This window comes from Eleginops maclovinus, chromosome 22 (genome assembly GCF_036324505.1).
Source record: "Eleginops maclovinus isolate JMC-PN-2008 ecotype Puerto Natales chromosome 22, JC_Emac_rtc_rv5, whole genome shotgun sequence".
Taxonomy (NCBI): domain Eukaryota; kingdom Metazoa; phylum Chordata; class Actinopteri; order Perciformes; family Eleginopidae; genus Eleginops; species Eleginops maclovinus.
The window spans coordinates 1,376,516-1,448,604 of NC_086370.1; the positions used below are offsets into that span (position 1 = coordinate 1,376,516).

Genomic DNA, 72,089 nt, shown 5'->3' on the forward strand with positions numbered 1-72,089 from the left:
TTCCATTTTCTCATTGTGTTTCGAGTCCGTTCTCTAGAAGTTACCATTACATATCATGTAGGATTTATGGAGCATGTAAATAATGGCATCCTCTACACCGGTTCATGGCTCTTTCTCCAGCTCCTTCTGAACAGCTTTAGCTCCCTCAGTGTTTCGAGCCATGAAAGCCCTCTTTTTCCTGTTCAACAGGGTTTAAATGTCCCCATTGATCCAGGACTTGTTGTTTGGGAACAATGCAAGGGGGTTGTATGTGGGTACAACCCCATTGCATTGTACCCACCAAAAAGGTACGATGCTGATCAGGTTATGGTCTAAACTGCTGGGGGGGAGGAGGATGGTGGAGCTATTTAGTATAGTTGGAAAACAGTGTCCTGAAACTTACAATTAAAGGTAAAAAGTTCTGGAAAGAATAGAGAAAAGTAGAAACACAGGAGAGTTGCTAAAAACAGGCTGCGCCAGTGACCCCCATCACCCCAGCAACAAGCGTCACAGCATCAGGACCACCAGACTATATATATATGTATGTTGCTACATAATATCAATTTCCTGACCTGTCTCCATTTTGTGTAATGTCCCTGCATCTGCTGATTTGCCATCTACTTTTTGTGAACATTTTTTTTGATTATGAACCAGTTTCTAATGTCCATTTTCCAGGAGAAATATGAATGCTCAACGCCAAACTAAACTAGCCAGATGTGCACTGGAAAGATGCTTTACAGCTGAACTGAAGCATCTGAAAAAACACACAATCAAACCTACTGAAAACCAGTCCTGTGGATCACCAGCAGAGGGTGCACCTAGACCACTGCAATCAAAAACTGAGCCAATTCATTTAGGACTTTCATACCACAAAAAAGCATGATATTAATAAATACAAAATAAGAAAACCTCCTGGGATGGCCAAAATCCTGGATGAGTGGGCCTGACCCCCGAGCAGACAAACATTAACATGTATAAATCACAAATGTAGATCCATTGGATCATAACTATAAATTAGGGCCTGAACTACTAACATTTGGGATTATCCTTTAGTAATACATTGAAAACCCTTTAGTGCTTGATTCTTTGTACGGTCCCATATGCTTTGAATTTCTGTTTCAGGCCCAGGCATGATACAATAGAGCCAAAACAGGAAGTCCTTGTCTCTGTGTGAGCCTGTGACAGTGGGGCAGGGTGTGGCTGCACTCTGTGCCCTGCTCTGTATTCATGCGTTCATACACTCCTTGACTTACTCCAGCAGTAGATCAGGTTTTTTACTGAGACTGCTAAATTTGGATTTAAGACTTCTTTTCACAAAGGTTTGGGTTATATTGTGAGGTAAGGTGAATTGTCAATTAAAACAAGTTTCATTTTAAAAGGCGTATTTTTTTACAGAAGCTAAACAAATTTGGATAAATTACTATTTCACCACAGCTGGAATTAAAAGACCAGGAGCAGTTTTGATCATTACCCACACTATCTCATCTATGGAGCGCCTGAAGTTAGTCCTGCAGTACTTTCAGTCCAATTCTGAGTCCATCTCTAATGGCATCTGTATCATCCTGGCCCTGGTCAGCGTCAAGCTGTACACCAGTTTTGACTTTAACTGCCCATGCCTTCCTCAGTACAACAAGCTGTACTCTCTAGGTGTGATGATTGTACCCCCCATCATATTCTTTTTCCTGGGGGTCCTAGTCAACAGACATACAGGAGTCATGATGGACGAGTGGATGAGACCCATTGGGAACAGATCCAAAAATCCTGCTGTGGTTAAGTGAGTCAAAGATTTACTAAAACACTCTCACAGAGCATTGTTTTTCTAATGACATCCCTGTAAACTAGTATCCTTTCAAGGTCATCATATTGTTTGAATGTATGTGTAGTTCTTTCCATTATTCATTTGAGAGCATAATAAACTGAACTATTTATTAACATGGTAAAAGTTCTTATGAATTTTCAACATTTAATCTTGTCATTACGTCATAATACAGAGCTAGAGTAGAAATCCTCTGGAGTCCTGGCCATATCATTGCTGTTTATGGCTTTGGATCTTAAACCTTATTAACCTATTCTAACCTTATTCAAACCAAAGACAACATATAGAAAATGTGTTTCAGTTGCAAAGCAACTGAATAATATTTACATGTAGAACAAAAAGAAATGTAGTAAAGAATTAAAAACAAAATACCTAATGACAACATTATTAATCCTTGTAATATTGTAGGAGTTATTCCAGTAAGCAGGTAGACTTTTATTCAGTGTCTCCTGCTATTGCAGTGAAAGTAGATAACTAGCTAGCACTAACTTCAAAAGTCGTTACGCATTGCTAGATGCTGTCATGCAATAGTTGCCGTGAACGAGTGTTCGGCAACGGTTATATCACTCAAGATATAAATAACCCCTTTAAATATAAGTCTGGATTTGGTAAAAATTCTTGAAGATATATGAAACTTTTAGAACTTTTCAAATACACTGCCTGGCCAAAAAAAAAGGTCACACACTCTAATATTCGTTGGACCGCCTTTAGCTTTGATTACGGCACGCTTTAGCTGTGGCATCAAAAATCCATTGATGGAATAACCCAGTCATTCAGAATATTCAGGTAGTCAACTGACCTCATTCTTTGGGCACATAACGTTGCTGAACCTAGACCAGACCAACTACAGCAACCCCCCACAGGCTTGTGACCTTTTTTTTGCCAGGCAGTGTATATACTGCACAAGATAATGAATACGCAATAGGTTTAATTTAAGACCTCGAGAATGAATTAGTCACAGCTAACCATGCTTTTTTGCTTGAGTCAAAAATAAATTAAAAAACATATGGTTCAAGATTTCTCTGTTAATCTAAAAAATTAAGCTGTTTCAATATTTGACAGTCACATAATAATAGCATCTGTAAAAAAATGTTACAAAGTTCGTTGTCCACGGAAGAGATGACTCTGTCCTCGCTCACATCCAATGAGGGCGGGGCTAAGACGAAAGTGAGGGAAACGAGGAGGCCAAATCAGCATTTGGGATGAAACTAATGTCTTCCTTCAGGTACCTGTTCTCAGCCATGATCCAGAGGGCCCTGCTGGCCCCCATGGTGTGGATCCTGGTCACTCTGATGGATGGAAAGATCTTCATCTGTGCCTTTAGTGTTAGTGTAGACCCTGCACTCTTCTCAGGTATCAGTAACGTTATACATAGAGAACACATATTCAATGATTATTCTAACTAAAATCTAAACTGTTACAGATCTCATGTGGTATGTTTCCTCAGGTTTGCCCAACAATACAGGTCTGGAGTTGATCAAAATCATGGCCAAAGTGCCCTGCAAGGAGGACATTATCTTCAGGAACAGCTCTTTCCGCAAAGCAGTTTCTCGTTACGTTCGCTGCTATTCACAGGTAAGCTGTTACAACCTCAGTGAGTGGTGGAATTGATGTATTTCTATTCTCGTGAAAAGCCTCTAACAGCTTTATGCTCCTTCAGACAAGGTTTTCTGGATAATTTAAACCAAAAACCTTGCCTGACCAGAGGCCACTGAAGTGCTGTGGTACAAGATAAAGGCTTAACTGAAGCTTGTAGGTGTACCGGGTTAAATCATAAGCTCCTGCTCCAAAGGGCTGACATTCAAACTGGGCTTCATTTGGATTTCCTAGAGCTCCTTATCTAGGTTTATGATTATAAAATGTTAAAAAAAAATCTAGGGTACCACTTTATAAAAAGACTACCCTTAAAAAGTGTTTACGAATAGTTCGTAATTCATTTATTACTTAGGTTGTGAATACATCATTAATAAGCTTTTATAAGAAAAGAGATGCCAAGATGGATGGGGGGAAGAATGGGGGGGAGATTTAACTCAGGGAATAACAGATACCAAGGGTGTTGGCTGATGAAGAAGAAGTAAGCTAGGTAGCCAATATAAGGCTTAGTCATCTAGCCAAATAGTGAGCCTGTGTTGATGTATGAGAACTATGTTAGAACTGTTTTATAAATGGTTCTTACTGATTAATAAAGTGTTTACAACCTAATTAATATCCTAATTATAAACCTTTGTTATGAATCCTTTATAAGGATAGTCTATATTGTACTAAGTGGTACCAAATATGGTATTATTATTATTATTATTATTAACAATAATAATAATAATAATTATAATATTTATAATTATAATTTATATTACAAAAAAATGTTAAGTTACTTGACAAAAATTGAACCCACTGTATGAACAAAAGCTGAAACATTAACTTGTTAGTGCTTTCTGGTGGACAACTTTAGAATTTTCTAACTGATGGAAATGCAAGAGGGGGTTTTGAACCTTTTGAGTTATGAAACTACCCATAGTTTTGTAAATTCAAATGGTTAATGCTGCAGATGGACTCTGAAATAGATTTTCTGATAGGTCTGTGGATTTTTTGTCCATCACTTCCATTGGAACGGTTATGGAGGGATTTCTCCATAGTCAGTAGAGGAGGAAGGAAGAGCAACCACAGCAATCAATAACAATGTGCATGTGGGTATGTACAATTAGTTTAATTCAGACTACACAAAATGGAAACCCAATCATTTAACTTGATGAATAAAAAGTTGGTTTCAGATTCGAATAACTAATCCAATCCAATACAACTATATTTATTAAGCATTTGAGGCTGCAGTGTTAGTCATTCGAAAGAAAATGTTGTCATAATTATCAGCAAATCAAAGGCTTTTGTTTGGGTGTAAGTACACACACACACACACACACACACACACACACACACACACACACACTCCCACACAATGGTCTCCAGTGCAGTTCATTCTCAGCCTCTGCAGTGAACGTGTCGATGTATCCTTGGGCAACATACTTAACTCCAAGTTGCTCCCAATGCTAATGTTGTGTGAATATATGAATGTTACCCTCCTTGATCAGGAGACACCTTGCATGCCAGCCTCTGTATATCTGTATATGTAAAAGCACTGAGAGCGTAAAGACTGGACAGAGTCCTTTTACCATTCCTTCCACCATATGTGTCAGTATGATCAACAGCTGACTATGGTAGTTGCTTTGTGTGACTAATTTTGCTTGCCATGTCTAGGCAGTTGGCTGGTCCATCCTACTTTTCCTGATTGTACTTGGAGCAATGGGACGCCTCATCAAGCCCTACTTCGATGACCACGCCACCTCTCTTCAGACACGCTATTGGAGCAACTACCTGGACGTGGAGCAAAAGCTCTTTGAGGAAACCTGTGTCCTGCACGCTCGTGACTTCGCCCGGAAGTGCGTAGTGCAGTTCTTCGAGGACATGAGGGAGGACACCATACTCCGTCTCCCGCACCCGCTTTTCCTCACAAACGTCAGAGAGGAATGGGAGGATGAAGAAGAGGAGAGACTTCATGGGGTGTCGAAGCAGGAGCAGATGGACCAGCTGCTTAACAAGTGGTACCACAGTAAACCAGAACTGGACGTCACCAGAATGGCACACAGACCCAGGACCTGTGTTACCTGGGAGGACAGAGGCGGGAGGACTTTATACTCAGATGTCTAGGACACATTCGGAGATGTAAAGCTGCCGGTAGCTAAAGGTCTACTTACTAATGAAGCCAAGCTTTCATTTACATCTCCTGATCTTCTTTCACCAAAAGGAGCTTTTGCATGAATTAAAAAAATATATGAATTAAATGATGTTACTACTGAAATGTTAGTGTAAATAAGATGCAGTATCAGGACAAAAACAGACATGCAGGGATTACACCCAGAAGCCAAAAAAAAACACACACCCGGCATGTCGCTGCGATCCAGTATAAGCTCCACATAATACATAACACATAACACATAATCACCTCCCCCCTCGATGCTTTCACCTTCCTGATCGAGACAAAGGGAGACAGACAGACGTTACTATACACTGTTGAGAGCTACTGTTGTTTCTCCTTCACATCATCTTAACATTTAAGTGGTGCTGTCTTAATTCTCCGTGCCTCTGGCTCTGAGGAGCTCCCTCAGTTCATCCAGATCAATGTACTGCTATCCCCGCAGATAGCAGTGATCTATCAATAGATCCAAGACGGACGGCATCTGACTGAAAATCTGAATCTGGAGGCACACAATCAATCAATACATAAAAAACACGTGGGGTTGGGCGATATATAGAACATACGCTATTTACCACGGCTTGTTTTCTGTACGATGTGTTAAAACACACACACACACACACACACACACACACACACACACACACACACACACACACACACACACACACACACACACACACACACACACACACACACACACACACACACACACAAAAATTAAGAAACAGGAATGAATAAAAAAACGATTGGCTCTTAGAGGACTGCACACGGCTGCTCTTAGAGGCTGGCAGTTTTCCATGGTAATTTGACTGTCAGGGTGTGGTGCTGCTGGTTTTGCATTCAGGTTGTTGACTTGGAACTTACTCACACAGACTTATTGACCTGCACATTAGTGTACAGACTCACAAATGTTAAATTTTTACTTTGTATAAAGTCTGCTATGAAGATACAGTGGAGGAAATACGAATTTGATCCCCTGCCAATTTAGTTAGTTTACCCACTTACAAAGAACTGAACACTCTGTAATTTTTATGTGAGAGACAGAATATCAAAAAAGAAAATCCAGAAATGTACATTAAAAAAAAAAAAATTTAATATGCATTTAATTGGGGAAATAAGTATTTGATCCCCTTGCAAAGCATACCTTAGGGGAAGGAGGTTATCAGCCAATATTCTAAGATACATGGCCCTCTCTATCATCCCCTCGATGCAGTGAACCGCCCTGTCCCCTTAGCAGAAAAACCCCCGCAAAGCATAATGCTTCCACCTCAGTGCTTGACGCTGGGGATGGTGTTCTTGGGGTAATAGTAAGCATTTCTCTTCCTCTAAACACGACATGTCGAGTTGATGCCTAAGATGTTGATGTTGGTCTCATCTGACCACATCACCTTCTCGTAAGTCTTCTCTGAATCATTCAGAGGTTCACTGGCAGACTTCAGACGGTCTACATGTGCCTTCTTGAGCAAGGACAGTGCAGGATTTTAATCCATTATGGTGCAGTGTGTTACCAATAGTTTTTTTGCTGACTGTTGTCCCAGCTGACTTGAGATCATTAACAACTCCCTCCTGTGTAGTTCTTGGCTCACCCTTTACCTTTCTCATGATCATTGATGCCCCAAGAGGTGAGATCTTAGATCATGGAGACCCAGATTGAGAGCGATTGATGGTCATTTTGTGCTTCTTCCATCTTCTAATAATCAAACCAGTTGTCTCTTTCTCACCACGCTGCTTGCTGATGGTTTTGTAGCCTATTCAAGCCTTGTACAGGTTTACAATCTTGCCCCCGATGTCCTTAGACATTAGTTCCACCATGATCACAAGATGTCTTTGGTCTTCCCATTGTGGAGAGGTTGTAATCTGATTTATTGACTGTGGACAGCTCTCTTTTATCCAGGTAAAGAGTTGACATCAGGAGTTCTTTCTTAAAGCGAGAAGACTTATTTAACCGGTCCTTGGGAGCCAGAATTTTTGTTGGTTGCAAGGAGATCAAATACTTATTTTCCCCGAATTTAATGCAAATCAATTTATATTTTGTTTTTAATCTACATTTCTTGTTTCTTTTTATTTTTTTATATTCTGTCTCTCACTGTTAAAATAAACCTACCATAAACATTGTTCATTTGTTTGTAAGTTGTTAAACTAAATAAATTGGCAGGGGATCAAATAATTATTTCCTCCACTGTACATAATCCTCCACTCTACATAATTGTAAACTCAGTACTGTTTAGCTGATTGGTAGGTATTTGGTCATCGACAGAACATGTTTTATATCACAGAGCACTAAAGGGCAGTCATGACTCTTTGCTTTGCAGACAACTGACACAGATTCAATTCTCAGCCTTAAATGTTAAATGATTGTTTTATATTTTAGACTCCCACATTTTTATACCAGTTTTACCTGAAATGCCATCACACTCAATAGTAAACATGGGTTTAAAAGGCTGAGTCACATTTACCACTTCAGGACTTTGCAGAAGCTTGAGATGCATGACTATATACCATTGCAAGTCTATGTTTTATAAAAACATCAATCTGATAAGGTTGTATCTGTCTCTGTCTTCTGTTTGGATTGGCATCTTTAAAGAACAACAGTTTTAACAAGAACCTCAACAAAGTAATATTAATTTGAACTGAGGGCATTATAGAATAAGAATATATAACATTTGAAAAATTATCCTAATTCTGCAATTCTTAAATGCATACATTTGTTAAGTAAATCTTATTGAAGTCACTTTATCTTAATAACACACCTTGAGGAATACATATTGAGGAAATATGTTTAGTGTGAATTTTACAACAAAATAAGTGATCTGCTTAACTTAAATCTTAGGTTCTAATGTATCTAAATAATAACAGTGTTGGAATGCAACTAAGTACATCTAAGCTGATGTTAAGAATTTTGGGTTTTACAACATTTTTGAAAGCAGGACTTTTACTTGTAGTGTAGTGTTTTAGGAACACAGTATTTTTAAAAGAAATTATTTTTTAGAAACTGTCGTTTTTTTCACTTTTTTTCTACTGTAATTTTTTCCCCTTTTTACAATTGTAATTTTTCGACTTTATTTTTCTTCCCTTTCCTTCCGGACCTGTTGTTTGTTTCAACTTTTTTTCGACAGATTAGGGTCCTCTACACATAGTATATATATATATATATATATATACACACATATATATATATATATATACACACATATATATATATATATATATATACACACATATATATATATATATATATATATATACACACACAGGCGTGAGCCTGTCTGCTTTCATTTGGGCATTGTCATGCAATTTGCAGACACATGTCTCCCTGTTGTTGATGTTTGGGGCAACAATCCAAAAAGGTTTTATCCTGCAGAAAAGCGAATAGGACAGCTTCAAATGAGGCATCTCCAGCATCAACTTCTGATGCAAATTTAGCATTGAGTCAGAGAGGAACCTCTTTTGTTTCTTCTTTTTGAATCTTGTGATTGTTTCATTCTTCCCCGCTGATGCCCGACTATTGTCATCTCGACTTAAGAACATCTTGACTATGTCCATGGTCTTTTTATTTCCACTTCTCTGATAGTTGAACCTGGACTGTGGCTTGTCTACAGTCTTGTTGTAGACTTTGTGGGAGATACCTACTGTTTTTCTGAGCAAATTTACAAGTTTGTATTTTCTGAGAAACCTATCTGAGACAGCTCTTCTAAATGCATGCTTTTGTTTATAGTTGACAGACTTGTATTTTTTCTCCATTTGGTGCATAAGTGTATTGTGAAATAGCAGAGTGTTTCTAATATGAGCAGGAACTCTGTGCTGCTTTACATCATTATTAGTTTTTGTTCTTGGGAAACAATATGACTTGTCTGATGTCAACCTCAATTTTAACCTCTGACATCTTTTTTTAAAATGTTGCTTCTCTTCGCTGCACGTCTTTGACCTTCTGCTCTAGTTTCTGTAATTTTCTATAGTTAGAGGTTTTTGCCCTTCTCCTTTTCTGATCTGCAGGCCTAGGCTCTGGTGTCTGATCAGCCTCACTAGAAGTGCTTGGTGGTGTTGAAGCCCTGCAAAATGTCTCCATCTCGCTCTGTCTTTTCGCCAACACCCTGTGCTTTTGCTGTCTTTTCCTCCATGATTTCCTGACCTTCCTTTGCTCCCTGTTGGACAAATCGCGGATACATTTCAACTTTCCCTCTTCTCTTCGTTTCCTATTTCTTTCTCTTTCCTTCCTTAAATATTCTTCGTGTTTCACTGGATCATCCCTCACTCTTTTCCTGTATTCTCTCAGCCTCTCTGCTCCACTTTTTCTCATTTGTTTTGGCATTTTGGTTCTCCCCTGAACAATTTCAGATAGAAATCAGCATTATCTACATGTTTACCATTTAGTCCACACAACACATTTATTTTAAAATGATGGGATTGAACTACTTCTTACCATTCAATTTTGTCACTACCAAAATAATCATGTCACTACCGAAACTTTACCATATGTTTCGGTAGTGACTGTGTCGGTAGTGACAATTCTAGCTAACTTTGAGCATAACTAAAGAATGCTAGCAAGCACATGGCTAGCATACATGTCTTTGAAGAGGGGTACACTCATAAAAACATAATATTTTGCATAAAACCCCCAAAAGTTCTCTTAATTGAAGAGAATATGTGTTTGATAGTGACAATTCCTATGGTTACATGCCGATTTTCAGACTTTGGAACACATTTATATAAAAAGTATGGGATTCTGCTACTTACCATTCAGCCATGAAGGTCTGAGATGCTGTAACACTTCCCAATCCAAAATGCAGGGGGTGTGGCTAAAAACCAGGCTCAGCCAATGGACTAAAACTTTTGTGTTTCGGTAGTGACATGAAAACTGGGGACATGATTTTTTGAGTATAGTTTTTTTCCATTTTTGGCTCTGCTTTGTAGCGATCCAGACAATGCTCTATGGACTCCTCCTCGTCATCTGTATCTGAATCAGAAGAACACAGCAACATGGACATCCTCCTCCTCTTCTTTGGTGATGGCTCCTCTGTTGTCTCAGCAGGTGGTTGTTGTGCACGTGTCTCTCTCATCATCAGGTCACGTACTGAAGCCCACACCTCACTCCTTTCATCTTTTGGAAGGCACTTAAGGTCTTTAAACGTAGGGTCAAGGGCATTTGTGATCTTCAGCCATTTGAGGTTGGTGCTATCCTTCCGTTGAGCTAGGTCTGTGGTAAAGGCCTTCTTGAACATCAGAAAATAAACTGGATCAGGGCTCCATAACTCTGAACAAGTGGCATAAGGCTGGCAAGACCACTGAACAGGAGACATACTGCTCTCCCCCCAGCAGTTCAGTCACATATGTGCAATGGAAAGCACAAGGTGTTAAACATTTCAGTACATCTTTATTAACAACACAGAGAACCAGTGCACACATGTAACAGGGTCAATTATAGCAGTAATATGTCATGTAATATTTAGTAATATTTAGTGTTATAATTACCCAAAATCTGTGTTTTAACCTGACATGAGGAACTAGTGAGACTCAACTTATGTACCCCTACGACCACTTTTGGGGGTTACCCTCCTATAAAGGGGTGTTTCCCACGCTACCTCTGCCCTTTTGCTGTACTACATGGGAGAGGTAAGCGACATTGTGGTTGTAGTAACTTACGCTGTTAAGCTAGGTTTATGGAATTTGTTTTACAGCTTTGACTTGCTTTGTAATATTCTAACATATTCCTGTGTTGTTTGATTTGCGTAGAGGCTTGAAGTACACAAGTGTGATTGACGAAAGGATTTTGTTGTTCCCCTTTTCGCCGTCAGGTATGTTTTCCATGTTTTAATGTACCATGCCCCTTTTGCTGTTGTACTACATGGGAGAGAGGCTTGAAGTACACAAGTGTGATTGACGAAAGGATTTTGTTGTTCCCCTTTTCGCCGTCAGAAATAAACGGAGATCGCCTCCAAAGACATTAATGGCCTGCAGCGTATTAATCAACACACAACGCAGAGAATACGAAAGTCCACCGGTTACACACACACACACACACACACACACACACACACACACACACACACACACACACAGGAGATGGAGAGAGAGAGAGAGAGAACAGCACACACACACACACACACACACAGATGAAAGAGGGAGAGAGAGAAAACAACATACACACACGAGATGGAGAGAGAGAGAGAGCAGACACACGTGACAGAGAGAGAGGGAGAGAGAGAAAACGGTACACATATACTGTACACAGGATAGATAGATAGATAGAATCGGAGGATGAAACCCTCTTTATTTGTCACATACAGTGGGGCTAAAAAGTATTTAGTCAGCCACCAATTGTGCAAGTTCTCCCATTTAAAAAGATGAGAGAGGCCTGTAATTTTTATCATAGGTATACCTCAACTATGAGAGACAAAATGAGAAAAAGAAATCCAGGAAATCACATTGTAGGATTTTTAATGAATTAATTGGTAAATTCCTCTGTAAAATAAGTATTTGGTCACCTACAAACAAGCAAGATTTCTGGCTCTCACAGACCTGTAACTTCTTCTTTAAGAGGCTCCTCTGTCCTCCACTCGTTACCTGTGTTAATGGCACCTTTTTGAACTCGTTATCAGTATAAAAGACACCTGTCCACAACCTCAAACAGTCATACTCCAAACTCCACTATGGCCAAGACCAAAGAGCTGTCAAAGGAGACCAGAGACAAAATTGTAGACCTGCACCAGGCTGGGAAAACTGAATCTGCAATAGGTAAGCAGCTTGGTGTGAAGAAATCAACTGTGGGAGCAATTATTAGAAAATGGAAGACATACAAACCACTGCTAATCTCCCTCGATCTGGGGCTCCACGCAAGATCTCACCCCGTGGGGTCAAAATGATCACAAGAACGGTGAGCAAAAATCCCAGAACCACACGGGGGGACCTAGTGAATGACCTGCAGAGAGCTGGGACCAAAGTAACAGAGGCTACCATCAGTAACACACTACGCCGCCAGGGACTTAAATCCTGCAGTTCCAGACGTGTCCCCCTGCTTAAGCCAGTACATGTCCAGGCCCGTCTGAAGTTTGCTAGAGGGCATTTGGATGATCCAGAAGAGGATTGGGAGAATGTCATATGGTCAGATGAAACCAAAATAGAACTTTCTGGTAAAAACTCAACTCGTCGTGTTTGGAGGAGAAAGAATGCAGAGTTGCTTCCAAAGAACACCATACCTACTGTGAAGCATGGGGGTGGAAACATCATGCTTTGGGGCTGTTTTTCTGCAAAGGGACCAGGACGACTGATCCGTGTAAAGGAAAGAATGAATGGGGCCATGTATCGTGAGATTTTGAGTGAAAACCTCCTTCCATCAGCAAGGGCACTGAAGATGAAGCGTGGCTGGGTCTTTCAGCATGACAATGATCCCAAACACACCGCCAGGGCAACGAAGGAGTGGCTTCGTAAGAAGCATTTCAAGGTCCTGGAGTGGCCTAGCCAGTCTCCAGATCTCAACCCCATAGAAAATCTTTGGAGGGAGTTGAAAGTCTGTGTTGCCCAGCGACAGCCCCAAAACATCACTACTTTAGAGGAGATCTGCATGGAGGAATGGGCCAAAATACCAGCAACAGTGTGTGAAAACCTCGTGAAGACTTACAGAAAACGTTGGACCTCTGTCATTGCCAACAAAGGGTATATAACAAAGTATTGAGATGAACTTTTGTTATTGACCAAATACTTATTTTCCACAATCATTTGAAAATAAATTCTTTAAAAATCAGACAATGTGATTTTCTGGATTGTTTCCCCCATTCTGTCTCTCATAGTTGAGGTATACCTATGATAAAAATTACAGGCCTCTCTCATCTTTTTAAATGGGAGAACTTGCACAATTGGTGGCTGACTAAATACTTTTTTGCCCCACTGTACATGCACACAGCAGAGCACACACAGTGAAATTTTTCCTCAGCATTTAACCCATCCTAGTACTAGGAGCAGTGGGCAGCTATTTTGCAGCGCCCGGGGGAGATAGGGAGAAAGAAACAGAGGGAGGAGAAACAAGAAATAAATAACTTACCTGCAAAGTTCAAGTAGTTCCTCCAGCTTTTGCAGTTTGGCAAGCTCCTGGTCAGTCAACATGGCAACCTTGCTCTTTTGCTGCGCCAGGGTAGTGGTCAGTGAAGATTTGTTTCTCTGCATCCTCTTTACCATCTCCAGCGTAGAATTCCATCTTAATGCAAAGTCCTGAGCAAGTGATTCTTGCTTAAGTCCGTGTGCAACTTGCTGTTCGTTTAATTCCTGAGCGTTAGATGGACTATGCTTAAAGTGCCCGACAATCTTGCGACATTTGGCCAGAACACTTTCAAATCCACTGTCTTTAAGTGAGACTGTGACCGTTCTTTGCTCACAGTAAGTGCAAACGACTGCAGAGTCCAGTCTTGATCAATGAAATGCGCTGTGACGCCCAAATAATTATCGTTGTTGACAGACGTCCAGTGGTCATCTGTGACAGCGATGTGCTTTGCTTGCTCAAGCATATTCGTCCGCTTTGCCTTCTCATCCTCATACAACGTGTGTATTCTTGACACGATGGTTCCTCTCGAGGGTAAATTATGAGAAGTATCTCCCGATGCAACACAAATTACTTCTCTCAATCCATCATCCTCTACTGTGCTAACTCGGCGGCAGTTTTTAACTATCCAAGTAACCAAGGAATTGGTTAACTTTTCACTTACAGGTTTCGTTATTTGCCCACGAGTGCCACACTCCTGTAGTGTAGACTGGCCCTACGCTAAAGACGTGTTACTTCTGAAGCAATTAAATTCGGCTTTGCAAACTGTGCAAATTGCCTTGGTTTTTTCCATCGAGCCGTCGGGCAACTTTTTAAAATGAAACTTTCCCCCTAAAAGTCCGTCCTTATCCATCTTTCCGCCATAGACTCTCCTTTAGTTAGGCTAGATGTTTGCGCGGTTTGCCCGCGCACGTGACCAAAGATTATTGGTCAGTCGCCACCGGAAGTAAACAAAACCACGTTAATTGCGTTACATTTTTTTAATGCATTAAATGTTTAAAATTAATCGCCAAAATGCACGCGTTAACTTTGACAGCACTAGTAATAACTTATTACTTCAGCTGACACTTTTTATTGCCACAGATAACATCATATTTTAAGAGGAATCGTTCAAATGGTGATACAAGCACCAAAATTGGCTATACTCCTTAGACATTACTCATTTCACAAAGTACGCGGGCCATTTGAAATTCAAGATGGCCGCCATAAGCAGTGATAAATATGCACAGACCTGGCCAATATCGACGATTCTGACATCAATATATACATTTTTTACCATGTAGAATCCAAATCTGGGACCCTTAAACCTCTCAATAGCTTACTTTTACCTTATTCGGGCCTTAGATAAAAATAATCCACTATGTTGGCTCACGGGCTAAACCATGTGAGGGTGTCTGTGTGTGATTAAGCATTTCAGACTCTAACACATTGGGCATGAAGACAGCACCCACAGCTGATTGATGTGGAACATATCCCAGGAATGAGAACTGAATTGGATGCACCCCCAGTGAGAGAGTCAGAAAAGAGTGGATGACATCACACTGCTGTGAAACTCAGCATGGGGTTCAGTGTCGGCTAAACAAGCTTTACTGTAACTAATAGTAGTGGTAATAGTATAGTTTAGTGTCCCAAATGCTATCTTATTCAAGCCTCACAACAGTTAGCTAGTAGCTAGATATTAGTTATATGTAGTTAGATAGCCGCACCTGAATAGACATGATGTGCCAGCGCGGGATAGCTGAGCCAAGGGTGACGGGGCTTTATATGACTTTGCATGTAATCACCCAGAAGGTGTACAGATCGCACGGGAAATAAATGGCACTGGATCAACGATAGGGCTAGGTGTAGGATTTATGTCTGAACCTAGTTGTATCCCATACCTGAATGTGTTTATCATACTGTGGTAAAGGTGGTAAAAGGATAAACCCTCAGCCTTACTGCATTAATTCATTCATTACCAAACATTACCAGGATCATCTAAATGGAAAACTGACTGGGGCAAATGTTGTATTTGCCAAGAGGACAAAGATAATGAGGATCTAAAATCCCCACCTAAACGTTATGCATCTGAACAAGAGGGCTACACCATGATTGCGACCAATATCCCCCTGTTCCATGCCCTCAATGAGATGCTCATTTTTCTGGATCCAACCAGACTGGATGAGGGTGGTGGAATAGAAGAAACGCTGAGGAGGAACATGGCACAGTACCACCAGAGCTGCCGATACCTTTTCAAGAAAACCAAACTGGACAGGGCAAGAAAGAGAAGGCTTGGACCTCAAAGTGCTCAATCAGAAGAAGGGCAAAATAAATGATGAACCAGCCATGAGGGTCTGGAGTCTGAGTGCTTCCATTGTGAACAAAAAGAGCCAGCATCAGAACTGAGACATGCCATGACCATGAAGCTTAACAAAAGACTCAATGACTGTGCTAAAACTCTAAATGATGGAAGATTCCTGAAAGTACTCAGTGGTGGAGATGTCATAGCACAGGAGCTCAAGTATCATGCTGCATGTTTGACATCCCTGTACAACAGAGAGAGAGCCTACCTGAGAAATGTTGAAAAGAGTGAGCAGAGCCAGTTCCGAGGGACCTGCAATATTCAGACTTGCAGATATGGTCAACCTGTACAAACAGCGTCTAGAACAGCTGGGTATGGAGAAACCGGATGTTAACGCCACCAGACTTAAGGACACACTGTTGGCTGAAATACCTGAGCTGGAAGCTCACAAGAAGGGAAGAGATGTCCTGCTGGCTTTCCAAAACGATGTAGGCTTTGCCCTGTCACAAGCCTCTAACTATAGTGATCCTATGACACTTGCCAAAGCAGCCAAGATCTTGAAGATACACATACTGGACCAAAAGTTTTCCTTTGATGGAACCTTCCATGAGGGATTTATTGAGGATGCCATTCCACCCAGCCTTCTTCAATTTGTAGGCATGATTGAACACGGGGCTGACATTAAATCACAACTGAGATTTGGTGCCTCCAAGTCAGACCGTGCAATTGTACAGCTCCTGCAGTATAACTGCTACACAAGACACAAGGAAGGAGCATCAATTCACAGGCATTCCAAAGATCTGGAAACTCCATTCCCCATCTACATGGGAATGTCAATATATGCCAAGACTAGGAAGAGGATGCTGATGACAATGCTTCATGAACATGGCCTTAGCATTTCATATGGCATAGTGCTGGAAATATCTGCGCAGCTTGGAGATGCAACGGTCAACAAGTATAGAGAGGATGGGGTGGTCTGCCCACAAGTTCTGAGGAGAGGGTTGTTCACCACAACAGCCATGGACAACATTGACCACAACCCCACTGCAACAACTGCAACAACCTCTTTTTATGGCACCAGCATCTCAGCTTTCCAACATCCAACCAAAGACAACCAGGGTGAATACCGTGAACCTGTGAGACTTGGAGAGGAGAAGGTGAAGACAGTTCTAGAACTGCCTGACTCCTTCACCAATATACGCCCAGCCTTCTTCACCAAAAAGAAGCCTTCTCCTCCCCATAGCCGTCCTGTGCAGACAGATCCAGACACCACTCTGTTAGGACCACAACTGGCAATGGCGTACGAGTGGCTGGAAAAAGTCAGTGCAACTGAAGAGACAGATGGGGCAGTGAACATGACCTGGCCAGCCCACAATGCTTCCAAGAACAGAAGCCCTGAAGCAGAGGTTAGCATAACATCACTGCTACCTCTCTTGCGAGACCCAGCCCACTCGGTTGCTACCATCAGACATGTCATGGACAAAGTCAAAGAGAGTGTACCTTTCCTGAATCCAGGTCAGATACCTGCCTTGACTGCCTACCAGCCAATCTATGCAGTCAAATGCTGTTATCAAAGCTGACGGGGGAGCAGTTGGTATAACTGAAGATCCCTCAGCACTGAGGAGATGGATGATAGCTGGTCCTCAAGTCTGCCACCTGGATGCACAGTACGAGGCAGCATCTGAAGCCAAGTAAGTTGCAGAACAAACTAGCAACCACAATGAGACACCACAAGCCAGAGGGTTTTCCTTGAGAAAGTAAAGAAGCTGACCCAAGTTTTGAAGGAGCTGGGCAATCTTTTCCAGGAAGAGAGTGGGGATCTGTTGTCACTAGACACCAAGGATATCGCTCATCCCAGTGTAGCTGCACTTCTCAGCACACATTATGACAGGGGCAGAACTTGTTTCCAGCAGTTCATGGAGGGCCTGCAAAATGAGGAATTGGCCACCTTCTATGACCCAATCAAGAAAAACAGGGTGCACTTCTTCGGACAGGAACCAGCTTCTGCTGATGCTTCAAAGCATAAAGTGCTGAAGGAGGACTGCAAGCTCTTCTCCAAGCTGTTCATCTCATTCCAGAGCAGAGAATGTGTGTTCGCATTTTTTAACTTCAGCCCTCGTGTTTTATCCTCGGTCTTCTTTTATTTTTATTACAAATCGACCACAGGGGACCACAGGTCATAAACCTGAAATGATTAAACCAAATGCAACAACTTACATATAATAATAGTAATGAAATTGTAACTTATAAATAATTATTTCACTTTTTACAATAAACAAAACATTGACTCTTTAATATTATTCTGCCCCCGTTATAAGTGACTTTACAACTCAGCAGATAGCTAAACAGGTCTGAATACTGAATAAAAGTCGGAACCAAAGATGTGCAGTCTCCAGTGTTTTACTTCCATCCAGCAATCAGATTTGCTGATGTACAGTAGCTAACCTGTCAAGGCATTTACATGAAGCTAAAGTAAATATTTCCTAAAACGTTTTTCTATTAACCATCTAACTAACATAAAGTACATTATTACTTACAGATGATGGTTTCTTGGACATTCAGAACAGGTAAGTATGGAAAGAGACACTTGTGGTAACAAAGCAGAGTAAAATGTCTTCCTTTCACGACGTGTGGTTTTCTCCAACTAATCTGAACTCAAAATGGCGTAACCATGACAACCCTGGGCAGAACACATCTCTTGAATGGCCACTAGATGGCGCTGTTTACACAGACAAAGATAGGGCTACTAGCTCAGACATGACACTCCCGTCTGGTATTACTAAATACCACTATTAATAACTCATAATCAAACACATTATGCATAACTGAACACTCCAATTTACTGCTCGGAAGACATGAGGAGGATGACTTCAGAGATGGGCCTCAAGAAAGTCCTGATGTTTCCATGTTTCGAGATCTTCAGCTCGACTTTCCTGACTTTGCCATCGCTGCTTTGGATGGCCTTGGTGACGATTCCAAGAGGCCACTCATTTCTGTTTGCCTGGCTGTCTTTCATGAGAATTACGTCCCCTTCCTTCATGTTTGGCTTGTTCTCTTGCCATTTTCGACGGGTCTGAAGCGTGACGAGGTATTCCCGCCTCCATCATTCCCAAAAGGCATTGGCGAGGTGTTGCACCTGCTTCCAACTTTGGCGACAGGACTTTGCGTCGAAGGTCCCAGGCGGAGGAGACAGACCACCGAGCTTCAGCGTCAGTAGCGAGGCTGGAGTCAAAAGGGCAGGTGAGTCTGGGTCATTAGATATTGGGGCGATTGGTCTAGAGTTCATGATGGCTGACACTTCAGCCAGGAATGTTGATAGCACTTCATGCGTGAGTTGAGAGGATGATTGAAGTAGCATAGAATCCAAAATCCGTCTGGCCACCCCGATGAGTTTCTCCCAAGCCCCTCCCATGTGTGAATCATGTGGAGGGTTGAACATCCAGCGACATCCTTCGTCTGTCAGGAAACTCTTCACGCTAGACTCTTCAGACAGCATGTTCAACTCTCTGCAGGCGCCCACAAAATTTGTCCCACAGTCTGAACGGATTTGCTTCGCTGAACCTCTCAAGGCAAAAAAGCGTCGCAGTGCATTGATAAAGCTTGAACTTTCAAATGATTCAATAAGCTCAAAGTGTACTGCGCGAATGCTGAGACAGGTGAATATGACGACCCATCGCTTGGAGTTTGCTGAGCCGCTGCGCGTCTTTCTTGTGATAACCATCCATGGCCCGAAAACATCAAGCCCAACGTGAGTAAATGGTGCTTCCATGCTTAAGCGATCTGGAGGGAGGTCAGCCATCTTCTGCTCAGTGGCCTTCCCTCGAAGCTTCTGGCAGGTGATGCATTTGCGGATGACCTTGTTGATGCACCTTTTTGCGCCGATGATCCAGTACCCGGCACTCCTGATCGAACCTTCCGTGAACATACGGCCCTGATGTTTGACACGTTCGTGGAAGTGTCTCACAAGCAAGACGGCGACATGACTTTTCCCTGGTATGATGATAGGGTGCCTTTCATCGTTCTCCATGAGAGCATGGGTAAGTCTACCGCCTACTCTCAAGAGGCCCTCAGGGTCTAGTGTTGGGTCCAGCTTCCTCAACGCACTTGCACGAGGAACTTCTTTCCCTGAAGATAGGCACTGAATCTCATCTTCGTAGACGTCTTCTTGCACTGCTTTAACAACAACCTTTCTAGCCTTGGCAAGGTTTTCCTGAGGCCTTGTGCAGTGGTGCCAGCCGCGGCACTCATTCCGTTGATCGGCTGGAACTGTGCAAGTATCCACAATGTGAATGAGAAGCCCAATGGCACGAGTGAGAGACCTCCACGTTGAAAACCTTTCAAAGCGGCTTGAGGTGAGATGGCTTGTAGGGTGACATCCATTTCACTAACGATGAACTCTGCTATCTCAACTGCCAAGACTGCTGCTCCTAACTCCAGTGCTGATGTGGCATGTGCCACTAGAGTCCAAAACCTTCAGGTAGGCCACTGCTGCTATAGCTATAGTGGAGGCATCGGAAAAGACATGACGCTCGAGTCTTTGTGCTGAGGCAAGCGAAGCTGGGCAGTATGTCCGAGGTATCTTGAACTCCACGACACCTTGCAGAGAGCTTTTCCATAAAGTCCACTCCGCCTCTCTTTCTGCAGGTAAGGCAGCGTCCCAATCGGTAGAGTCTGCGGTCAGTTCACGAAGCAGACACTTGCCTTGCAGAGTGACTGGAGCAAGAATGCCAAGTGGGTCGAATATACTGTTCACAGTTGACAACACGCCTCTGCGTGTATAGGGCTTGTCTTCCATGGATATGCTGTAAGTAATGACGTCATTCGTGAGGTCCCAACTCAGTCCTAGACTTCTCTGGATCGTGGGGGTGTCTGCCTCTAGATCCAGGTCTTTTAAGTTCTTTGCGTGATCTGTGGCAGGAAAGGCATTCATCACTGCCTGGTTGTTTGATGCAACTTTGTGCAACCTTAAGTTGAAGTTTGCAAGCATTCCTTGTGTCCTTTTCAACAGATCCACGGCTTCAGCTACCGTCGGTAGCGACTTTAGGCCATCATCGACCTAAAAGTTGTGGTCGACAAAACCTCTGGCATCCATCCCAAACTCCGCCGCACCATCTTGGGCTGCTCGATGGAGTCCATAGATTGCGACAGCAGGTGACGGACTGTTCCCGAACACGTGGACTCGCATCCTGTATTCCACCATGGGCTTGGACAAGTCGTTGTCTGCATGCCAGAGAAATCGGAGGAAGTTGCGATGGTCTTCTCTGACGAGAAAGCTATGAAACATCTGTTCCACGTCGGCCGTAATCGCAACTGCTTCCTGTCTGAAGCGTATTAGCACACCTAGTAGGCTGTTGTTCAGGTCAGGCCCGGTAAGAAATGTTTGGTTCAATGAAACACCTCTGTGTTGGGCGCTGGAATGAAAAACAACGCGTATTTGGCCTGGTTTACGAGGGTGGTATACACCAAACATAGGCAAGTACCACACCTCCTCGTTTTCCTTTACAGGCTGAGCCAGTTCTGCATGGCATCGGTCAAAAACTCCCTGCATGAATGAGATGAAGTGCTCGCGCATCTGTGGCTTTCTTTCCAGGGTCCGACTAAGAGACTTGAAGCGTGTCATTGCCTGCTCTCTGTTGTTGGGAAGCCGCTGGCGAGATGGGCGAAATGGGAGAGGTGCTGACAAACTGTTTGAGCTGTCGACGAACATCTCTCTGTCCATTAGCTCTAAGAACATTCTGTCTTCTATGGAAAGCGCAAGTCCGTCATCATTTTGTGTCCGCTGGAAGATGTCATTGTCAAACTCGTGCTCTGTGCTTGAATTTTCAAAGTGTCTGTGTGTGCTTTGAAGTGAGACAGAATGGGGCTTAGCGCTAATCTTCTCTGTGACTTGTATTTGATTTGGGCATGGCATGCAGAGACTTGGACGTCCATTCATGAGAATGCTCGTTCGAAAGGTACTGATGGTTGCAGGCTTATGCGCAGAACCCAGGCAGATGTCTCCAACTATCACCCAGCCGAAGTCAAGGTGTTGGGCATAAGGAGCGTTGTTGGGGCCGTTGCGCTGCTCTCGAACCTTGTGAGCACAGAGGACGTCTCTTCCTAACAGCAAAAGAATCTTGGCCTCAGGGTCAACAGCTGGAAGGTCACGTTCTAATGACTTCAGGTGAGGAAAGAAGCTGGCGGCCTCAGGAGAGGGTATCTCAGAACGATCATCAGGTATGTAATTGCATTCTATGAGTGTTGGAACAGGAATCTGTGTCTTGCCGTCTAGTGACTGCGCTTGAAATCCTGTGGCACGTCTTCCAACTGTCTCAGTTACACCAGCGCAGGTGCGGAGTGTGTAGGGGTGTCCTTCACCTTTCACTTTGAAGTGGTCGAAAAACTCACTCTTTGCAAGGGACCGATTACTTTGTTCGTCTAGAACAACATACGTCTTGATGCCATGTTCTGGTTGGCCAGGAGGGTATACTTTAATTAAACAGAACTTTGAGCAAGACCTCGGGCCTACTCCAGCACCACATATTTCTGTGCACTTTGCTACGACTTCAGAGGTGGGTTGAGCGTCTTGCTCCCCGCCATGCTCGCCTGAAGGGGTCTCCTGCCGCCAGGGAGGTGGTCCTGGGTGGAGCACAGTTGCATGCCTGTCGCTCTCGCATTCATTACATTTGACTACGGCCTTGCAGTCTTTAGCTAGGTGCGTAGTAGAGGAGCAACAGCGATAGCAAACCCTGTTGTCTTTGAGGAAGGTCTTTCTCTCCTGCAGAGGCTTTGCCCTGAATCCTCAACATCGTGGCAGTGGGTGAGGCTTGTTCTTGTGTAGGAGACACTGCTTGTTCACGTCAGCAGGAGGGTCGGAAGGACCTACAGCGGACGGATAATCAGCTGCTGAGGCGACTCCAGTCTTGTGAGCTGAAACAGTAAACTTTCTGGGTGGTGGTTTCTTCCAGACAGCGTCAGATTTTATCTGGCCTGTGCCAACACTGAAGTTGAAGCTGGGGTCGTTTCGTGTTTGAGCTTCTGTGCACACAAAGTTCGTGAAAAATGAAAAAGGTGGAAATGAAACTTGGTGATTTCTTTTATATTGTGTGCCTTGATTGATCCATCTTTCTTGTAAGTGAGGTGGCAATTTTTCGACGATAGGATTGACGCCTCTTGACGTATCTAAGTAAGAGAGGCCAGTCAAGTATCCTTCTAATTTAGCTGAGAGGACTTCTCGCAGTAAATCTCCCAGTTCACGTAGTTTTAGGGGATCTTGCTTTGTAATTTTTGGAAATGATTCTATCCTGTCAAGGAGAGCCTTTTCGATGACTTCAGGAGCACCGTATACTTCTTCTAGACGTTCCCAGGACATCTTCAATCCCGAATCTGGATATTTGATGTGTACAGCCCTCAACCTCTTCACATATTCAGAGGAAGTGGGGCCGAGCCACCTGATTAACAGGTCAAGCTCTTCGCTCGCCGTTAGAAACAGTCCTTGCTTTCCATTATCAAAGGAGGATTTCCACGCCCAGTAATTCTCTGGGCGATCGTCAAACTTTGTGAGACCACCATGAACGAGGTCACGCCGTGCGAGAAATCTGGCTATGTCGCTCATGGCCTCTTCTCCATTGAAGGACGGTTGTGGGATGGTGTAGGCTGAGCGTTGTGGCAGAGGCGTAAACCCAGATGGGCTATTTGGCAGTGGGCTATGCTCGTTTTTCACGTGCGCTAAAGGCTGATTTATGTTGGCAGGCTGCTGCCTTGTACCATCAGAGGGTGAGTATGGTAAGTGCTGATGTGAAGGCTGGAGTTGGTTGACTGGCTGCTGCCTTGCAGCATCGGACGGGAAGAACAGTTTGTTCTGAGGTGGGATGTAATAAGGTACGTTTGTGTTGGCATCAACGTGTATAGGCAGGTCAGGGCAATCTAAATAATCTCCTCTCTCTGTTGGGGGTGGAGGTGTTGGAGGTGATGGATGAGAATGGCGTTCAAGGAACTCTCTAGTACGCTGTGCTGGGTCTGTGTCTGGGGCTAAACTCTGTTTTTCACTCAGAACGCCTTCATGCATAGACTCAGCAGCCTCTTCATACACTCTGGCTTCAGCCATAGCAGCTGCTGCTTCTTTTTCATGATTTAAAGCAGTTAGAGTGCCCTCCATACGTGCTTTCTCCATATTAATTTCCATTTCTCTCTGGGCAAAGCGTGCACGCGTACGCTCTGACTCTGCTCTAGCTCTTGCCTTGGCCGCCGCCATGTTGACTGATGAATTACTTGACCTAACTGAACGTGATCCTACTGATTTTGTTTCAGTGTTCTTTTGCATTTCCATTACTGTGTGATTGTGTAGATCTTACTTGATGATGAGAAGAAAGTAGCTGTAGTTTTCTTTTTCACCGTAGCAAGGTCGTCTGAGTGTCCACAGGTGGTCCGTCTTTTCACTATTCTGCCCCCGTTATAAGTGACTTTACAACTCAGCAGATAGCTAAACAGGTCTGAATACTGAATAAAAGTCGGAACCAAAGATGTGCAGTCTCCAGTGTTTTACTTCCATCCAGCAATCAGATTTGCTTTGTGAAACTGTAATACAGGAAATACAATTCTAAATATATGTCTTAAACATGTACAAAATACAAACTTCGATATATAAATCTAGCGTGTAGCTGCTAACTGAGAAGATGAATGTACAGTAGCTAACCTGTCAAGGCATTTACATGAAGCTAAAGTAAATATTTCCTAAAACGTTTTTCTATTAACCATCTAACTAACATAAAGTACATTATTACTTACAGATGATGGTTTCTTGGACATTCAGAACAGGTAAGTATGGAAAGAGACACTTGTGGTAACAAAGCAGAGTAAAATGTCTTCCTTTCACGACGTGTGGTTTTCTCCAACTAATCTGAACTCAAAATGGCGTAACCATGACAACCCTGGGCAGAACACATCTCTTGAATGGCCACTAGATGGCGCTGTTTACACAGACAAAGATAGGGCTACTAGCTCAGACATGACAAATATATAATCAATCAAATGTCTTCTTATGAATTAAGGAGATGTCTTGCAGTAAACACAGCGGACCCAAAAGCTTAAACAGTCTCTTGGCCAACATTAGCAGCTTACATTAATATCTTAATGCTAGCAAGACCTAGCTCAGCGCTAGCCTGGAATGCTAATAGAGTCAGCCTAGTATGCTAACCAGAGCTAGCAGCAATGCCAACGCGAGCTAGTGGCGCTAACCGAACGCTAACCGCGAGCGCTAAATAACACTCTCTCAAGACTGCCCAACAGTGCGGCAAACATCAACACATCATATTTACAAGCTACACATCATTAGCAGGCTTTTTCCCAGCTAGCTGCAGCTTACCAATGGGCCGTGTGCTTCTGTCAAAACCTGTTTACAACTGCCGTCATGGATACACCGGAAGCCACACAGACTTTCCAAATAAAAAGAAGAGGCACAAAACCCTTAAATAAATTATTCAGAGCTAGAAATAATGATAAAATAATAAAAGTCTTGACAATGTGATGTCCACGAGTTCTTTCGCCATGAAAATCAGCAGTTCCCTGCTGCCTTGAGTGATGGCGAGAAGCTTTACTCCAGTCAGAATTCCCAGCTTGCAGCCATTCTTACAATACCTGATGTGGAACCAAAGGCTGATGCAATCATCTTTGATGGTTCAGCACTGGTGAACACCCTGCCACCACGAACTTCAAAGACTTTTGAAGACTATGCCATGTTGGATGTGCTCCCCCAAGTACAAGAGAACAGACATCGTGTTTGATGTCTATCAGTCATCAAGTCTCAAGGCTGAAACCAGGTCAAAGCGTGGACGTGGGGTAAAACGCAGAGTAACAAGCAAGGGCAAAATCCCCTCAAACTGGCGGAACTTCCTACGAGACAGTGATAACAAAACTGAGCTGTTCAGGTTCCTGGCTGACAAGATTGCACATATGTCTACACCCAACTTGTTCATCATGACCAAAGATGAAGAAGTTGCCTGCAACGACACAATCAGCTTGGATGGGATAGCACCATGTAGTCACGAGGAAGCAGACATGCATCTTTTTACATGCCAGGCATGCAGTGGAGGAGGGGAGCATGGTCCTGATGGTTAAGGCCAGTGACACAGATGACGTCATCATAGCAATCAGTGTTCTGCCTCTCCTTCAACGGATTGGTTTGCTGCAGTTGTGGGTGTCCTTTGGCCAAGGATGCAACCTGAGGTGGTTTCTTATACATGACCTTTACACCTCTATCGGACTGGAAAAAAGCAAAGGAATACTCTTCTTTCATGCCTTCACTGGTTGCAATGTTGTTTCAGGCTTCCGCAGCAAAGGGAAAAAGTCTGCATGGCAAACCTGGGATGTGTGTGTTGAGGCATCTGATGTCTTTGCCAAGCTAAGTCAGTACCCACCAACAGTAGGTGATGATGATCTGGAGGTCCTCGAGAAGTTTGTGGTGACAATGTATGACCGGTCCAGTACAGTTGCATGTGTAGATGATGCCAGACTGGAAATGTTTGCTTGGAAACAGAGGCCTTATGAAGCCATTCCTCCAACTCGTGCAGCACTACTTCAGCATGTCAAGCGTGCTGCCTATCAAGCAGGCTGCATACGGAGTCAGACAATACTGTGGAAACCAGAGACACAGAGTCCTGCTGACTGGGGATGGACAAAGAGTGGAGATACATGGAAGGTCTTCTGGACAACACTTCCACCCATCGCAGAGAGTTGCCAAGTGTGGATGCCATTCAGAATGCCATGGAAGGTGCAAATGCTACCGATATGGTCTTACCTGCACAAGACTATGTAGCTGCAAGTGTGAGGGTTAGGAAAAGTTCAAATTCCCTATACTTTTAGACACCAAGATCATCCAAATTGATCAAAGTGGTGAGTTTATATGTCAAATGTCCCCATTCACAAGTGGCCATCTTGGAAAATGGGTGGCCACCTTGAATTTCAAGTACTTTTTCAAAAGAGTAATATCTAAGGAGTATTTGTACCAAGTTTGGTGCTTGTATCACTATTTGAACGATTGTTTCACTTATCTGCTCCACTATTTAGCTCAATTTTATTCTTTCAAAAGCACAGTGTAACATCCGGAGCTTGAGGTCACATGACTTCTGGCAAGATAATTTATCATTTTGACAAAATAAAACAATGTTCAGGCGTATATTAGGCACTTCAAAAATACAAAACAATAAAAAAGTGTACTTTGAGCATCAGCTACACTGAGCATCTCATTTTATATATCAAAATCACAAACATCATGTTTACTGTTGCCTCACTGACAATCAGAAGGATATTAACCTTGATAATAACAGAACCGTATTCTCTGCATATAAAGCTTTCCTGGTAATTTAGATCTGCATTTTCCATTTTCCTACTAGTACACTAGTTCTAGGTTAAGTGTTTAGCATTGTTGCTTTGTAAATGCATGTGATATACTATTTGCTAAGGCTGTGAGGTGTTTTTTATTTTTAGAAATTTAGAAATTCAACCTCAGCAGCCTCTATAGATGTCTGCAACAACACATATATCTTAAAAACGGACAGTCTTTTATGCTTTTATGGCAAATATGTCTCCATTAAAAGCCATATTAACCACAATGTATGATTCCACAGCCAATAGGGCCTACACAATGTAATCGCATATTCTATTATATAGGTTTTAAAATCCATAGCACTGACTTTTGAAATCAATGTTTTAACTATTGTGAGGACTGTAAAACGTTTACTTGTGCGCCTAAAATGCAAGTGTATGCTTTTGCATGACCATACCAGTTGAGAAATGTTTTGACTTGACTATTTAAAGAGATATTTTGGCTATTTGTGCTTCGGTGATGCCAAAGTAACAATAAGCTATAAAAAGTTAAGAACAGTTTTAAGGGTTATACGTATGTGAAGGTTGTAAACTTTCGGGTAAACAGGGAATATATAAGGTTCTGTTTTTTTTTTTTGTGAAGTACCATCCTGGCAAAAAGGTTGGCTTTATAAGGGTTAATATTCTTAAAACGAATGAATGTTTTGTATTATGAACAGGACTGATTTGGTCTGCGAAATGGCTAAATAGTCTATATCTATCGAACGAAGTACAAAGGTTGACAATAGTTATTGCTGGCACAAAGTTGTTTTTTCTTTTATTTCCTCTTTGTAGATTGACAGTCATTAGTCTCATGGATGATGCCACTCTTCAAAAATAAATCCCGTCCTACGGAGACCGAATTACCATTTTAAATTATTGTAGAAGTAAAAAGCCCACATCAAAATGATAAAAAGGGCTTTTAGAAAAACTGAAAAACTGTTGAATCTTGTCTCGAGTGAAAATGATGACAACATAGATGTCATTATTGTTTTGGACGACACAAAGCGATCACTAGACATTTCTAGTGATCCTGAAATCACCTTTGGTCCTCATTTTGGCATCAAACAAGATGAAGAGGACACACTCATATTTGAGAGTTTTCCAATCCCTGCCAGACCACTTGAGGCAGAGAAACAACTAACGAGCATTGTACATCATGGAAACACCCTACCTGACATGATTACTGCCTTTTCTGATGCAGAGATTTTTAAACAAATCATTGAATGTGAGGCGCATTCTCCCAGAAAACAAGGAAGAAGCAGGCAGTGGTTCTGGTGTACTGAGGGATGTTCTCAGCTGCTTCTGGCAGGAATTCTGAGAGATGCACACTTGGGACAACAGTTAAAGTGCCCTTCATATGCCATGATTTTCCTGCTGAAACATGGAAGGCAATTGGAGGAATACTTTTGAAGGGTTACCACGATTGTCAATATTTCTCTAACAAACTTGCACTGCCTTTCCTTGAACAGGTGTTTTTGATAATGTGTACAGTGACCTCAAAGCAGATTTTCTGCAACTTGTGAGCAGCCAAGAACGTGACGTTTTGATGCAAGTGCTGACTGATTTCCCTGCAGTTGACACTGATGAAATTTTGGAAGTTCTCGATAGCTATGGCTGTAGAAGGAAAGTCACCACAGAGAATCTTCCTAAAATAATGGAAGAAATTGCACACAAAGAGATGGTCCAAAAACCGATGTTCATTGTTGACTGCTGGAGGGAGATTAACCATCAACATCTTGACATCATTCTATAAACACTGACTAAGTTGTTGTCTGACCTGCAACCCACCCCAAAAAAAGTCTGCAAACTACTGAAATTTGATGTTGATTTGAATACAAATCAAACGAGGTAGCAAATCATCTGAAAAGATTCATCAGAGAGCTAGATGAGAGTAAACTTCAGAAGTTTCTACGGTTATGCACAGGATCTAATCTGATCATTACAGACAGCATCTACGTTGAATTTGAGAAAATGACAGAGTTCATAAGAAGACCGATTGCGCACACGTGGGAATATTCTGCACAATATGACATCTGTGAGAACTTCCCAGATTTCCGTTCAGAATTCAATGCAGTTCTTGGGAGCAATGTGTGGGTTATGGACATTGTTTAGACTCCAACACGGTAACTAAACCAATCCAAACTGTTAAGAGCTTTTCATGTTCGAAGTTGCATCGAATTGCAAGTAATGGTGTGCTATAGATACTGTATATTTGGGACCTAAAAGAAGCAATTCACCAGGACCTTTAATAGTTACACCGAAGTCCAGCTGTGCAGAAGGGAGCCCAGTTTGACCACACAAACTTGCATATTGACTATTATTCTCCAGCTCCAGAACACAAACCTGGCTGAACAGAAATGTAATTTGTTCATGTAATTCAAAACCTTGTAATGCTGCTAACATGTTAAGGATTCAATCAAGAACAGTGGCATGCTTCATTGTTCTTGTATGGAAACAGTCAAATATAAAGTAATGATTGCTCCCTCTTACTTTTTGATTAAATTGGAAAATGTAATACCAATTACCCAGGTGAATGACTTATGTAGTAGCATGTAGCTAACCTCTCATGTGACCAGTGAGTGGAATTAAAAAAAAACTCAGATGTGGTTATAAACACAGTGAACTAATGTTCTGCCAGTTATCTTTTAATTTATGAGAAGTTATTATAACACTTGTTTGCTTTGTAATAAGATGGCATGTTTTGCTTTGTGACTAAAAGACATTCTGAAGGTATGTTGTATTAAGTCTGGAAATCTGGATACTTTAATAATTGTTATTGCACTGGCACAATGCAGGCAGATAATTGATCAGTTTCTACGTTTCACATTGTGCGGATCAACCAATAATTTAAAAAAAGCAAAGCAAAAGTGCTGTTATTTTCCCGTTATCTTTGGGCTGAATTATCATGTTTTGTTAAATGTTACTTTTAACATTGAAATGTAAGTTAAAGTTACAATGTGAATAAAAGGCATTTTCTCACAACACATTTTAATTCAGGTCTTCGCGTCCCTATTTTTATGGGTATAAAGTGATTGGATAAATAAGCTTTACAATAGTTGTTCAAGAGTTTTCTAAAATATCTTATACTCATTCATATTTGACGCTAATGTGAGAAAATGAATTAGTCATTTGGCATTAAAAAAAATCCTAAAATAATTGCTAATTAATTAAGAACACTACCATTTAAAATTCTGTTTATGTATGCTTTGAATTCTTGATGCCTTTTTAACATATTCAAATGTGTGTAATTGTCTAAAAATGATATCTTTTATTGACATAATAAAGTTAATTGGGTTTTTTATTTGCGAAAAGTAGGTTGCAATGTTACGGTGAACACAGTTAAAAGACTGATGTATATCAATATTGAGAACATGATGAATACTGCACTGACACTCATTGTATCAGCATTGGATAAAATGAGCTCCTATTAGTATGAACTCACAACCAAGCTTCCCAAAGTCTGTTTACCTCAAGTTATGATGGCTACATAGTTTCATTGAGAATACATGAATGTAACCACAATGTGAAATACTCAAAGTAATTACAATAAATGCATAAAATGTGTTACTGCATAAAGACAATCTGATCCATTTAATTCATGTTTTGCAAAAAGTTCTGAACAATGTATCTATAGATTGAATCATCCAATTTGTGCTTAAAATAACATTTTCATTTGTGTATGCATATGTGGCAATAAGGACATATTGTGTTATTACATTTGTACCCTCCTCACATTATTATTTGTATCTTTACTATTAGCTTTGTGTTACCTGGAATACGGTAAAAACTCACCTGCTCTGATGCTGAGTCGTTCTAAAGTGCTATTTGTATTCACCAATACATTGCAATCAGTTGTTACCATTGTGTAACATATAGTAAATTATTTGTGTATACAATGTAGGAAAATGTAACAAAGATTTGTGGCATACCATTAAAAGAACTGTTGAAAAGCTGTAAAGATAGACAAATTAAACTTGTCAGGGTTGGGGAAACAAGACCTAAGTGCAGTAAAGCGAGGGGAAGCAGGTAAAGCTCAAAAACACAAAGCAAGCTTTATTCAAAAGCTGTTGATGAAATCACAAAGCAATGGTAACACAGGACATGACAAACACTTAACTCCTGACATGAAGGGCGACAGGAACAGGCAGGTAACATGGACAAGATCAGGGAAGAAATGACTACGACCGAACAACAGACAAAAGGGGAACAGGGACTAAATACACAAGGGTAATCCAAGACGAGAGACAGCTGGAAGGGGGAGGAGAAACACAGGGGCAACAGGTGAACACAATAATGCAATCAGGCACAGGAGGGAAACGCAGACAGGAAGTGGAGCTTAACATGACAGAAGTGGGGAAAACATTTCAAAATAAAAACACACAACACAAGGACATGACAGATATGAAACAAGGATCATGACAAAATTAGTGTTGCTGAGAGAAACATTTAAGGAATACATGACTATGATTTTTATTGATACATTTTTGACAAAATAATTACTTATTTTTTAATGTCATACACATTTTGTTATGAACAGTATTTTTTGTTTTGCATATTGGCCAATACCAGATTTCACTTTGGATAGTACAGAAATAAGGAATAGCTTTGCGTAATGAATACACACTTGTGTTCCATTTGACTCTATAGAAGGTAGATGGTAACTCGCCTCCAAACAGCTGTGACCTTTACCCCTATTATGTTGTTGTATAAATACAGTTTTAATAATCACCTCATTTCAGTCTTTATTATCACAATCATTACAAAGCAAAAACACATCAATCAACTAAAGCTCAATAACCTAAAACTGTGAATGACAAAATGCTGTCGTCTTGTTTACCCAAATTGCATTTATCTGCAACAGTAGACTTTTACATCACGTGCCACTCAGCAATTCTTGTCCAAAGAGTATTTGCATAATAAGAAAAATACTGAGTTCTGTAACTCTTGGGTAAAGTGTTTGTTTGCTTTGTATTTAGTCAAACAGTAGGAGCCTGTGTAATCCCCTGTGTAAAGTGTGAGTGGAAGAGAGGGTCCCTGAGTTTTCTGTAGATTGCAACCTTTTAATAAATGAATCATTCGGATCATATTTTTGTGTTGTGATAATTTATCATTCCTTCAATCTATTTGTTTTGGTACTCTGCACTCATTTTCAACCATGCCCAATGCAACCCTCAGCTACTTATAGTTTGTTCCCTGAAGACGCTACATGTGTCCCTTAATCAAATAGTTGTTGTTGTATTTCATCTCGTAACAGGATGTATAGGTCAGCTGCAGCAAATGGATCTGCTGGATCATCCCATCCGTTCTCCGCCATGAGTAGACAACACAGTTCAAAAACAGTTTCATCACATGGAAACTGGCCTTTGGGAGTACACTCTTCCATACACAAATTGGCCTCCTCCATGGCAATAGGTTTGAGTCTATCCTCAGCACTGTGCAACTCTGGGAATGAGTACACAATCACTGGCCGACCAGATGCTGTGTCATCAGTTGATCTTGGTCTGATTTTGTTGGAATTCCAGGTGTTGACCACTTCATCAACTTCATCCTGCATAGAAAAAAGCACAGTGAATGTAAACCACACATGTCTTAAGAAGCTTTCAGACATAACATCTACATGTCTAGATGGAGGCTGAGGTTGCTGCAATGTCCATGAACATAATGAATTATAATATTATTATTACTCATACTCTTTCATTAATGACTCATCTCAGAAGGAAATGAAATATTTTACCTGAACAAGATCAAGGTAACAGAATTGGATAAGACTTTTGTCCAAAAAGTCTCCTGTGAAGTGCCCATCTTTCTGGAGAGTTTGGAACAGGTTCATCCAGAACTGCGCACTCTGTTTGCGGAGTATACCCTACCATCCTTCAATGCGCTGGTTTGCTGTGCTTGTTCCATAAAGAAAACTTTTCTCCCCAGCAACACTTTCCGGGTGGTTCCTTTGACAAAACATCTGCATTTCTTCTACGGAAACATTTTCCGTGCCCCTGTCTGCACGAATCCTCTCTGGACATCCACCTATACCTGAAACTGTTTTGATAAAGTAACTTGCAACTACTTTAGGATCACTGTTTGTGTTATAGGCCTCCATCCATAACACATAGCAGCTAAAACCATATATACAGCCGTTGTATGTCTTCTTCTTCTTCTTCTTCTTCTTAATGGCAATGCCATAAGAACAAGAAGCTTATCATAGCCATCCATGTGCCAAAGTGCATTTGGCCCTCTGCATCTGTACTGACGTCTTCTCAAGCGGCGGGCTCGTCTTAATTCCACACCTTGTGGATCAACCAGTTGATGATGCATCTTATGCTATCTTGTGACACAACAAGGCCCTGTTGAATTGCACGGAGATGTAGCCAACGGTATCCCTGCATCTGTCCATTGGTCATGATCTCATGCTGTACAAAAGCTAGCACTTCCTCCAAGTCAGACTGGTTCTTCCTCCTGAACAGGTTAAGTCTTTTACAGATTCTTTTTAAAGTTTGGACACTAATTACAATATGATTAGTATCATGTGCCAAAATAGCAAGTATTTCTTTGTTACTTAGGGAAAGTCTGAAGTAAAGTTGAATTAACTCATCCAAATCCGGCACTGCATACATTGTTGTGAGCAGAGCAGCCAACTGATAACAGAAACAGAACATAAAGAAGACAATTTGGTCTCTGTTGAAGGGGATGTAATGTTGCACTTGAAGTTGAGTTACATTAGACAATAATGTTGATTTTAATCTGCAAAAAAGAAAAGAAAATACATTGTTTAAATATTGTAAGTTTAAGACTCTTGAATCAGTACCTATTTTAGTATATGGTTAGTAAAAGTGTCAATTACAGGGCACTTATTTATCGGGAACATTTTATATGCAGGAACAACAAAAATCTACCTTTAATTTAAAGCCAGGAAGTGTTAAACCCTCTTACTGTTAACCTCACTAACTTGTTTCATACAATATGTATTTTTTTACAATATCAGGTTTCCCACAACCACAACTGTCTATGTTACTTTATTCTAGACGACATGACGTTTGTGATTTTGATGGTTAATATGGGGTTAGGGTTAGGACAGTTAGGTTAAGACAGGTTAGAACAGTTCTCCAACATTAAAATATCGTGTTTTATTTGAATAATATTGAACTGTTATCAAAAATTCATGTAGAATCATGCTGTTTGGTTGTCTCACTGCAATAGTCACTTTTACAATGTTTTACAGACAATATCTCGAGACAAAGGTTAGCAGTTCTTTCTCTATATATAACTCACTCCAATAACTAGCAGGCAGGTGAGTGGTAGACGTTAGGCTCTCATCTAGCTGCCTTGATAAACATACTTGATTAAATCTCTACAGAAACATGAAAACCATCAAGCCGTCACTGTTCCAACAAGCATCAACCCGTGTGTCGAAAAAAACTAAACCCATTATTTACAGCAGCGATTCCCAACATCGACAAAGTTTCAATATAATGCAACAAAGAAAAATTGCAGCAATATTAAATGACCGTGGAGCTAACATCAACATCATCATAACACAACGGTAATGGAAATTACAACGACAGTACATTGAATTAAATTGCAATGAAGTTACAAACGATCCACAACATTAAAGAGCATGGGCTCAGAAACAGATCAAATAAATAAAAACAAGGATCAATCTGAAACTTTTCAAGTGCTACAATAATATTACACACGATCCACAACATAAGTAACAAAGAGCATAGGCTCAGAAACATAAAATAGGCCTAAATTAAAAGAGATAAAAGAGGATCCATCTGGAACTTTTCAAGTGCAGTGCAAAAGTCGCTTAGCCTGCAGCGAGAGAGGGAGGGGGGGTGGGAGAGTTCCCAGTAGGCCTATACTTGTATCAATAATATCAATACCGACAAATACTTACCCATATTAATGCGACGGGTGGGCTTGCATCTTGGCACAAAGCTCTCCGAAGTTTGGCACAATGGAAAACAGTTTACGCCTCAAATCCTTCTCAACAGCATCCAGTCTTTGCCGATGTTTAGTTTTAACTGCTGCCATAGCAGATAAACCAGCCTCGCAGAGATAAGTTTTTGCGAAGGGCATCCAAACTCTCAAGGCTTGCTTTGCCAAGACTGTGTATGATGTCAGTGACTCAGTCCAAAACTCCACAAGTGGCTTTCGTTTGAACTGTAACTGCAGCGCTCCATCAGATGACAGCTCGATCAGCTGCTCCTGCTTGTGAAATGACAGCTGTGGGACGGGCAGGGAAACTTCAAATGGATTGCGAATCCAAGCGCGAAATGTGTCCATAGGTGGAAAGTGTTTCCGTAGCTGCTCGGCAAGTTGGTTGAGGTGTTCAATTATGAGACTTTTCACATGCTCACCCAGGTCCACGTCATTTTCCCCCAAGAACTCGTGAAGCGTAGGGAAACACAGGTGCTAGATAGGCGAGCCTCTTCAGAAAATCTTCGTCATGCAGACTGGATGCCAAATGAAACGGATTCTCCTCAAAAAACTGCTGCAGTTCGTGCCGGAGTTCAAAAAGCCTTGTCAGCACTTTGCCGCGGGACAGCCAACGCACCTCTGTGTGCAGCAGCAGTGATTTGTGTTCTCTGCCAATCTCATTACATAACAGTGTGAATATTCTTGAATTTAGCGGGCGAGCTTTGATGAAGTTCACCAGTTTGACTGCGTCGTTCAGCACTGCAAGTAGATCAGCTGGCATGTTTTTGACTGCGAGGGCCTCTCTGTGAACACTGCAGTGTTCAGTGACACTATCGACCTAGCCTATAAGCTAACACACTTACTGCTAGCTAAACATGGTCTGCATTTCACAACGCCTTTGCGTTGTTTTACGAACGTCAAAACAACGCAAATAGATTTATAACTCCCCTTTGGTTCTGCCATTTGGAATATGCTTTCCTCCGGGACCCCTCTGGCGCGCAGAAGCTCTGTTACATCCTTCATTGTTCCGTAGTGCATTATTAGAGTCTCTCACTGAAATTGGGCCACTACAGGAATCCGTACTTCTGAGATTAAAGCCAGAATTCTGAGAGGAAAACTCAGAATTCTGAGAAAAAGTCAGAATTCTGACATCCCCCAAAAAATGTTCATGTGGACCTTATCCTCTTCCGTACTATGGCTATGTAAAGTGAAGCAGTTTTCTAGCTCTTTCTTGGCTGCTAGTTCGATATATACTTATACATATACATACTTAGACATATACCAATGGAATCTGTGGAATCTCAGGTTTCATATGGTATGTTTTGTGCAGATAGCATGAAGTAAAAAAAATGCCGTAGCTCACTCTGTGCTATGTAGAGTTAGCTTGTTTTCATTCAGTGCTGATTTAGACGCTTGGTGTTAGAATTGTGTTTTGTTTTGCTAAAAATGGTTAATATGTCTTCCCGTTAAGTGGGTATGCCAATGAGGTATATCTTTTAGCGATGTTTTGTGAAGATGATGATGAAGTCTCCGGAGACACCAGCTTGTATATAATAAGGTTTATTACAACAGCATAGTATCATACACCAACACGAGCAATACGAGGTTCCCAGAGCCAATTGTGGAAGTTCCCCCGAACTGTCTTTGTGCATACAATTTATAGGAGAAAATGTATGTGTGCCTATCCAAAGTGTGTGTGCTCACATGAGGTGGTCAATAACAATGCGTGCCCCACTAAAGTGACATGTGTCCATTCATAGGGGCCCCCTAACATATTCCACATGTTGTTTGTTGCTCTCCTATCACCCAACATTCCTCTTACCAAACCTATGACCTCAGAGAGTATCTACCTTTGTATATGACCAGATTTAATACACCAGACCACATTAACATGTTGTTAAATGTAACATGCCCTGAGATGCTGTTTCTTACAAGTTCCTGTATCTGGGCTTAAGAGGTTAATTTGTTGTGAATGAAAAACCATCGACGTATTTCTGCACAATTTAGGTAAAGTTAGTGTGCAGCCTAAAAGCTTGTTAGCGTAGCTTGATAGAGTTAGCTTGCAACTTTGCCGAGGCAAGCAGTGTGCAGCTCAACTCCCACAACAGCTCCACAATTCAGTGAAATGTCGAGAACACAACCATAATTTGGGTTTTTGCTCCAGGGGAATAGTGATAAAAATATATGCAAGCCACTTGTTCTTCACATCTTCTTCCTTAGGTATGGCAAACAAATAAATTTAGGTTTGCAGCGAAAGTGGCAGCTTCTCCTCGCCATGGTTCCTCTGCTCCGGTCGGCTTTACCTTAGTGTTGTTGAAGCTTGAGCAGCTGGCACGGCTTATTCAGTTCCGTATCATGGTGACGTCAGTGTGATACAGAAACTGAACTAGGAAGTAAAGAAAAGGAATCCAATCGAGGCATTTCAGCCAGGGGGGAGGGATATGGGAGAGAATCTCCCTCTGGCCTGACCTTTGGGATTTTAGCTTTTGCAGACCTATAACATGCACACACACATAAATAACACTCTACAGAGAAGGGAAAACCCTAAAATGCATAATATGGCCCTTTTACCAAGTGTGTTGCGCTTCGTAGGTTAAGTGTGCTGGAATTTGGACTGTCCCTCTGCAATCTGGTGGACAACACCCCCGACACTTAGCAAAGCAAAAGACCATCCCCACACAGAACACTTCCTTTCACCATCCAATGGATGAATGGATCCAGAACTGCATCCGTCTCCACCTATGTCAGCTACAACACACAGCATGCTGACTGACAGAGATCTAATCATCACAAGTCCCTCTGATAAGAGCACAGAGTTCAAGAGCCTCAAGTGTTGGCTAAGAGCACAGATGGACAATAATGAGGCACATGAAAGCGGGTTCTGCCCCCCATGAAAGACATCCAGAGAAGGTGATTTGAGCAGACTAAAGTTGAAATGTAAAGTAGTACAAAGAGAGCAGCTTGATGTGGACTGCAGGTACAACTGGGCCAATGAAAAGTCAAAGACTGTCAATAACCAGAATCAGAGGTGGATCAGAAGTGGCGATATGGTCAACAGGCAGAATGTGAAGAGGTCGGGGTTGTCATCAAGCTAGAAGCCAGAGGAGGCAGGAAAGAGAGCCGGAAATTAGTGAGTTTGTACACGAAAATAAGTGGACCACATTTAAAGAATTTGAATTTGCTTTTTAAAATATATAAAATGAAATATAAAAATGTTTTAAACAAGATTTGTGTTGTCGTTAAATGATAATAACAAAAAAACAGTGCTGACCGGATACTCACTAAAACATGCAAATCAGAACACATCACCCCCATCCTTCATTCACTCCATTGGCTCCCGGTAACCCACCGGATCAACTACAAAGTCATGGTCTACAAAGCCATTAACCACACAGGCCCCACCTACCTACAGGACTTGCTTAGTACACAACATTCAAAAACATCACGCACCCTCAGGTCATCCAGCACCAATCTCCTAGCGGTTCCCCCAACAAAACTGGCCAGCGTGGGAGACCTTTCTCCTCCCTCGGTCCTCGTCTGTGGAATCCGCTACCAGAAGATTTAAGGACCTCTGCATCCCTCTCAGTCTTCAAGAAAAGCCTGAAGACCCACCTGTTCCTCACCGCATTTCCCTGACTGTGCTTTATTTTATATTTAAACCTTTTACACTGTTAACCCTTTTAAAAATATATATATTTAAAACTTAGCTCAATAGTTGATTTTATTAAATATGATCCTTAGGTAGCTTTTATTTAATTGCAGTGTGTTTCTTTTCTCCCCCATAGCCTTGTGAAGCACCTTGAGATAATGTTGTGCTATACAAATACAATATATTATTATTATTATTATTATTAGTATTATCATTATTATTAAAAGAGGAAGTTATTCAAGTAAATGAGTAAATACATTTGAAACACACTCCAGGAAAAGGGGGAAATTACAGAGATAAGAAAAATCCACTTCACTTTTTGGAAGAGACTGTTTAGGAGTCAGGAGGACAGGGTAGAAACCTTTTCATCATGTTAACCAATTATTTTTTCAGAGCCTTTATTGAGGTGTGAATTAAGTACTGTTTTACATTGTAAAAGTTTTGATCTACAATAGGAGGGAGACATTTAGTACACACTTGATCTCAGATATGATATTTAATTGAAACATACTTGTTATAGTGATAGCTCCTAGATTAGAGTACAGACCATGTAAAATATAATTGGCCACATGATTGGAAACCATTATTGAAATCACTCGTGTTTTTTAAATTCTTATTGAAGGAAGTTGTAATTATAACATGTACAGGCTCTCATAGTTTCACACATTATTATTCAGATTAAATGGTTAAAATATGTTTTAAGTAGACCAGAATTGATAATAAATAATGCAGTGTATTAAGAAATACGTAGCAGATTTTTACAGATCCTAATGATGTTTTGGCTTAAGAAAGTAGGTATGTGCAAAGTTTTCGGAAATAAGATCTATTAGATATTTTGGTATAAATTAAGTGGTGATAAAGATTCAGTGGGAGAAAAAATAAGTGATGTTTTTGTATTTACTACATTTAAAATGAGGGAAGCAGCTGTCCCAATAGAAAGCTAAAGACATTTTTAAAATACAGTTGTAATTAAAAGGAAATAAATGATGACACTCTTTTTGTAAATGATGGATATCACCTATGCTGAATAATCAAAGACTCTGCAGAGCATGACGTGACCATAAGACTGAGACCAAATGACCTTTGACCTGGACTGACAGTTTTACTTGACAAAAGCACTGTTGATGACTGACTCTGGGTTGCACCCGACCAAACCCGACCGTGTGAGTGAAAATTTATGTTTACATCTGATCAATGCGACTATGAGTTAAAAGAGGAACAGTGACAAACCGAGCATGTTTTGAACTAACACAAACTAAATCCAAAGATTTGTTTCTTCCAGGACTGGTGGAAGGAGAGGAACGCTCTTTTTAACAGGTTTTTTACTTCACAGGTTTGTGTTACACATATGCATGTGTAAAAAGGGGGGATTTTTTGCATTTTTTAAAACATTTTATACAGGTGAAACAGATGCCACATAACGAAAGGTGTTTACCTTATCCAGAAGTTATTTTTCATGCATACCTTTTCAGGAAAAACACCCAGGAAATTCATTCATTCTGGCTACATCATGGTTTTCATTGGTTTCATTTTATCCAAATCATAACAGTGTTAATTTCGTTAATGAAAACTATGACGAAAAATGTTTGTCAACTACCTTTTTTACATGACTAAGACGACACGATGAAGACCTAAAAATACATTTTTGATAATAAAAACTATGACGAAAATCTATATTTCGTTTTTGTTGACGAGGCGAGACGGGACTTAAGTGTTAATAGTCGACTATCGGACATTCAAAATGCAGGATATTTTATTTTTCCCAAAATTCTCCGTCTTGTCACACGTCATTGACATCCCTCAGCTACAAGTGATGATGTCAAAGCAGTGAGAAAATAACAAGATGATGGCTTCAGCGCAAAAAGGCTTTGGTCGGAAAAAATAGACTAGATATATGGACACACTTGATTTATGAAAGGAAAACATACTGCACTGTTATTGCGAGAGAAGACGACCAACCTGAAGAGACACTTGAAGGCACATCATCCTGCTATTTATGCAACGGTACCTTAGCTACCTGTAAACTGTAACAATACACGATAAGTCGTGATGCTAACTAAATATATCAATCGCTAGTGTTAAGTCAATATTACTGGGCAGTCGGAAACTAGTGGCACATTTGCTAGCTAGCCATGTTGGCTTAGCCTTTCTTGCAAAAAAGTCTTCAGTTTGCTGTAGCAAACAAATGAGCCTGGCTTCCAGGCTAATGGATCAGCAAGGACAGCACAGCAGTATCGCATCAATGTGAGAGTCTAGGCTAGAGATATCCAACTAAACTTAGGTAAGGAATCCTGATATTACACAAGTTAAGATAGTGAAATGTTTCTTTACGAATTTCAACACTTGATACTGTCACCTGGATTCCAATTTCAGATACCTGTATTTGCATAACTGAATTAGTTTAAAAAGAGAAACCATTTTGACAATAAGTTGACTAAAATGTAAGGATTTTTCATCGACTACAACTGTACTAAAACGTTTTGAATTGTCGTCGACTAAAACAATGAAGGATCAAAAGGACTAAAATGTGACTAAAACTACTAACCATTTTCATCTAAAGACTAAGACTAAATCTAAAATAGCTGCCAAAATTAACACTGTGATCATCATACAGTAAGTGTTTTCTTTTCATTAAATAAGAGTAGTTGCCACCATTACATTTAGATTTTTAATTGGGATTTTAAAGATTTAGAAATAACTTAGATAGTCATTGGAAATTCAAAGGTAATTGAAATATGTAACATAATTTACCGGAAGATGTTCGAATTTTATTTTGTCTGTAATTATGGCTAAAGCCAATTAGTAACATTTTTAAAGCTACATTAGACCATAAGGAGTTTTTTTTCAATGACAGGAAGAAATGTTCAATTAGAGATAATAATAGATTAGGTTTAAAAATGATTAGCACAACATTCATAATTAATTATTTAGTGTTTTGACACATAAGAAACACACAGGTTGTTTCAACAATCCAGAGGATGGGTTCAGTAAGTGTTGAATAAAAGTAGTTGTGAAAGTATGAAATGGTATAAGATGATCTAATGAAAATTGCAGGGCTATAACTCAATTTAAATTTGACTGGTAAAGTAAGTTCAACACTCTACATAACCATTTGGATAAAATGAATTATGTAGACTTCCGGTCTGGCGGTCGTTAGGTGAAGCTGCGAGATCCTGAAGCTCTGCATGCAACTTTTAATTTAAATGTTTTTTTAGCGTGCAAAATAGAGTACGTCATCTTAAGGTCTTATAACCGTAATCTAGCGTCGACAAGGAAATAACGCGTCTATAAGATACCTTCTCCGTTTTGGAAAAATGACGAGTCGACAGCAGAAGGCTTCGGCTAATTCAGCTGCTAGCAAGAAAGGTGCTAGCTCTACGACTGACATGGACGCCGCTCTCTCCTGATTCTGTGGAGAAAATTATGACGGCGATAGAATTGTTAGGCACGAAAATGGACACACAAACAGCTGCCCTGCGTAATAGTCTCTATCCGACAAGAGTTGCAAACCACCGTCAGCTCTTTGCAGTCAGCTAATGCATAGAACACCAAGCGCATTGACGATCTTGAACAGTCTTCCACAGAGTGGAGCTCAACAGTCATGACTCTGGAAACCACGGTGAAACGATTGCAATCCAAAGTGTGCAGTTTATCAGAGAAATGCTTGGATCTGGAAGGTCGTAGCCGTCGTCGGAATATTCGGCTGATTGGAATAGCGGAGGGCGAAGAAGGTAGAGATCCACGTCAGTTCTGTGCTACTGTATTGAAGGAGGTATTGGATTTGGAAGACACTCCACGTCTGGATCGCGGTCATCGTACACTGGCGCCAAATCCCAAAGAAGGAGAGAGGCGCAGGCCATTCATAATTTGCGTGCACCATGGGGACATGAAGGACTGCATTCTCCATCTATCAAGCCAGTAGAAGTTGTTGTTCTACAAGGAGAGGCATGTTCACATCTTCCCCGACTTTGCCCCAGAAGTGGCTAAGCAGCGGGCGGCTTTTGTGGAGGCAAAGCGGCCCCTTCAAAACGTAAACGGTGTAAAATTCGGGCTCCGTTTCCCTGCTACGTTCCGCATCACGTTCGGAGGTGAGGAAAAATCTTTCAAGGATCCCAAACTGGCTGTATCCTTCATAAAGGGGACCATTCAGGGGAACACTGTCAATGACAATGCAACGTTGGACATTGCGGTAGGTTTGAAGGACTTGGATTGATGGTCTTTTTTTTTTTTTTTTTTCTGTTCGGAGTAGCCTACGAACAGTCATTTTAAACAGGAAAGCTACGGTATGCAAGTCGTTTTTGTTTTCAAAGTTTTGGTTGGATATACCTTCTGTTATGCCATTATCTATTCTTATAATTTATATTTCGAATGTTAGAGTATTACGAGATTCTGGCCTGTAGTATCTAATGTATCTCTTGCAGTGGCGGTTTTGGCTACGAGCACAATGGAACTTCCGGCTAACTTCCGTGTGTTGCGTGTACGCTCGACAACTTCCGGTAGGTCGTGTTGTTGTGGTGATTTCCCGGAGATGCTAGTTTCAAGTTGCTGAGTAATAGAGTAAAATGTAGTACAATGAGCGGATTTCGGATAAAAGAGAGAAGGATGTCGTATCAACGAGTCAAAAAGTGGGCCCTACATTGTTGTGTACCCCTTTGTACAAATTCTTCTCGGTACAATACTACTATTAGCTTCCATGGCTTTCCGGTTGATGTGTCTGTGCGAGCCGAATGGATGGTGAAGGTACGGCGGGACGAATTCATACCAAGCAAGGTTACTCATGTTTGCAGCAGGCATTTCATAAAGGACGATTTTGTTGTCAATCCGGGGAAATTGAGGAGGTTGAAGAAAGGGACCGTCCCTGCTCTTTTTGCTTGGAATAACTTTCAAGTACCAACACCGAGGGCGAGCGTGTGGGAGTGGAGACCCAGAGCTGAAAGCCCTCCTCTTGTCGACCCAGAAGAAGAGATGGAGGTGGCTCCCCTCGCACCGGATCATGATTATTGTTTAACTCAAACAACAGCTATGATCGCGGATCAGTTGGACGAGGAGAATGAAAGTCTTCGCCAGAAAATTAAGGAGATGGAGCTGCAAATTGAGGCTCTCCAGCTGCGGAGTTGTTTCGGATTGAGGCGATATGCCGGGTCGGACGAGGACATCCGATTTTATACCAGGTAAGTCGTAATTAAGATTGTTTTGGATTGCAGAAAGCTGATACCGATATTATCATATGACACAGCACTTAAATACATGTCTTGTACCATATTAACTAGCCTGCTAATATCAGACTCTTTGAATCATGTAGCTGGTAGATGCTACTAGATGGTAGCCTACATTTTGACATTGATAGACTAAAAATCACACAAGTCCTATACTTGAGTGAAAGTTAAGATGGGCTACACATTGTTAAATATGTCTCCGGTAAAAGACCACCTTACAAGAGTATTTTAATTTAACCACAGTGCCACAAGAGTATTTTTCTTCAAGTGTCAAATATCAAAAGTAAAATTACTGTCATTTATGATTAATGATATGATTAGGCCGGAAAATGTACTACCTACAGCACTCAGTCAGATGTTTAGGCACAGCCATTCGTTAAGTATTCTCTTCATGTAAATTAGTAGTAGTAAAAAGTAAGATAATTCACCTTGTGTAACTAAATTAGTCCACCATGACTAACAATGTTATTTTTTTGTATTTTGTTTGAAAGATTCCATTCTTATGACCACCTGATGGCATTCTGGAGGCTCATCGAGCCAGCAACATCAAGGATGTGTGTGTGACAAGTGCCAAAGAAACATCGGTCTGTGTGGCAGAGAAGAAAACATCCCACAAATCAACCAAGTTGCTGCCAATAGATGAGCTATTTCTTTCTCTAAATTATTTATCAACTGGATGCACACAGAGAGAGCTTGGCCACCAATTTCACATCCACCGAACAACAACCAGCAGGATCATCACAACCTGGGCCAACTTTCTATACTGCATACTGTGAGCTGTGTGTATCTGGATGACCCCTGAGGAGATAAAAGCCAACTTACCTCCTGAGTTCAAGGAATATGCAGACACTCAGGTCATTGTTGACTGCACAGAGCTGCGGTGCCAAACTCCATCCTCACTTGTGTATTCACATTACAAATCGCACTGTACCTTCAAGGCCATGATTGGCATGGCACCAAATGGTCCTCTGACATTTGTTTCTGCGCTCTATGGGGGCTCTATCAGTGACCATGAGATCTTTAGACTGTCAGGCATCATACCAGTGGCGGCTGGCCAATAGAGGGCGCTAGGGCGCCGCCCCACCACTCACCTCTCACCACATTTCCTTGAATAAGACATAAAAAAAATGAAATAAAAATGAAATAATAAAATAAAAATATTTCGAAATATATGTATATATTTTTTTAGATGTGCAAGATAAATATTTCATAGTTAATGATGAGTAAAGTTGTTTCGTTCGTTGACATTGTCTGATTGGTGACGTATTTCCGCCCTGGGGCGCAGGAATCTTTGCCCATAGACTCTCGTTAAAGGTTGTACATGCGCAGTAGCTCCTCTTCAATACAAGAGATAAGACGATGTTGGGGCGCACCTCTCCTGCGCCCCGAGCTGAATGGTCTGGATTTGACGGCGAGGCTGACGTCACAGCCTTCTGTTATAAAGTATGTGTATTGTCCATGTTATATATGATATATATTATTTAAATATATAGATATAGAGATATAACTAGAGATAGATAGAGAGATAGATATTTATTATATATGTATATTGGCCATCTGTATAGTAATATAGCACATCTGTATATTTGTTCATACTACATCTGTTTATACTATGCCAATTATTCCCACCTCTTTATACTGCCCTTATCTTTACATAATCACTCTTAACTGCATATACTGTACATACTCTATATATCACACTTGTTTCTCTTTGCACTTCTATCTATCTATCTATAATGTTGTTTTTGTTGTTTTCATTTATGTAAATACACTCATTTGATACCTTATTACATGTATGCATGCTTTTTTTTTTTTTTTAAATACATTTTGGAGTTATAGCCCCCCCTGGAGAAAACTCCACCAGCCGCCACTGCATCATAACTCTCCTCTCCCCTGACATGGCTGTGATGGTGGACAAGGGCTTCAGCGTGGACAATCTTGTGGCAGGAAAACTGCACAGGCCTGCCTTCCGCTCCAACAAGGAGCAAATGGCAACACAGGACGTCCTGGAGACACAGTCAATCGCACGGCTGCGAGTTCACATGGAGAGGCTGATAAGGCGGGTCAAAGAAGACAAACTTTTTGATACTGTAATCCCTTTGTCGATTTGAGGGAGCATTTACCAGCTTTTCACCGTAGCTTGCATCTTGTGCAATTACCAAAATGGACCTCTGGTTAAAGAATGGAGAAAACATAATTGCCAGGTAGAAATTTGACTGTTTGCTTCATGGCTGTCTGCTCCTCTTTTATTTATTTGACAAACAATATACTGATTCACACCACAAATTTTTTTTGCCTTACATATACTGACTTGTATTTTAATTAAATTATTTATTTGAAATCTATATCAAATTAATTTCCCTTAATTTCCCTCAAGTGGTCCTCACACATATTGAATATTGGTTTAAAATCTAGTAATACATTGGTGTGTACACTTAAGTGAAGTGGTCAATCCTAAACATTTTACAACTCCATAAATAAACTTAAAACAACCCACTTGAAGGCCTCACATTATAATGAGAAATCAACCAGAACAAAACATTTCTAAGAATTCATTGTTTACTGATCATACAACATATTTATGCAGGTATGTGTAGAAAAAAAGAAGTCTGCTCTCTCTCTTATTTTTTGTATCACATCACTGTCCCTCTATATGTTCTTTGAATCAGGGTGTCTTCCTCCGCAAACACCACAAAATCCCACCACTCCATCCCCGTTAGGAGCAGCTGACCCTGCACCTGCCAGTAGTAGCCATGACCTGGCTTCAATTCCAGGTTGCCGTCTTTAATTTTCAAATGTGGATAATCCACATAGCTTTTAATGTTTGGACATTTTATTTCCACAAGGCTGAATTCAGAACACTCTGTTGGGTCAAAGACAACCCCATCTGGGGATGTGCCTAACCAGGGTGTGTCAGGGTGTATAACAAAACAACAAGGGTAGTGGTTCACCCTCTTGAGCTGGCAATACTCCTCGATGGCATCATCTTCCATTTCGAGACCCCTCTTCATTGCTGCTGTCTGACGGACCCCTTTGAGCAACCGGTCAGCCATCTTTTCTAAGGTGCAACGTTTTGCATGGCATATTTCCCCAAAATGTGATGAAGTGAGTCTAGGTTTTCTCAGTCTATGCCAGTCTGTAGATGCACTTTGGCCCCTAGTTGCACCCTCTATATTCTTAGCCATTTCCCAGGTAACCTCAAGTGACTTGAAGTGCAGCTGTTGATGCTCAGAGAAAACAGACATAAAGCACGATGTTTCCAGTCTGCAGCCAGCCAATGGCAAATCTGGACGTGGTGGAGCGTCAGGGTGAGCAACAGAGCGACTTCTTGCCATGGGTTGTTGATATGAAAGAGGACTACCTACTTGTACCAAACCCAGTGCACAGTTCACCAGTGGCACCTCACAGGTGATACCCATTGTACAAATGGTTGGTGCAGAAATAGGGGTGAACTCTTTGTAGATCTCTGACACTTTGAGAACAGACAGGTCCAGCAACTCTCCACTGGTGGCTTTGTACAGTGTGGACCTATATGAAAATTGGATAAACATCATTAAGATACATCATCTAATAACAAAACTACAGTTTTCTTGATGGTTGAGAAAAGTAGGCCTAACAAATTAATTAAAAGGCTACTAACTACAAAACAAATTCTCACCTTACTCCCTCGGCCATGGTCCTCTGCTTTGGTTTGGCAGACATCACAGCCATCTTTTCGATGGGACCTGGTTTAATACCCTGTGAATATAGGTCACAAATAGCAGGGATGAGCTTATGATGTCGGTGGGTAGATGTAGTATTGTAATTATAGTTACATTATTCCGAGACTTGCCATGGTTCTTGGCTTGTGCCACTGTTGTTCACTCTCCGTACAGCTCAGCACTGGTGGAACAACTGGAATGTCAAGCTGTGAATAATGTGCAGACTGGAAAAGTAGAGCCACACAATGGTTACACAACACTGATCCAGCTACACATGTACAGCTGTGAAGGACCAGTTATACAGGAATTTAATCCTTCAGCCCCACCTGTAGCAAGATGTAAAAAAAAAAGGGATTAATAATCTTTTTCTTTAGATTTGTTCTGTGTTGATGTTGTCAGTGATACAGTCTATTTGATTTGCAGGTACACATAGTATCCCCACTTAAAGATTGCAGTATACCTAGCTAGACTCCACAGGTTCAAATAAACTTTTAGACATATCTTATGTATTTTACCTAGCTGGGATGTTCAGCATACATGGGAAAGCAAACTATACTACACCACTGGTTGCTATCAGTGAAAACACAGTAGTAACGTCAGCATACACTGGTAGATTATAACGTGAATTGGTTAACCTAGAGAGCAAAGAACTAAAATAACACGTTTAACCCAGGAACATGGGTAACTATCTTAACGCTACATTCATCCTACACTCAAACTGTGAGGTGGTTTTGACTCGTCCATTGACGGATGACATAACGCCCTCACACACACTACTCCTGTCACTGGATCTTTCCTGGACACTGACGGGAAATACAACACCGAAATTAAAATACACACAACCAGTTGCGAATCGTATCAACATAACAACGTATTGAATAACACTTAAAGTATTTAGTACATTTACACGATTTGATTTAGAAGTATTTAGCTGCTAGATATTCAGTGTAGCTCGCTAACGTTAACAGCTGAGCTGACAGCTGAGACGTTAGGTAACGCAAACAGCTTGACTTACCTTCAAAGTTGTGGATGTAACTTCATATGTACAGTTTAAATCCCTTTTCACGCTTACAACCGGGTGCAGGTGAACAGTGGTCGACAATCCTGTGGACGTCATTCACGTCAATCTTTGGGAGACTTTGTAGACACCGGGTGAAATATGCCATCTTTTCACGATCAAAACCAAAAACTGCAGTGAACAGGAAATGGTTACGCGTACACTCAAGACGCCGGAAGTAGAACTCCTTAGTTACGTGCACGTAGCCTTATGTAGTGTTTGTTTCAACACGGACTGGTTAGAGTGTGACACCTATGAACGGTAGCTGGACAGAGTTTGTTATACTAGGTTGTGAACCAGTGACGGATTTAAATAAACAGTGTAAGCAAACTAGAATATGCTTTAATCGTCCATTCTGTGTCGGGTAGAGACAGGGCAGAATGAAACAGATGTTCATAATTTTTCCGTTTCAAAAACTTCTCCATAATTTTATATATATATAAAATAAATATATATATATATATATATCTCAGTGGTGGGCCGTCAGGGCCAGCAAGGCCTTCTCTGCTGGCCTAAACATCATCAGAATATACATTTAATTTTTATATATTTTTTCCACAAATATGTATTAAATTATTCCCCATAGTCTATTCTCTTCATTTTATAGCGTTCGTCTTGGCTGCGCTGCTTCCAGCCTCAGAACGAGATTTGGAGGGCTGGCCTTTATGTTAGAGCTTTTATCCAATCATATTTCAGCCATAATGTGTTGCTAGGGTCAAAGAAATCTGCCCTTAGGCCTTCAGAATCAACAGTGCGGGCGGCTGTAGCTTAAAGTGAACGCAAACAAAACTGTGGCGTTAACCAATCCGATTTCGAGTTGGCGACAACGGGCCAGCTAGCAGGCGTACGCTAACGTTAGCACGTGCACATCTTCTGATTGGATACGCACTATTGAGAGGCAGAGCTAGGCAGTAGGCAGAGCCATACAGTCTATGGGCAAAGCTAGCAAACAGAACTAGAACTTGAGCGAGCTAATTTGTGTAGATTTCTACAAGCTATTTTTTTTTCAACCCACAATGGCTGAAGGAGGAGAAGAGATCAATTTGGTCGAAGATATAATTACAACGCCATTTTCAAAACGAACTTTTCAAGTAAAGCTACACATCTTGAAAAGGGAACGACCAACTCCAACGCTAGCGAGCCTAGCACAGCAGGGAAACTACGAGCGGTAGCCTACCCCTGGCTCACAGCCTCCGAGAGGCACTGCAAATTGTACTGCCGGGAATGCCTGTTATTTGCAACTGATCATTTGGTGTTTGGAGCCACACTGGATTTGCAAACTTGAGTTGTCTAACCAAGGCAGCAACGAGACACCAAAGCACAGCTGGGCACTTGCAAGCACTGGTGCTTTTGAAAACCTTTGGAGACACCCGAGTGGATCTACAGCTCAACGAACAAGTGTGCAGGGAAACGGAGCTCCAAAACGAAAGGGTGAACAAAAATAGGGAAATATTGAAAGACTGATTGATTGTGTCCTGTTTTTGGGTAAACAGGAACTTTCATTTAGGGGACACGATGAAAGCGCCGAGTCCAGAAACAGAGGAAACTACGTGGAGCTTCTTTCTTTTCTTGCTGAGAACAACACAGATTTGCATTACCACCTGTACACAAACAACATGTTTACTGGGACGTCAGGCAAAATACAAAACGACCTGATTTATGCTATTGCTGAAGTGATGGGAGAAGAGATCAAAATGAAGATTAAAAAAGCACCCTTTGTCGCTGTTATGGTGGACGAGACGTCAGATGTGGGTAATGTAGCACAGCTGGCACTTGTCCTGCGTTATGTGACAGACACAGGTGTCAAGGAGCGGTTTGTCAGATAATCTGATTAATTAAGTTAACTGTAAATGCTGATGTATTGATTATAAAAGCTTCGGAAATATTAATATATCTGTTGTACTTGACTATGTTAAGGTGATGCAATGCCTGGTTACACTGCGTTTCTGTCTAAATGTATAGTTTCTAGAGCCATGGCGTCATAATGACGGCATTAAGAGGTGGAATAATTCAGGTAGGACTGTGTAGGACATCACTGAAGGCCTAGGTGTGAAATGCACGGCCCGCCACTGATATATCTATATTTATTTTATATATATCGCTATATATCTAGTCTGTCTATTGCAGCTTGTTAAACAACTGACTGATGCATTACCTCCACCACGTGGTCGAAAGCTGCATTGTAACTGAGCTTCTCATGGATAACATATCTCTGGTGTCTTCAGTTGATAACCTATGCTTCCCGCGGCCCTTGCGGCCCACAGGTGCAAAACTGAAAGTTTTTTGCGGCCCTCTAGGTGGCGCTGGTGGCCCAAGTTTGGGCCGCGGCCCTATGGTTAAGAATCACGTAGACTCGCGCTCCTTGATGAAGTTAGTTGTTAATGGTTTACAGCTCCTGTGCACTTGATGTAACCACAGATTTTTGGTGTTTTATGTATGTTCTATTTATAAACCATGATAAAAGATGCTTGTTGAATTCTAATGCTAGCGCATATTAGCTAACGCTAATAACTTGGAGTTAAAAATCCTGTTAAACAATTATGTTTGTTTGAATGTTTAAAGCATAAACATGACTTAGAATTGTTAATAGCAGAAAGGCAAGAACAATTCTGTTTGTTTTGGACAATTGGTTAATAAAATTCTCGCAAGACCCGCCAAACGAGCAGTAAGAAGGTTTCCTCTGCTCATCATTTCTCCTGTTTTACAACCATATTATCTGTCTACGCGCCCTGCATAGCGGGGCCTGTTACATTTAGAAGGATGAATGCAATGTGTCTCTGCTTGACTATGTTCTGAGCCATGCTGGGTAAGCCGTAAAAATAAGGAGGAACAGCGCCCGTTATGAGGGGAGGATTGCCAAGGTCTGGAGCATCTTCCTAAGGATGTTAAGGAGGGATATTAGCCAGATCTTTAGCTTTATTGAAATGGATGTTTTTAGGGAAGACTTTGTGGAAGGAAGCTCCCTTTCATCCATAGACAATAGGAAACATGTCAATTTCTAAACATGGATTATTTTTATTTTTTTGCAAGAAAAAGGAGTTGATTACTTTCATTTTTTACTCTATTGAGTATTGAACATTTTTGAAAGGATATTTCCAACGAAGACATTGATTTTTTTGTTGTTGTTCCCAAATGTTTGAGATAAGCAGGTTGGGCCGGGTCAGTACTTGGATAGGAGACCGCTGGGAATACCCGATGCTGTAAGCTTTTATACAAGGGGAAGAATAGGTTCAAAAGCCCCAAAATATATGTCAAATGTCACCAAAAATAGCCTGACTTGAGGCTTCATTGGATCTATTATTCACACACACATGCAGCACACACTTCAAAAGCCTCTCTTTACATTTGAAAGGGAGAATTACAATCATTGTCCTGAAAAAGTGGCACTTAGTCGTTTTCCTGAGAAAGCGGCACTTAGTCGTTTTCCTCAGTACACACTGTTCCTCCTGCACCCGGCCATCATGTGCATCCACACTTGGAGGCTCCCATGGTGGCCTCAACAGCTCCAGGATGCCCCCCTGCTCCCCCTTCACCCTTACACCTGGCGAGCCTGTGCACCCACCCTTAAGCACCCCTCCTCAGACTAGACCCCTACATCTGCACCGGCCAGACACTCATGCCCCTGGGGATTTCTAAGGGGGGTGCTCTGTGTTAAGTGTCAGGCCTCTGAAGCCCTGACTCCGGCCTTCATCGTGGCTACAGCACCCCTGGACTTTTCAGCATCAAGGGAGAGACTGACTGCTCCTGCTCAGCCTCTCCGCTCCAGAGTCTCCATTTGGCGGACTCGGGAGGACCAATAGATCCTGCTAACACAGGCACTATGCTATTTTTTTTAAACAATCTTCTTGTCTTTTCTCACTTCTTTCCCCCTGCACTTGTAGTTGTGCTTGTGTGTGTGGCCAGCCCCTGGGCACCTAGCGGCTGTCTCCGGGGTGTCGGTGGGGCCCGCGCCCACGGCTGACAAAAGCTTGGGTCAAGGGTAGGGATGGCCATGATTAATCGACAATCGATTAATTGATCACTAAGAATTTCGTCGATGACATTACTTTTTTATCGATAAAACTAATGCAGGTTCTGTTGCGTAGTGTGAGTCTTGAAGGAATGCAATGAATTTCGCTATGTGGCAGCAATCAAACATTTACCACACGGGGGCAATGTTTGAAAAAAACGCCACAGGCCTACTCAGATACCTGGGAGTTTCCGTGTATTTCAAAAGTAATCATGAAGAGGTCACGGCGAAGTGTGGCGTGGGACCATTTTGATTTAAAGAATGACTCAGTTCACTGCCAACACTGCGAAGCTGTGTATAAGTACAACTCGTCCACGACTCAAATGATGTACCACTTGCGCATCCGACCCTGGTTAGTGGCGGTGCATCCTGCTCTCGGTCTCAACCTAGCATCAACTCGATGTTAGCACGGAGGAGCTGCGATGCACAACGAGCAGAGAAAATTACCCAAGGGATCTGCAAGTTCATTGAGATGGATATGCTGCCCTTAAGTATTGTTGAGGGCGAAGGTTTTCGAAAACTGATAAACTTATTAGAACCAGCATATCACATTCCGTCACGACGTACCATCACCAGACTGATAGAAACTCATTACGAAGAACGGAAGCAGGAGCTGTTAGAAGAACTGAGCAAAGCTGAAAGAGTTGCTCTAACCACAGACTGCTGGACGGCTTTAACAGCTGAGCTACATCACAATCACCTGCCACTACATCAGGGATGACTGGCAAATGAACTCAATGGTCCTGCTCACAGAAAGCCTGCCAGGTCGGCATACAGCTGACCACCTCGCTGAGAAAATGAATAAAGCTGTAGAGCAATGGGGACTTGAAGACCGAGTTATTGCATGCGTTCATGACAACGCGGCCAATATTGTTGCTGCCAACAGTCCCACCAGAGTGAACTGGATTTCTGTTGCCTGCTTTGCACACACACTCCAGTTGGCCATAAATGACGGATTTACACTGTATCTATATCGGGTAATATCAGCAGCTAGTAAACTTGTTAGCCACTTCAATCGCAGCACTGCAGCAACCAATGCACTGCAAAAGAAACAGGAGCAAATGGGCCTCGCAACTCACCGGCTTATCCAGTCGTGTAAAACACGGTGGAACTCCGTGTGCAAGATGTTTGATCGGCTGGTGGAGCAGCGGTGGGCTGTTGCTGCTGTGTTGTCGGACCGAACCGTGACCTAGCTTCAAGATGCCAGCATCCTGGAGTTGAAGGATGAGTACTGGCAGATGATGGAGGACACACAGCCTGTGCTGTCAGCACTTAAATGTGCCACCATGGTTATGTTTGCAGAGAAAGACGTCTCCATCTCGAACACTTATCCCGTCACCTTCGGCCTCATCAATATCCACCTCATGCCCAGTGAAGAAGACGTGCCCAGACTCATCGAATTCAAGACAAACGTGCGGTCCTCCCTCCATCAAGCATTACTTTAAATGATTTCCATAATAAATAGCCAATTGGAGTAGGCCTGTCTTTCACTAATGCATACTTGCCTCTTATCTGCGTTGTGTTGCCTATTTAGATACAGCATTTTTTCTCATTGATTTCCCCCATCATTTACAGGTTCAGTCTGCTGAGTTTGTGTCATCCGCCCCCATGATCTCATCAATGCTGGACCCTCGTCACAAGCACCTGGGCTTTCTCACACCAACACAGAAAATGGCTGCTAATGTGTAACTGGTTGAACTGGGAGAGGCAGTGGAGATCGGTAGGGCGGCTATCGCAATGGCTGGGGGAGACGAGGAGCCTGCGTTGTCTGACACGGACGAGGGAAGCGCAAACACTGGAGTCACAGCCTCCCAGTCCCAGGTCTGTGCTATGACACAACTCCTTGGGGAGCACTATACCACTCAATGCGAGTCTGGCATCGAAGGAGCAGAACTTAATAACTTTCTGAGGGAGGCTCCCCCACCCCTGGATTGCAATCATACAGACTGGTGGAAAGTGAATGGAATAAGGTTCCCCAGGCTTGCCAAGTTAGCACGGAGGTACCTGTGCATCACGGCGACGTCAGTCCCCGCAGAGCGGGTGTTTTCGGTGGCTGGACTGAAGTTCACCAGGCTGTGGTCGCGTCTGACCCCAGAGCATGTTAACGTGCTTCTCTTTCTCAACAAAAATCAGTAGACTGGTGCTGAAGTTGTATGTGAGTTACTGGTTATTTTTATGAAGCTTTATTAATTTACCAAATTCATGTTAGGTTGGCTAATCTCTCTCTCACCCTCTTTCTCACCTTTTTGGATAGTTTTGAGTTACATTTGGCAAAACCTGTCAGACTAAAAGTATTATATATTTTTGGTTAAGTTATTGTTTAACATGATTGTTTTTTTATATTATTATTATTTTGGGGGGAAACAAGGGTCAGTTGTGTTCATAAGCACTGGCTTCTAGCTGCAAGCTCCGCTGCTTAAGAGCACAGCAGCGCATATTTTCAAGTTTAACCATTGAACGGATCCGGTTGAACTGCCACAAAAGTTGTCCATCTTGTAAGTTTAACTGCCACAAGAGTTGTTCATCTTGTAATAAATCTCTCAATGAGGAAAACACACTGTTTTTTGTATATTAATGATTAATCAAAAATCGATCGTTAATTCATCCGACGATCGATTAAGACAATTTAATCGAATGCCCATCCCTAGTCAAGGGCTGACTTTCAATAGATCGCAGCGAGGGAGCTGCTCTGCTACGTACGAAACCCCGACCCAGAATCAGGTCGTCTGCAAGTGACCCTAGGTTCTCCACAAACATGCAGTGCGAGATAGGAAAGGGGCGACCATCATCCGACCGCACCCCAGGCCTTTCAGGAACGGCTCTACTCACTGACCAAAGCCGGTTATCCAGGGCCAACCAAAGATCCATGGCGCTATGGTATCGTTATGTCCTGGCGGGATTCTGACTTAGAGACGTTCAGTCATACTCCCACAGATGGTAGCTTCGCTCCATTGGCTCCTCAGCCAAGCACATACATCAAATGTCTGAACCTGCGGTTCCTTTCGTACTGAGCAGGATTACTATTGCAACGACTTCCGGTCTGTCTAATGGAGGAATAGGTCGCACGCCGGGAGAGCTCTGTTGAAATCCTATCCAAAACTGCAGTATACCTGCTTATTTGCACCAGCTAACTTGTGCGGCCTTGTCTGAGAGACCAATGAACATGGGGAAATCTACCAAGAAGCAAAGTCAGTCCGTTGACGGAAAATCCTCCGACAGTGGAACAGACGACTGCACGCTAGCTAGCCAAAACGTAAAGCATGCAGCTAGCCAAGCACAGCTAACGCTAACGCTGGCTCACATGGAGAAGCTTCTCCACTCAATGGAGGAACGCATCATAGCCAAATTATCCGTTCAACTTTCGGCTGACCACGCTATCATTGACCGTCACGACCAGACAATTCAACGAATGGAAGAGGCACTCAACGACATGGAGGCCAGACTAATTACCCTCGAATCCACCTGCACAGCCCTGTCCAAGGAAAACGAGAGTCTCAAACTTAAAGCGGACGACCTTGAAAACAGATTGAGACGTAATAATATCCGTATAATTGGCTTACCTGAGAGAATTGAGGGCTCACAGCAACCGCCTTTGTGGAGGTGTTCCTGAAGGAGGTGTTTGGTTCAGAGGCCTTTCCTTCTCCCCCGGCTGTCGACAGGGCCCGCAGGGTGGCTGCCGCACTTCCAGACCAAGGAGCGCATCCTGAAGCTAGCGAGGGAATTTAAATTCACCAGGCTCCGTCTTTCTTACTTATGTGCATGGATTTTGTGTGGAGCTAAACCCGGGACAGACAGACTTTTGTTGAACTTTTATAGTTGGTCCACACAACGCTGCGCCTCTTTAATGACAATTAAGATGCACAAAGACGCCCGGTCAGATAGATGCGCTCATTCACACACACACACACGCATACCCGCACGCACGCACGCACGCATACACACACCACACTCCACACACCACACACAAAATAGTTTTCCTCCATGTTACCTACTTACGTTACGTAAAGTTCTACCATTCATTATAACCAGTCTCTCAGGGTTTTTTGCACAAGTTCATGTGAACCTGTATACTATTTTTGCTAATTTTACTGCTGATAACAGAGTTTTGTGTAAGTTGGGTGTTGTGAACTGGCAGTTAAGATCACAGTTCGAGTTCCACGTCCCCTCTGGGATGCTGTCCTTCACCAAGTTTTTTTTTTTTTTTTTTGTGTTTTATGCCATCTGTTCAGTTTCCTTTTTCTTCTCTTTTTTTTCTTTACCCTACTCCACTCCCCCCTTCACCCCTACTGCTTGTATTTACCTCGCTAACCTCTTAGAACATGACAACTGCATCTAACTGCAATCAAACTCAGCCCATCCACTTTATATCTTTAAATACTAAAGGTATGAATAATTGGGTGAAAAGACAGAAAATAGACTCCTATCTCCGAAAGCTACATTCACACATAGTCTTTCTACAGGAAAAAACGATCAGGCTAAGTATCTCAAGAGGGGATGGGTTGGCCAGGTTTATCATTCACGGTTTAAAGCCAAATCAAGAGGGACAGCTATCCTCATACATAAGGAAATTCCATTTCAAATTAAGGAGGTGATCGCTGACAGAAATGGGAGATTTGTCATTGTCTCGGGTCGGTTATTTGCCAGCCTTGTCATTATGGTGAATGCTTATGCTCCAAACTGTGATGATTATAATTTCTTTAACAAGCTATTCTCAATCATACCCGATGACAACAACTACAATTTGATAATAGGGGGAGACTTTAACTGTGTGCTTAACACTGCATTGGATAGATCATCCAGCAGGGATCAACCTCTCACCAAATCTGCCAAAGTTATCAACAATTTTATTGTTGAAAATGGTGTTTCTGATATCTGGAGATTTAAATTCAACAACAAGAACGTTTTTTCCTTTTTCTCCAATGTTCATCACACATACACCCGTATCGACTACTTTATTTTAGATAAGAGATTACTGGGAAATGTTAGCTCCTGCTCTTATCACAGTATTACAATATCAGACCGTGGAGCAGTTTCATTTCAAATAACATTACCGAACTCCTTTAGACCCTCTCGCAACTGGAGACTTAACTCCCTCCTCCTAGCTGACAAACAATTCGTAACTCATATTATTTCTCAGATTGTTTTTTTTCTTGAAACTAATGCTTTCCCAGAAATCTCTCACTCAACCTTATGGGAGACCCTTAAGGCCTACCTTCGTGGGCAAATAATAGAATTTTCATCCAGGGCAAAAAAAGCAAGAGAGTCCGGAGATTGATAATCGCTACTCATTATCGCCTTGTCCTGAACTTTTTAAAGAACGGCTACGCCTACAGACAGAATACAACTTACTTTCCACAGACAGAGCCACACATCTACTTACAAAATCTCAATTCGCTGTTTATGACTCGGGTGATAAGGCTGGCAGGCTACTGGCCCGGCAGGCTCGTCAAGCCCAGTCCTCTCGTCTTATTCCTAAGATTCATAATAAAACAGGAGAAATAGTAACAGACCACAAGGAAATCAAGTGTGGGATAATTCTTCACAACTCAACCATTTCTTTGACAAACTTCCTTTCCCTTCTGTTCCAGCCGAAAAAAAACTCTTTATTGGGAGGTCAGATCTCCAAAGAAGAAATTCTGAAAGCGATCAAATCTTTAAAATGTAATAAAACACCTGGACCGGACGGTTTTATTTCAGAATTCTATAAAAAATTTGCGCATCAACTATGCCCCTTGCTTAAAGACATGTTTAATGAATCCCTCTCATCTGGCCTTCTTCCACCTACTTTACGACAAGCTGCAATAACTCTCATACCAAAAGGGGGCAAAGACCCACTTCAATGCATCTCATATCGTCCAATCTCCCTACTTAATGTAGATTACAAAATTCTAACTAAGGTCCTAGCATCACGGCTGGAGAAGATCACTCCGCAGTTAATCTCTTCAGACCAAACTGGCTTTATCTCAAAACAGACACTCCAGCTCCAATCTCCGCAGGCTTTTTAACATTGTTTACTCGACTTCATCCTGCTCTCCTGAAATGGTGATATCTCTTGACGCTGAAAAAGCATTCGATCGAGTTGCAATATCTTTTTTTTACACTTAAAAAATTTGGTTTCGAAGACTCTTTTATCTCATGGATTAAACTCCTCTACTCTCAACCGCTAGCCACTGTAATTACTAACGGACAACATTCTGGAAACTTCCCTCTTGGCAGAGGCACACGCCAAGGCTGCACTTTATCTCCCCTTCTGTTCGCCATTGCCGTGGAACCTCTAGCCATAGCGCTAAGACAATCCGATGACTTCCTTGGTGTGACACGCGGAGGCATTACACACAAAATATCCTTATATGCCGATGACATTATTTTATATGTTACAGACCCACTCACATCTGTCCCCCCTATTCTCAATATCCTACATCAATTTGGGAAAATCTCAGGCTACAAAACTAATTATGAAAAAAGCAAGATGTTTCCCCTCAATAAATCTGCCTCTTTAATCCCTGCAGCAAACTTCCCATTCAGAATTGTCAAAAAGGGCTTTAAATATCTTGGATTGAGATTACATCTTCTTTTTCATCTCTCTTTACCAAGAATTTTGGTACTTTATTCGAAAAATGCAAAAAAGACATGTCTAGATGGATGAACCTTCCACTGTCCATAATCGGTCGTGTTAATCTAATTAAAATGTCTGTGTTACCAACATTTCTCTACCTTTTCCAGAGCATCCCTATCTTGATAAAAAAGTATTTTTTCACTCCTTGGAGAGGAGCATATCATCCTTTATTTGGAATGGCAAACCTCCAAGAATTAGGAGAAATGCACTTCAGAGACCTAAAAAAGTTGCTGGCCTGGCCCTACCCAATTTTATTCACTACTATTGGGCATGCAACATAAAAGCACTGTTACAATGGATGAGGGGAGCTGAACCTGACAGGGGTGAGACCTGGGTACAATTGGAACAGTCCTGTACTCCATTTAATCTGCGTTCTGTACTATGTGTTCCGTCACCTCCTCCTTTATGCCAATTCAAATCTAATCCAGTGGTATATTACTCCATCAGAATTTGGTCACAGTTCAAAAGGCATTTCAGTTTGCAAACAACATCGATACACTCTCCCCTCAAGAATAACTACAACTTCCCTCCCTCCCTCTCTGACTCTACTTTTAGGATCTGGGACTCGAAGGGCATTAAATCCATTGGTGCTCTGTACGTTGATGGAAAATTTGGATCATTTACACAACTTTCTCAATTATTTAATCTACCAAAATCTAACTTCTTCAGATATCTCCAGATTAGGAATTTTGTAAAAAAAAAAGTCTTCCTCTTTTCCTGACCGTCCTATGAACAATGCCGTCGATCATATTCTCTCATTAGCCCCATGCAACAAAGGTCTAGTTTCTATTCTCTATAGTACTATAAGCAATATCACTCCTTTATCTCTGCAGGATGTCCGGAACCTTTGGGAGAACGACTTAGGTGAGGAAATAGCAGATGAACAATGGCAAAAAATGCTGGACTTAATACATACCTCTTCCCCGTGTGCTAGGCACAGGTTAATACAACTTAAAATTGTTCTGAGAGTCCATTATACCAAAGCAAGGCTGGCGAAACTGTTCCCTAATATAGACCCTTCATGTCCTCGCTGTGGCAATCAACCAGCAGATCACATGCACATGTTCTGGTCATGCCCCAACCTCAGCACATTTTGGGGCAACATTTTCAGTGCTTACTCCAAGATGTTTCAAAAGGACATCACTCCCAACCCTATATGTGCCTTATTTGGTTTCACTCCTGTAGCCGGCTCCCTTAAAGGTAGAGCTCAGGCAGTCACAGCTTTTACCTCCCTGATCGCTAGACGACTGATCCTTCTCTCCAGGAAGGACCAAGCACCTCCCAACTTTACAAGATGGATTAGAGACACTATGCACTTCCTTAAACTTGAGAAAATCAGATACACACTGAAAGGCTCTTTGCAGAAGTTTATACAGATTTGGACCCCCTTCTTAGATTTTTATGATAGTCTTCAAGTACCACTAAACCAGGACGAGTAGGGTCCCCCACCCCCTCCTTTCTTTCTTTTAATTACTGTGCTGCCTTCAGGCAGATATAAAACATTTTGGGACTTTTATTTAATGTGAAATTCATTTAGCAGGAATACTTTTATTTTGACATAATGTCACAGTGTTAGAAACAGGAAGTAGGAAGTAGGGAGTTGGAAGTTAGTTGGAGCAAGGTTAGCTAATGTTAACATGCTGTGAAAGGGCTCCTTCTCACGAAACGCGGACTCATTTGCCCCAGCAGAGGCATCACTTGTATGTATTCCTTTCTTAATGTTGTTAAACTTTGTTGTAATTTATAATTTCATAGTTTATGTCGAATTCATGTTGTTAAAAAGCAGTTATAAAAGTAAATGGTTTAAAAACGATTTTTTGAAGATGTTAGCTAAATGTTAGCTACAGGTCAGTTTAGGCACTGCAGTCAACAGTGAATGTCAAGGTCATTAGCTTAGCTTGTCTAGTTGATGTATGTTAACTTTCCAACCAAGTAGAATCTAATTATATTTCTCATTGTTTTATTTTTAGTTTCACTTTCCTGACTTTGTGATTTTGTGAAGAATTTCAATAAAGACTGCATCACGGATAAAGGAAAGTTTAGCTCACTGTCTAGCTGGGTTCCCACACCTTAGTGAGGACAGTACAATTACTCTTTATTTACTTTTTTATTTTTATTTTTATTTTTCCATTGTTTTTATTCGATTTCCTTTTACTTCTTTATAGACTGATATATTTTGTTATCCTTGTACATTGAATTATATCCTAGGTAATGGCACTTTTCCTATATACTTGATGTGACAAATATATTGAACAATTACTGTTATTAAATCTGAACTCGAGGGGACAGCTGGGATTGATGGGGAGGGTTGATTGGGTGGGATTGGGAGGGATGGGCAAGGGAAATTGGAATTCATCTGGACTTTGCAGCCATTTTATGTTTGTGTACATTTCTGACTAATGTGTGCTGCTAACAAAGTGCAATATAACTTGAAAATTCAAATAAAAATTGTTAAAAGGACTACTATTGCAACAACATATCATCAGTAGGGTAAAACTAACCTGTCTCACGACGGTCTAAACCCAGCTCACGTTCCATATAAGTGGGTGAATAATCCAATGCTTGGTTAAATCTGCTTCACAATGATATGAAGAGCCGACATCGAAGGATCAAAAAGCGACATCGCTATGAACGCTTGGCCGCCACAAGCCAGTTCAAGGTTTCAAGGTTTCAAGGTTTTATTTGTCATATGCACAGCAGATACAACGTATATGTTGGCAATGAAAATCTTATGTCGCGTGCTCCTCCAACAACTCCACATACATGGTGCAAATAAGATAAATTAAAATAGTGCAAAAAGAGAGAAGAATATTTACAATATCAACAATAAAGATTTGAGGATGTGAAATATATACATATTTGGAATACATTGAAAGTATTTAAACACTTTACACTGTTGAATGAGGAGGTATGGACAGATGCATATATTATGTATAGCAGATGTATATGGCAGATATGTATAATATATAGATATGTATACTATAAACAGATATGTATGGCAGATGTGTATAATATATATATATATATATATATATATGTATGTGTGTACTATAAAAAGATTTGAGTAGACATTCACACAGCTCAGGAGTTCAGCAGTCTTATAGCCTGTGGTATAAAACTGTCTCTGAGTCTGGTAGTCTTGGTCCGGATGCTGCGGTACCGTCTGCCAGACGGCAGCAGACAGAACAGACTGTTGCTGGGGTGATTGGGGTCCTTTAATATCCTACCGGCCTTCTTCCTACACCGCTGGGTGTAGAGGTCCTCCATGGATGGCAGCTCCGTCCTGGTGATGTGCTGAGCAGTTTTCACCACCCTCTGTAGAGTCTTACGGTTGAGGGCGGTGCAACTGCCATACCAGGCGGTGATGCAGCCAGTCAGGATACTCTCGATGGTGCACCTGTAGAAGTTGCAGAGTATCCTGGAGTCCATGTTGAACTTCCGCAGCCTGCGGAGGAAGAAGAGCCGCTGTCGAGCCGCCTTGGATATGACCCTGGTGTGATGTGTCCATGTCAGGTCCTCACTGATGTTTACCCCGAGGAACCTGAAGCTGCTGACTCTCTCCACTGGAGTCCCGTCGATGGTGATGGGTGTGTGTGCCTCTCTCTGCCTCTTCCTGTAGTCCACAATCAGCTCCTTTGTTTTGCTGACGTTGAGATGGAGGTTGGTGTCCTGGCACCAAGATGTCAGGGCTCTGACCTCCTCTCTGTACGCCGTCTCGTCGCCGTCTGTGATCAGGCCGATGACGGTCGTGTCGTCAGCAAACTTGATGATGGTGTTGGAGCTGTGTTGCCACGCAGTCGTGCGTGAACAGGGAGTAGAGGAGAGGGCTGAGCACACAACCCTGAGGGGCTCCGGTGTTGAGGGTCAAGGTGGAGGATGTGATGTTCCCCATCCGCACTGCCTGGGATCTGCCCGTTAGGAAGCTCATGATCCAGTCACAGAGGGCGCTGTTGAGCCCAAGGTCCCTGAGCTTAATAGTTATCCCTGTGGTAACCTTTTATCTGACACTTCCTGCTTAAAACCCAAAAAGTCAGAAGGATCGTGAGGCCCCGCTTTCACGGTCTGTATTCATACCGAAAATCAAGATCAAGCTAGCTTTTGCCCTTCTGCTCCACGGAAGGTTTCTGTCCTCCCTGAGCTCGCCTTAGGACACCTGTGTTACCGTTTAACAGGTGTACCGCCCCAGTCAAACTCCCCACCTGCCACTATTCCTGGAGCGGGTCACACCAGGCGGTAACACCAGAAGCGAGAGCCCGCTCGGAGCTCGCCTCACCGGGTAAGTGAAAAAATAATAAGAGTAGTGGTATTTCACCGGCATCCGAAGCCTCCCACTTATTTGACTTATGAGTCAAATTCAACAGGGTCTTCTTTCCTCGCTATACTCGTTTCATACCCGAGGAGATGGTCAAGACACAGGTCAGATCAATGAGATGACAAGTGGTAGGTAACGTGTTTTATCGAAATGCCTTTGACTGCGGAGGGGAGTGGTTGCAAGAGAGACATAGAGGGAGAGAGACAGAGAGAGAGAGATATCAAAACCTGTGGTAAAAATGTGCATGTGTGTATGAGGTTGTGTTAGAAATTAAAAATAAATAAATAACAAAAAGATATTTAAAAAAACAAAAACGCAATATGGGCAGGGATAAATCTTTGGTAGTCCAACTCTTAAAAAGTTCCCCTATTATGAAAAATGTGCTTTCTTTTATGCATAAATATGTATCCCCGGTGTGTAAGGAGAATCACAAAGTGTCAGAAAATTACAACCTTCTCTCTTTTCATCCTTAACTAAATCGTTAAAAACGAGGGTACAAACGAGCAGATCCAGATTTGCTTTGGTTATGACTTTGTAATCGAAATGTTTGCTGGCCTTACATTGAATCCCTGGCAAAGTCCAGCCCACGTGACACGTCCAAACCCATCATCCACAATATACCGTTCGAGCTGAATCCTCTCGAGCACCTCTGCGTCTCTGTGCAGGATGTCTGCAGGAGAGACTTAGAGTTGTTGTATATATAAACATATAATGTCACTGTTTTAGTGCTTCAGAAATAATGCTGGATTTTGTTTGGAACATAATATGGTGTTCAATCATGGCAGCATTTAGCTGAGTTTCTCTGTTAGAAACTTCTCTCTTATTCAAAAGTTTCAAAGAAGAGGCCACAAATGTATACAACCACATGTGTGCAATCTTTCAAACATGACATTGTTATTCTGTACTCTGGGAAAATAAGATTGGCCCCTTAAAAGGTCAAGAGACAGTAACCTACACATCTGTAACATGTGAACTGAGCAGGCTAATGTGTAAAAATTGGAATGTGTGTGTGCGTGTGTGTGTGTGTGTGTGTGTGTGTGTGTGTGCGTTGCAAATCGCTATATAATGTGTACGATTCTTGCGATCATTTCGGAGACACTGCGCGTTGGACTGCTTGGGAGTAACGTGGTGTTTTCACATTATTATGCTTGTTACGTAACAATATAATATTTAACACCATCCATTTCTTTGTATGTGTCTTGATGTGTTTCTACTGTCCTAATGTTGTGAGTGTATAAGGTTTCGGATTCACAACAACAGAATCAACACTTTCTAAAACGGGGCTGAAACAGAGGGATAGCGGACATGCTAAAATGCATGATCTGTTTGGTATTTTGAGCAAAACACGTCAGAGACATGTTTTTTTATATATTTGAGAGGAGACCTTTAAGTTGCATCAAGTCCAGCGTAGCCTCGTGGGTCCACCAGATGTTGAACTTCAGGTCATACCGGATATTACTTATTAGGTAGCATGTAGGTTATTTTGTATCGTATATGAGTAGAGGGAGAATGAAGTGGAGTTACATACTAAACACACCGCCTCTACCTCTCACTCATTGAAGCTGCAATAATACGTGTTTAATAACCAATAAACCTCAGAACAATTGTATAAGATATTGTTGCGAAAATGTTCGTTGTTTGAAGACCAAGAGGTGGTCAAAAGTAGACCAGGAAACTTCTAGTTTAAATGAAAGAGTATTTATTAATGCAATAGTGTAGTAGGTTTACAAGGGAACACAGCTGTGGCCCTTAAATCTAATTCACTGGTCCACAGTTCACACGAAGCAGTTATATGTCTTCAGTTGCAAGGATAAAAGACACAGTTCCTATTTCAAACATCATGTTTTATATTCCCCCTCATACGTGGCCTTCTTCAGCTGGCTGACATTGGAGGGCCGGGTCCATGACGTATTAGGCTACGTCATCTTCTTCCGTAGTAACTTTCTCAAATTACCTTTGCTCCCGTAATTTATCCAACATTCGAAAGTCATTTAAACACACATTAATAATATTAATAGAATGTTCTTGAGTGAGAGTTGAAAACGGTGTGTTTAATAGGTAACTCCATGCATGATTCTCCTTCTACTCGTATATTGATTGTACTATTAGCTACATGCTAACCAAGGCTAAAAAACAACATCCGGTACTACCGTAAGTTCAAAATCTGGTCTGTCGGGAAACAGAGAATTATATCATTTAATGTTCCGTTTCAATATATTGATTTATTCTCATAACACCCACAAGGCTACGCTGGACTTGATGCAACTGAAAAGCCTCCTATTATGCTCTTTTATGGCATATATTATAAGTCTCAAATATATTAAAAAAACATTTTCAAAACAACTCGCGCTGCGACCAACTTCAACAGATGTGGAAGGAAACAGAGGGAACAGACTTGGTGGCACTTACTGAAAGTATCTGCACCATAAAGGCGGATATGGGCAGGATACGTTGTGATGTTTGTGAACAATTTCAGAAACTCAGCTAAACGCTGCCGTGATTAAACGCTATATTATGTTCAAAACCACATCAAGCATTATTTCTGAAACAGTTCTCAGTGTTTACCACTAAAACAGCGACATTATATGTATTATTTATACAACAACTCTGTTGTATATATGTGTAGAGGGAGAATGCCGCAGGAAACCGATGGACTGTCCACTCCAGGTAGGGAATGAAGCCTTACCCCAAGTGAAGTAACTCGGGGTCTTGTTCTTGAGTGAGGGAACAATGGAGCGTGAAAAGGGGCCGGAGAATCAGAGCAGCGGGAGCGGTACTGCAGTCGCTTTACCGCACCGTTGTGACGAAAATAGAGCTGAGCCAGAAGGCAAAGCTCTCTTTCTACCGGGCCATTTTCGTTCCTACCCTCACCTATGGTCATGAAGGATGGGTCATGTCCGACAGAACGAGATCGCGGATACAAGCGGCTGAAATGGGATTTCTCCGCAGGGTGGCTGGCATCTCACTAAGGGATAAGGTGAGAAGTTCAGTCATCCGGGAGGGACTCGGAGAAGAACCGCTGCTCCTTCACGTTGAAAGGAGCCAGTTGAGGTGGTTCGGGCACCTAGTGAGGATGCCACCTGGGCGCTGCCCTAGGGAGGTGTTCCAGGCACGTCCAGCTGGGAAGAGACCGTGGGGTAGACCTAGGACCAGGTGGAGGGATTATATCTCTTCACTGGCCTGGGAGCGCCTTGGAATCCCCCAGTCAGAACTGGTTGATGTGGCCAGGGAAAGAGAAGTTTGGGGCTCTCTGCTGGAGCTGTTACCTCCGCGACCCTTACATAAAAGTGGGAGAAGATGGATGGATGGATGGATGTAAGGTCCTCCTGGTCTTGTTGTCACTCATTGGTTAGTGACGACAGGGTGGGTCTTCTGCACATCTGACTTTGTCATATTCTTCTTCTATTGGCTGACGTTGACAGAGGTGGGTCCATGGCACATTCTGCTTAGCCTTCTCATGATGTCTCTATTTATTTCTGAGGTTTATTGGTTATTAAACACGTATTATTGCAGCGTCAATGATTGAGAGGTAGAGGCGGTGTGTTTAGTATGTAACTCCACGTGTCATTGTCCCTCTACTCATATATATGGTACAATATAAGCTACATGCTACCTGAGGTTTTAAACCACAACATCCGCTATGACCGGAAGTTGAAAATATGGTCCTTCGGGAAACAGTGAATTTAATCATTTAACGTTCCGTTTTAATATATTGATTGATTCTCACACCACCGACGAGGCTACGCTGGACTTGATGCAACCTAAAAGTCTCATATTATACTCTTTTGTGGCTTATATTATAGGTCTCAAACATATAAAAAACCATGTCTCTGACGTGTTTTGCTCAAAATACTAAACAGATCATGCATTTGAGCATGTCCGCTTTCCCTCTGTTTCATCCCCATTTTTGAAAGTGCTGATTCTGTGACTGTCCCTTTCTTGCAAATGAGCTGAAGCTGGCCACGCCTCTTCGGAGCTCATGCAGCTCTCTATATGAATAGAGAAGTTTCTGACGAAGAAACTCAGCTAAAGGCTGCCGTGATTAAACGCCTTATTATGTTCCAAACCACATCCAGCAATATTTCTGAAACACTTTTCAGTGTTTACCACTAGAACAGTGACATTATGTGTATTATATATACAACAACTCTAAATCTCTGCTGAAGAGATCCTGCAGAGATACAGCGGTGCTCGAGAGGATTCAGCTCGCAACTGTATATTGTGAACGATAGGTTGGGACGTGGTGACAGGACGTTGCCAGGAGTTCAATGTAAAGTCAGCCCACATTTCCGATATGACATCATATCTGCAGCAAATCTGGATCAGCTCGTTTGTACCCCCGTTTTTGGAGATGTGGATAAGGAGGAAAAGAGAGAGGGTTGTATTTTCTGACACTTTGTGAGTCTCCTTACGCACCTGGGACACATATTTATGTATAAAAGAAAGGAAAAAGTGCATTTTGCTTAATAGGGGACCTTTAAGCTAGCGGACATGGATGACTGGAGCAGAAGATGCAACGTCTGTATAAATGGGCTAGCGGAAGGTCTTAAAGCGGTCTAACGCCATCCAATTTCTGACAAACTCGCTGGATTATTTCTGCAGGCCATTTTTATTTATTTGTGTTTTCCGTTGGACTCGTCTGTAGACGGATTTTGTTTATCTTTGTTTGGCTGTTCAGACTCATTTGCAAGCCTACTGCTTGATTTTCGGATCCCACGCCATGTAATATGCTTTTGACTTTAAAACTAACACAGCCAGTTTGTTTGCTATGTGGTTTGATCTATATCAGGGGTGCCCAACCATTTTTGAACCAAGATCTACTTTTAAAGTTGATAGTGTGTTGAGATCTACTAAGCCAAATCGAAAGCCATAGCGTAGCCACAATTAATTGTGCACCTATATAATAACACTATTTTCTGACACAAAGATCAAGTTTTAACCATAATAATACATTTATTGAAGTAAATGTACGCCGTAGGCCTAGGACTGGCCCGTAACAACACAACAACATACAACCCAATTAATACAATGCCTAATTTAAGTTGGAAAAGTGGTTCTCTACCTTAGTGGGACTTCTGGCACTGAGAGGAGGAAGCTAGTCTCTCATAGTCCGGACAGTAGCGCCAGCCGTAAGCAGGCCGCAAGGTGGTCATCAGTCATGGTGGATCTGTATTTTGACTTAATGATTTATTATGTTAAAAGGCAGACACACAAATATGTTGATCCAAAAAGTGCAGTCAAATTCTTTGCAGTTAGTCTGAGGTTGGGGTACTGCTCTTTCTGCATTAGATTCCAGAATTGGATATTTGTGTCAGCTGTAGCTCTTGATTTGAGCTCAATGTCATTATTTAGTGTGAGGATATCATTCTCAATAGCACTGCTATCCAGGTTGAAGAGTGATGCCACTTTGGACGTCATACAATCCACATCTATATTTTCCCCAAATGGAAAACTGAGAAAACTGACAACAGGCTCAATGGATGCAAAGTCAGTAAAGCGCCTGTCAAATTCTGACAAGATGCTTTGCACTTCATCATCATAACATGCACGCTCAAGCTCCGCACAGTCTTTGCCCTGACACTTAAGTTCTGTGTCCATGTGTGGAAAGTTCCGCAGATCACACTGTTGCAACCTGCTTGATAGCAGCTGTAACTTGCTTTTAAAGGTGTTCACGGAGCTGATCATGTTGATGATATGTTTGTTCTTACCCTGCAGCTCTAGATTCAAGTTATTGAGCTTGTCAGTCAGATCAGTAAGAAAGGCTAAATCCAAGAGCCACTGACTGTCTTCTAGCTGTGCATATTCAGCATGGTTTGAACGTTTCAAAAATTCTTTAATTTTGGGGAACAATTCAGAAAACCGTTCCAGAAATGTACCTCTGCTGAGCCACCTTAAGTCTGTGTGCAGCAGCAGATCTGTGTGTTCTGCACCGGTCTCCCCCAGTTGCGCACGGGCAATCTTGTGAGCCACATCCATCACGTCTTTCATATTTACAATCTTCCCGCACAACCCTTGCTGGTGAATTATACAATGGTAATTCAGGAAATCCGGGAAAGATTCAGACTGTTTGCACAATCCAATGAACCCAGCAGTACGTCCAATCATTGCTGGAGCCCCATCGGTTGTAATGGAGATGAGTTTGAAGAGGGGCAACTTGCTAGAGTAGAGTGGAAGAGAGCTTGAAATTTACCTGCAACGTTTTTTTTAAACTTGCAATAATTCCCAAACCCTATACTCCTGGGACACAATTTTACGCTTGAATTGTAGGAGAACATCTCTTAGGTGGAAAAATAAAAACAATTTATGCAAAGAACTTAAAAGAAAAGTCTTTTAAGGGCACCACTTGACAAAAACTTTTCACATGTCTCCATTAAGTCCCATTGTAAATGTTGCCTCATCTTTCATCAATCCGCACAACTTTAGATAAACTGCCAAATGAGACACTTGAAAATACACAAAAAGCACAGTGTCCGCTCATCAAGTATCTGAGCATTGAAAGTTTTTACCAATAGCTGCTACCGTTTTCCAACAAAAGTAAAAAATGTAAGAGGTTTATTTCTCATTCAGATCAATGGAAAGGCTCTCCTTACACTGATCAGTGCAGATCTCCATGGAAACCTTTGATCTCTGGGCACACACACAGGTGTTTTGATTAGCAGCTCAACCATAAACACACAGACTGGAGTTTAACAGACTGTCTCAGACTACTCTATCCTGTCTGATGGAGACTTCATACTGAGTTCAACATGTTCCACATATTGTATACATTATTATAATTCAGTGAAAGAAACTGAAAATCACAAAAAGGCCTCAGCTGACTAAGAGAAACTGAAAATTGCAACAAAAACTGAAAGAAGCTGAAAATGACAAAAGTGCCTTATCTCACTGAGAGAAGCTGAAAATCACAAAACGGCCTCAGTTCAGTGAAAGAAGCAAAACATTACAGAAGTGCCTTATCTCACGAGAACCTGAAAATTGCAAAACAGGCCTCAGTTAGCTGAAAGAAGCTACAAATAGCAAAAGTGCCTTATCTCACTGAGAGAAGCAGAAAATCACAAAAACGGCCTCAGTTCACTGAAAGAAGCTGAAAATCACCAAAATTAGGCTTCAGTTCACTTTAAGAAGCTAAAAATAACAAAAAGTGCCTTATTCACTGAGAGAACCTGAAAATAGCAAAAAAGGCCTGAGTTCAGTGAAAAATTATCAAAATCACAAATTGTATGAGAGCAACCCACTTCTGTTGCTTGTTTTCACGTGTACTCTTGGGTATTGATGTATATGTGCTTGTCGGGGAGAATTAAGCACAAACAAGAAGAGTTAGAAACATTTTGGTGTGTTACCCACCAAAACTGCTTTTCTCACTGCGAGGAGCTGAAAATCACAAAAACTGCCTCAGTACAGTTGAAAGAAGCTAAAAGTGACAAAAGTGGCTGAAAATGACAAAAATGCCTTATCTCACTGAGAGAAGCTGAAGATCACAAAAAGGCATGAGTTCAGTGAAAAAATGACAAAATCACAAATTGTATGAGAGCAGCTCACTTCTTTTATTGTTTTCATGTGTACTCCTGGATATTGATGTATGCGCATGCTTTATGGGGAGAATTAAGCACAAACAAGAAGAGTTAGGAACATTTTGGTGTGTCATCCACCAAAACTATTTTTCTCAATGAGAGAAGCTGAAAATTACAAAAAGAGTCCTAAGTTCACAGAGCAAAGCTGAAAATCACAAAAACGGTCTCAATTCAGTGAAAGAAGATGAAAATCACAAAAAACGGCATCAGTTCAGTAAAAAATGTCAAAATCAAAATTTATGAGAGCAATACACTTATTTTGCTTGTTTTCATGTGTACTCTGGCTATTGATGTATGTACGTGCTTTTTGGGGAGAATTAAGCACCAAAAAGAACATTTCCTGGAATAACATTACCATCATAGTATTGTTAAGTACAAAGAACCACACCTAATTCAACTCACTTTGAAAATTACTTTGTTCATGTTTTAGCACTATTGTCCTTTAATAATGTTGTCAGTGGGTTAACGAGCGAGCAGAATGGCCCTCAGAGCAACTGGTGTGCTGATGTGGTAACTTTTCATATGCCTGTAAGAATGTCATTTGAGATCTCTAAAGGGAAATTTGGGTCCAACATTGTGGCAAGGAAGTAGATGGTGTGATTGAAAGGCTCTTCCTTTCCAGTCTTCTCAGCCATGTTGATGTACACAAAAATTCCCATAAACCTTTTCAGGAGTGACTCTCGCAGTGCCCTTACTAAAGGTCGGCATTGGGTATGGGCTTCTTCCATCTTTAAAAGATGTGTGTTTAGGTCCAGGACACTAGATACATCGGCACTGATGGTGACATATTTCTCACCTTCCGTGAGGCTAACAGGGTCAGAATGGCAGTGAGTTCTTTCAGTTGG

General features: G+C 41.7%; 1 protein-coding gene and 1 long non-coding RNA gene across 3 annotated transcripts; one reads left to right on the top strand and one right to left on the bottom strand.

The window, feature by feature from the left end:
- Positions 1 to 1,198: 1,198 nt before the first annotated feature.
- Positions 1,199 to 6,096, top strand: calhm3 (calcium homeostasis modulator 3). Of its 2 annotated transcripts, XM_063874522.1 has the most exons (5): positions 1,199 to 1,317; positions 1,414 to 1,753; positions 3,021 to 3,148; positions 3,243 to 3,370; positions 5,045 to 6,096. In XM_063874522.1, exons 2-5 carry the CDS (start codon positions 1,467 to 1,469, stop codon positions 5,492 to 5,494), a joined length of 993 nt encoding a protein of 330 aa, XP_063730592.1. In that variant the 5' UTR covers positions 1,199 to 1,317; positions 1,414 to 1,466; the 3' UTR covers positions 5,495 to 6,096. The 2 variants fall into 2 exon arrangements, with proteins under 2 accessions (XP_063730592.1, XP_063730591.1); XM_063874521.1 differs by having other exon boundaries at positions 1,245 to 1,753.
- Positions 6,097 to 47,326: 41,230 nt separating this feature from the next.
- Positions 47,327 to 47,960, bottom strand: LOC134858573 (uncharacterized). Its single transcript, XR_010164973.1, has 3 exons — positions 47,811 to 47,960; positions 47,637 to 47,716; positions 47,327 to 47,506 (listed from the first exon to the last, which is right to left on the bottom strand). It is a non-coding gene; the product is annotated as an uncharacterized LOC134858573 (long non-coding RNA).
- Between the last annotated feature and the right edge of the window lie 24,129 nt (positions 47,961 to 72,089).

What these genes read in the sequence shown, in the direction of transcription:
- calhm3 (XM_063874522.1), top strand. Translation starts at nt 1,467, where the DNA reads ATGGAGCGCCTGAAGTTAGTCCTGCAGTACTTTCAGTCCAATTCTGAG. An exon ending in AAAAATCCTGCTGTGGTTAA is followed by an intron (nt 1,754 to 3,020) that starts GTGAGTCAAAGA and finishes GTCTTCCTTCAG; the next exon opens with GTACCTGTTCTCAGCCATGA. An exon ending in ACGTTCGCTGCTATTCACAG is followed by an intron (nt 3,371 to 5,044) that starts GTAAGCTGTTAC and finishes TGCCATGTCTAG; the next exon opens with GCAGTTGGCTGGTCCATCCT.